The 69,782-nt window shown below is 42.7% G+C and overlaps 7 protein-coding genes across 8 annotated transcripts in view; 4 read left to right on the top strand and 3 right to left on the bottom strand.

The window, feature by feature from the left end:
* LOC134102382 (fibronectin type III domain-containing protein 7-like) overlaps positions 1-379 on the bottom strand; it is an 8,676-nt gene extending 8,297 nt beyond the window's left edge. The window contains exons 1-2 of the mRNA XM_062556468.1: positions 367-379; positions 1-77 (exon numbers count right to left, since the gene is read on the bottom strand). The exon at positions 1-77 is cut by the window's left edge and continues 135 nt beyond it. The gene's annotated coding sequence lies outside the window, so the exon portion shown is untranslated. The remainder of the gene's footprint in view (positions 78-366) is intronic.
* Positions 380-420: 41 nt separating this feature from the next.
* stxbp3 (syntaxin binding protein 3) lies at positions 421-14,180 on the top strand. Its single transcript, XM_062555952.1, has 19 exons — positions 421-484; positions 1,409-1,458; positions 1,738-1,819; positions 3,033-3,109; positions 3,301-3,373; positions 3,677-3,777; positions 4,650-4,795; positions 5,672-5,765; positions 6,195-6,319; positions 6,435-6,533; positions 7,345-7,402; positions 7,536-7,601; positions 7,875-7,955; positions 8,717-8,861; positions 9,305-9,411; positions 11,717-11,821; positions 12,606-12,685; positions 12,838-12,983; positions 13,539-14,180. The coding sequence occupies exons 1-19, from the start codon at positions 439-441 to the stop codon at positions 13,643-13,645; spliced, it is 1,788 nt and encodes a 595-aa protein (XP_062411936.1). The 5' UTR covers positions 421-438; the 3' UTR covers positions 13,646-14,180.
* A 2,801-nt stretch (positions 14,181-16,981) lies between these two features.
* LOC134102563 (G-protein-signaling modulator 2-like) lies at positions 16,982-34,983 on the top strand. Of its 2 annotated transcripts, none has more exons than XM_062556702.1 (14): positions 16,982-17,165; positions 26,173-26,394; positions 26,744-26,879; positions 27,019-27,158; positions 27,271-27,394; positions 27,560-27,675; positions 27,773-27,928; positions 28,722-28,830; positions 29,178-29,334; positions 29,661-29,737; positions 29,887-30,069; positions 31,218-31,374; positions 32,128-32,339; positions 32,521-34,983. In XM_062556702.1, exons 2-14 carry the CDS (start codon positions 26,174-26,176, stop codon positions 32,680-32,682), a joined length of 1,950 nt encoding a protein of 649 aa, XP_062412686.1. In that variant the 5' UTR covers positions 16,982-17,165; position 26,173; the 3' UTR covers positions 32,683-34,983. The 2 variants fall into 2 exon arrangements, with proteins under 2 accessions (XP_062412686.1, XP_062412685.1); XM_062556701.1 differs by lacking the exon at positions 16,982-17,165 and adding an exon at positions 25,017-25,222.
* A 2,096-nt stretch (positions 34,984-37,079) lies between these two features.
* Positions 37,080-43,899, top strand: selp (selectin P). The gene is made up of 13 exons (XM_062555896.1): positions 37,080-37,257; positions 37,509-37,587; positions 38,187-38,579; positions 38,867-38,974; positions 39,076-39,261; positions 39,563-39,751; positions 40,287-40,469; positions 40,821-41,006; positions 41,206-41,394; positions 41,778-41,963; positions 42,280-42,465; positions 43,224-43,343; positions 43,480-43,899. The coding sequence occupies exons 2-13, from the start codon at positions 37,509-37,511 to the stop codon at positions 43,542-43,544; spliced, it is 2,070 nt and encodes a 689-aa protein (XP_062411880.1). The 5' UTR covers positions 37,080-37,257; the 3' UTR covers positions 43,545-43,899.
* Positions 43,900-47,640: 3,741 nt separating this feature from the next.
* On the bottom strand, positions 47,641-53,264 carry LOC134102555 ((Lyso)-N-acylphosphatidylethanolamine lipase-like). The gene is made up of 8 exons (XM_062556687.1): positions 52,937-53,264; positions 51,350-51,435; positions 51,010-51,114; positions 50,095-50,383; positions 49,688-49,848; positions 49,303-49,414; positions 48,682-48,868; positions 47,641-47,948 (listed from the first exon to the last, which is right to left on the bottom strand). The coding sequence occupies exons 1-8, from the start codon at positions 52,957-52,959 to the stop codon at positions 47,856-47,858; spliced, it is 1,056 nt and encodes a 351-aa protein (XP_062412671.1). The 5' UTR covers positions 52,960-53,264; the 3' UTR covers positions 47,641-47,855.
* A 5,476-nt stretch (positions 53,265-58,740) lies between these two features.
* Positions 58,741-63,135, top strand: LOC134102025 (E3 ubiquitin-protein ligase TRIM16-like). Its single transcript, XM_062555973.1, has 6 exons — positions 58,741-59,661; positions 60,347-60,442; positions 60,584-60,817; positions 61,080-61,239; positions 61,398-61,451; positions 61,660-63,135. Exons 1-6 carry the CDS (start codon positions 59,050-59,052, stop codon positions 62,238-62,240), a joined length of 1,737 nt encoding a protein of 578 aa, XP_062411957.1. The 5' UTR covers positions 58,741-59,049; the 3' UTR covers positions 62,241-63,135.
* Positions 63,136-66,770: 3,635 nt separating this feature from the next.
* The window catches only part of lingo3a (leucine rich repeat and Ig domain containing 3a), a 31,996-nt gene continuing 28,984 nt past the window's right edge, over positions 66,771-69,782 (bottom strand). The window contains exon 2 of the mRNA XM_062555895.1: positions 66,771-69,782. This exon is cut by the window's right edge and continues 162 nt beyond it. Within this exon, the coding sequence (XP_062411879.1) occupies positions 68,071-69,782 (1,712 nt within the window). The 3' untranslated portion in view covers positions 66,771-68,070.

Below are 69,782 nucleotides of genomic sequence, written 5' to 3'. Positions count from 1 at the left end.
CTGAAATACCTATAGGCCTAAGCAACTCCACCCACCAACTTCGTTCAGCCTATTAGAAGTAGCAGGGGTGGGCTTACCTGCAGCAGGTGAGAAATGGTGATGTCAAAGTTTGTCAAATAAACAGGATATAGCCTATGGAAGTCTTTGGAAAAGTTGTTAATGAATTTAATGTAGGCCTACATAATCTAAAGATGAAGCTAGGCCTATCATAATATTCCCCTAGTAATTCAAAACCACAAGTTAAGTTTACATATGGTGATTGACAAACAAAGACATTTTGTGCAATTTAGAACAGTCAAATAGACCTAATCAAAGAATATTGAGTGTAATGGCTCGTGTAGGCCTACGCTACGCCACGATACACACCCTTCGGTTTCTGTGTTGATTGCTGCCTATCGTGACGTAATACTGGAGACTGTCCATAGTAGGCTAGTCAAGATGGCAACTGGACCAGAGCACGGGCTGAAATGGATTGTATGGCAAAGTAAGTTCAGGCACTATACATTTAGTCTGTCGCGTTTAAAAGGACCTTTTTTAGCTTTGTCAACTTGCTTGAAACGCTTCCTTCTCTGCCCCGTGCTGTCTTGGCTAAGCATTATGAAGTTCTGTTGAACTGTTGCACGAGCATTTTCCCATATCCCGATACGGAAGTTTGTGAAGTTATCCTGTTTTGCCCATTTCTGAAACAAAGTTCTTTATGTCCATGTATGTGTAAGGCCTTTGTGAAATTGAGTCCGATGTAATGATGAATCTCATAATTTGTCTGGATGGACTGTGGTGAACTTTGCGCAGATGTATGCTATTGCTACCTAGCAAGTTGAATGTGTCCAGCTAAAAGTTAGCTTGCCAGTGTCATCCTCTATTGATATGTTTACTTGCTAGCTAGCTAGCTAGCTAGCTTTGCTATCTGACTAAAACTTTAGCTACGCCTTTAACATTGTGCTAAAAGTTTACCGAAGCAAAAATACCTTGTATTTGGTGGCTGGTATTCATGATTTTGATGATGTGTAATTAAATGAGTCATTAAACCTTTGATAGGATATTCCCCTGCGTGTGCCTTTGGGATGTCTGACATTATTTCGAACCCAGATATATCAATAAGCCATACAAGCCAGATATCAATTAAGCCAAACATAATTTGCTGACTGTTTTGCTAAAGGTGTCATGTTAAATCAAACAAAATATCTCTTTTATCAACTTGTTTGGCTCATATTGAAAGTTATAGTAAGATGAGGGGTTTTGACAGACAGGTTTTGACTTTAGTGTACGGTTGACAAGTAGCTAGCACTAGTTTAAAAACGCAACTTTGAGTTTATTAAAAAAAATTTACATTGTCAACTTGTGTTTTAAGTGCACTGATGACCATAAAAATCGACATCAGACATGAAATATTATCATTACTTTATAGGAATAAAGAACGGTATCCTTGAGGACTGTAAGAAGCCGGGAATATGGAAGGTGAGCGTTGTGACCGATCGTATAGGTTGTCCTACTCATCTATCTCATCATCACTTAGGATCCTAACCCAGTTTGTTTTAACCCTCCCACTCAACAGCAATCTATTGTCCCACCACAGCTTATAGCTATTTTGTAACCATGCCCATTGAAAGTAATCTCTGTAGACCAATCTTCCCATAGGATGACCTTGTTGATAGTGCATGTTCATTGTAATGTCATCTGTTTCCTCTGCCAATTCACCTGTGTGTGACAGAGATATTAACCCCTTTCCCCCCTTAGATTCTGATGCTGGACCAGTTTACTACGCAGCTGCTGTCCTCCTGCTGCAAGATGTCAGATCTGATGTGCGAGGGCATTACCAGTAAGCAGCAACATACAGTAGTAGCCACATGAGCACACATGCTACATGTAGGCACTGGATTTGGGGTTTACTGTACATAATGAGACTTTGAAGGGATAGTTCGGGTTTTAAGACACAAAGTTATATGGGTTCCCTGTCAGCAACGTTGTGCATCAGCACTGACTTACCCCCCGACAGCGTCCTGTGAGCCGAGATCCAGCCGGTTTTTGATCGTTTTTGATGCTGAAGAAAGTAGTCCGGCAAGTTTCTGGGGTCACGAAAGTAAAGTGTTTTTCTTCTCAAAACCATATGCGTTGAAAAGAGTGATATATTTGCACCACAAAAACGTTGTCCAGCTGTCAGTAGCGCGCAGTGATAGGAATCGAGGAAAAATAGTGCCAAGATAACGAGGTTTGAATTTTTCCTGGACAACGTTTTTGTGGTGCAAATATATCACTCTTTTGAACACGTATGGTTTTGATAAGAAAAACACTTTACTTTCGTGACCCCAGAAACTTGCCGGACTACTTTCTTCAGCATCAAAAACCGGCTGGATCTCGGCTCACAGGACGCTGTCGGGGGGTAAGTCATTGCTGATGCACAACGTTGCTGACAGGGAACCCATATAACTTCGTGTCTTAAAACCCGAACTATCCCTTTAAGAAGGAATCAGAACTGTCAATTTGCAGAACTGTCACTATGTTTGGAGTTTCCCCAAACAAGGTGCTACGTAGGCCTGACTGTTTGAAATAGATAGAGGATGTGGTTACAGGGAAATTGGAACCCCCAGAACAGAGATTTCCCACAGCTTGTGAAAGACCACTCCATGGTGTCCGAACGCATTCGAGTAGATCTACCAATGGTCATTAAATGCGGTAGTCGACTAATACTATATATGCATGCAGATATCTGTATCCTAGCTTTATTTATGAGAAAACCACGAGCTGACCATTCTGCCCCGACAGTGGTTATTGCCAATAGCTGTGTTGTTATTTGGTAAATTATTATCTCACTGGCCTAGAAAGCTCTGGCTGTCTATTCATGTAAAATGTCCTCATAATCCCTACCAAACACAGTGCACAGTCGTCACATGCCCCACAAGCAAATGCCATCAGCAATTTCACACACTGATGTTAGTATACTGTGCATGGACTTTCATTTCTGACCTCATTGGATAAACAAGCTGTTAATTATACTTAACAAAACAAGTAAACACAATATTTTGTTTTACCAGTTGTGGAGGACCTCTTCAAAGTCAGAGAGCCGGTTCCAGACATGAAGGCCATCTACTTCATAACACCGACTGCAAAGGTACAGTACCACCTTACATCACCTGAGACTATGTACAGAGATAGATTTTTAAGATTTCAGAACTCTTTTCCGTAGTGGTAACTTGAGACGTTTCCAATAATCTATTGGTTTATGTAAAAAACAAAATGGTTGATTATCATAGTGATGTATGTGTTTTGTATTCTATATATGATTGAGTATTTCTCTTTCAGAGTGTGGAAGCCTTCATCAAAGACTTCAAACCCAAGCCCAAATACAAGGCGGCATATGTGTACTTCACCGACTGTAAGTGGGCCAGGGCAGGGAGGGTCACAGATGATTATCTCTACATAGATGTAGCCCAGGACTTGTGTGTACAGATGCTTTGAAAGAATGAGTGTATGAGAATGGAAAACAGGAAACAAAGGACAGGAGGTTCTCCAAACTTGCCGAGATATTTTTGTTCTGCTGACAGTTGTGGTTCAAAATTGAGTTAAAAATAACTTGAATTGACATTTATTCCTCATGCCCAGCCTTATTTCACTGTCCTACAATGTTTCTGTGGACCAACAAATGGTTGAAAATAACCAACCCAGCTTTCTCTCGTAGACTGTCCCGATGACCTCTTCAGCAAAATAAAAACGGACTGTGCCAAGTACATACGTGTCTGTAAGGAAATGCATATCTCTTTCCTGCCCCAGGAGTCCCAAGTAAGCACTACTTCTTCGTGTGTGTGTGTGTGTGTGTGTGTGTGACTGACTGAGTGAGTGAGTGAGTGAGTTTACACATAGTGTGGGCTGTGCAGATCATCAGTGACAGTTGTGGGGATTTAGGGTTGGTTTTCCCTGTTGTTTACACTCAAAACTGAAGTGGTGGTTAGTTTCGTGTTTGAACCAAGGGTGTGTGTGTGTGTGTGTGTGTGTGTGTGTGTGTGTGCGCGCGCTTATACTCTAGTGCTGAGAGGGAGAGGAGGATATTGGGATAAATGACCTGAGGTTTGCTCGGAAACAGGATGAGCTGCCTGCTCCTTTGTGAGGCTTTCAGGGGTGTGCTTTGCTGTTTTGCTGGTAATCTCACAAAAGGAAAGGGGTTTGTTTTCCTTTGTGTGGAATGCCTGTGGCTGATGCTTAAAAAGAAACATCTTTTGTGTAGGGTTTTTTTTTTTTTTTTTTGAGCAGTTTCCTTCTAAATTTATGGCACTTTGAACAAAAAAAGTTGTCACAGGAACACTTCATAGAAAATAAGAGGATAAAAGTTTGGGACTAGATAGTGATAATCACTGGGCGGTATTGTGCAGGCTAACAGGCTAAAAAACAGAGAAGGTCAACAGTGGGTCAACCTCTAAGCACAGGATTGTCATGGCTTATTGAATAAATTGTAATTGCAGCAATTAAAACAGGCAAAATGAATCAAAAATGAACCGCAGTGCAAACATAGTCCATGTGAAATATAACAGTGTTGCAACATGTGTCAGTAAGAATGTTTACGTGTAGGGATACTGTATTCTGGAGTAGTTCTGCCAAAGATTCATGATTAGTAAGCTCTTTGACCCTCTCTTGTTCCACTGTGTGAATGTTTTTAGGTGTTCACATGTGACAACCCTGGAGCTTTCAGGAGCATATACAGCCCACATAGCGAGGACCGTGCGAAGACACTGGAGACTCTGGCTAATCAGATTGTGACTCTCTGCGCAACACTCAACGAAAACCCAGGCGTCAGATATAAGAAGTGAGTCAGCCTTTACTCAGCATGGGGGGGTTGAAAGCTAAACATGACCCCCACGCTAGTGAAGCAGCGGTCATATCGGTTTGGTCACAGTTTTTTTTTCTTCTCTAAATTTGCGTCAACGATCCCCTGGACACTGATAAACCGGCTGCAGGAAACTTTGTGGGCATGTAACTCCACAAGGATGACACGGAACCATTGCTATGTGTTTTGATCTGTCGCCCACCCGCTGCACCAGGCCCTTTAGTGACTACACCAGTGCATCTGTAGATGGCCAGACACAGTTTTCTGTGAATATCTCGAGAACCATAGGGCCTAGGATGACTGTACACTACGCATGCACGCACACAAATGTAAACACACACACACACACACACACACACACACACACATGTGCACACATGTAAATACACAGGCACAAACACACGTACGATGGAAAAAAAACCCACCCACACACACACACACACACACACGTAGGTGCAGCCGTGGCCTACTGGTTAGGGCTTCGAGCTTGTAACCGGAGGTTTGCCGGTTCGATCTCCGACCAGTCCACGGCTGAAGTGCCCTTGAGCAAGGCACCTAACCCCTCACTGCTCCCTGAGCGCCGCTGTTGGACAGGCAGCTCACTGCTCTTGGTTAGTGTGTACTTCACCTCACTGTGTATTCACTGCGTGCTGTGTGTGTTCAATAATTCACCAATTGGGATAAATGCAGAGACCGAATTTCCCTCACGGGATCAGAAAAGTATATATACTTATATGCACAGACACAAGATTCAGTTTAATGGGGTAGGGATGGGTGGTGGTAAGGGATATAAGGCCTGAGTCTGTGTGCTGGTTGTTGTTATCTGACTTGTGTGTTTGTGTGTGTGTGTTTCAGGGACTCCTCATCTGGCCAGTATGGCAAAAAGCTGGCTGAGATGGTTGACCAAAAGCTGGAGGAGCATTTCAAATTAGACGGAAGTGCTAAGAAGGTCAGTACCTTGTCTAGCTAGCTGCCTACCCACCAATGCAGACCTGGTCCTTCTCATTCAGTCTCACCATCACAGAACGGGGCTTGTCCACAGAGTAAATAGTCCAGACCATTCACTTTCATCACTAAGTTGCTAAAGGTAGACTCAATGATACAGCCAGAAGTTTTTTAAACACAACAGAGAACAAACTAGTCCTTCCACCCAACATCACAGATTGTCACAGGTTTCAACGCACTCTGTCTTTCTCAGAGTCCAAAAAGCCTTTTTGTTATCTGAGCTATCTGAGTGCTCCGGTCATCTCTGGGTTTAGTCTCTTTGACAGCTTCTCTGATCCTGTGGTCTTGGACTGTGAGCACCGAAAAGGCTTGAGCGCAAGTGACACCCTTCTTCCAATAAAATGACGTTATGTTTTGGCCTTTCTGTGCTCAGGAGAAGACCCAGTCTCAACTCCTGATTGTGGAGCGGGGGTTTGACCCCGTGAGCCCTGTTCTGCATGAACTTACCTACCAGGCCATGGCATATGACCTTCTGCCTATTGAAAAGAACACATACAGGTGAGACCTTTAAAGAACACCACTTTCACTCCAAGTTCTAACTGAGACCAAATAGCGTGCCCTCCAACTACACTACATCCACTCTGTGTGTGTGTGTGTGTGTCTGTCCCCACAGGTTCAAGCAGAAGGATGGATCTGATAGAGAAGCGTTGTTGAACGAGAGTGATGAGCTTTGGGTGCGACTGAGGCATATGCACATTGCACAAGTAACAGAGTGAGTGGCCATCCCATCATTCCACACAGATGAGCTCTACAGCATTCCAATAGGCCCTCTATTTACTCATCGGATTCTTAGACAGAGCAGGTTATAGGGGTTGAAGGGCCACTGTTTGTGTAGGCAGGGTGCTTGCAGAAATGACTGCTTGACTGTTCAGAAATATAAAATAATAAATAACTAATTAAAATAGCAAAAATACATGCTACAATGATCCTGAGATGGGTTTTTTTTTTGTTATTATTATTATCATTTTTCAAATCAGTTTTGGAAAAGGGCAAGCACCCTGTGTGTGGGTATGTGGGTCTGCTTCTGCCCCCTATACTCTGTGCTGTGATCCAAACACCACAATAGACAGCTGACCGCGCAGTCAGTCTCTGTAATCAGTGAAAGTAGTGTGGCTTGTTGTACTGTATGTTCTGAAGAATCTGGATTCTTTTTTATTGATAGTGCAAGTGGTGAGCTCATCTCTTCAGAGTCAACATTCAAAGTCAAGTCAAGTCAAGTCAAGTTTATTTATATAGCACATTTCATACACAGAGGTCATTCAATGTGCTTTACATAAACAAAAACCAAACAGTAATTATAGCAGATAAAAGCATAGATGGGCAAAGAGTAATAGTAATAAAAATAATAATAATAATAATAATAAAAAGATCATAATAGAACATAAAAACAAAGCATAAATCAAGATCAAATCAATAAGGAATAGTCCATCATTGTGTAACGACAAGTTAAACAGATGAGATGAGTTCTTAACATGGCCCAAACCAGGCCCTCTAAAATGCTGACATTCCTCTCTCAACTGTAGGAAAATCCCCAAACTGGTGAAAGAGATTTCTGCCAACAAGAAGACACCGGACTCTAAGGTCTCGAGAAGATTTCTGTTTTACTGTTACGTCAATAGATCCAGTTATTGTCATATAGTGAAAGGCCCGTGGAATAAGCGGCTCAACAGTCTCTGTCTCTCTCTCTTTCTCCCCCGGGCTCTCTGTGGGACAGATCTCAATAGGAGGCCTGGCTAATCTAATGAAGAAGATGCCGTCCTTTCGCAAGCAACTGGCTCAAGTATGTAAAACCCGACACCTCACCTCCTAGGCGTGTGTGTGTTTGTGTGTCTGTGTGTTTGTTTGTGGTTGTGTGTGTGGTTGTGTGTGTGTGTGCGTGTGCGTGTGCGTGTGCGTGTGCGTGTTTTCATGAGCTTGTCAAAGATTGTATGTTTTGTGCAATTGCTGATGAAATGGAATCTGATGGTTTTCTCACTCGTGTTTCTTCTCTTTTGCTCCCCATGTTTTTCCTTTCTCTGGCTTGTCCTCGTCTGCCATGTCTGTTGATTCACAGAAAACTGTACACCTGAACTTGGCAGAAGATTGTATGAGCACCTACAAGGAGAAAGTAGAGAAGCTGTGCCGGGTTGAGCAGGTGAGGTGCCATTTCCTTACTGTTGCCACACCTCCTTTACTTCACTTTTGTCTGTTTCTTCCTCCTCACAGTGCTGGTGTACTTTCATGAGTAAAGGATGACATGATATTTATGATGACAATAGTACTCGGGGCTCTATTGGCAATGGCCAAGGTAGCATGGCTGTTGCAGTGTGAAAGTCCCTGCTTCAAGGCAGAAACCAAATAGTGCAACACATCATCTCAGAAAGCCTCTCTTAGCTCTTTTGCCGTGTGTGTGTGTGTGTGTGTGTGTGGTGTGTGTGGTGTGTGTGGTGTGTGTGTGTGTGTGACCGTGAGAGAGAGAAAGAGAGATAATTTGGCTACTTAGTAAGTTGACAATCAGTTGTGAATTCAAGCCACTTAATGTGCTAGATATGGCACCAGGTGTGTTGTCTCAGTGCTGTTCTTCATTGGGATCTCTTCATTTATCTCCTGTGCTGCCCTTATTCCAAATCGCTTGTGGTTTAGAAGAGCTATACATTCAACTGTACTTGCAATTCCTTTATAGTCAAACCCATTGCACACTGTGGCCATAATGCTAATAATTCTAGACTTATAATTCGGAGTTTCATACTATTGTGCAGCTACAAGAGCCACTTACCTGCTGATATCACAACCTGTATTTGTCGTGTCTTACATGATGTACTCTGATGCTATGAAGTGTGTTGCTAATGTAGTTAACCTGCTGTATGGCTCCTAGCTGCACTGCACTCTACAATGTCCTGTTTGTTGTGTGTCCAGGACCTGGCTGTGGGGCTGGACGCGGACGGCCAGAAGGTGAGGGATCCGATGAGGACACTGCTGCCCGTGCTGCTACCGCCAAAGGACCGATACACCAAACACAACAAGATCCGAGCCGTGCTGCTCTACATTTTCAGCCTCAACGGTGTGTTTGCAAGAGGGAATGGCACGGGGAGGGGGACATTATGCTTCCAATCAGGCTAAAATGATGATTTTGGACAGAATAGCAGTGACCAGAAAGATCAGGTCTTCATTAAAAAAGTTCTTAACATGCTACGTCCCCCGTGGTAGTATGTCAACTCCCGTCATGTTCCGTGGGAAATGAACCCTGATGTAGTTAGTTAGTGTTGTACAAAGAGACCATTTCTGTTTTTTGGTGAACTAATTTCCCCTCCCCTTCTTGAATTTCCCCTTGGGGATCAATAAAGTATCAATCTATCTATCTGTCTATCTATCTATCTATCTATCTATCTATCTATCTGGCTTCTATTAAATTAATAATGATGATCAATCTAAAAGGATTGTTTGATATACATTCACATTTGTATGAATAAAGTTATTTGAGTAAATAACTACTCTGTTTTTCAGGAACCACGGAGGAGAACCTGAACAAACTCATTGAGCATGTAGAGATCACAGATGAGCGGGACTTCATCCTCAACTGGAAAGAGTTGGGGGTTCCCATCATTAACTCTGTGAGTTTCATTATTCTCTTACTCCTCAAGTCTGTGTACTAGAGAAGCTTACACCGCCACAGCTAGACCATATGCCAGGTCAGTTTTCCCCTGCTGGGAGTATAGATTTGAAAAGACTGGGGTAAAGTAATGTCAGAAATGTTGTATAGACTTGTATCTGTAACTGTATTAGAAGTGTTGCATCTACTTGGTGTCTGGTAATTTGTATCTTTTTTGTGTTCCTTTTGTGTCACAAGTTTTTTGTTGAGGGATACAAATTCAGTAGGGTCATTCCACCTCAATTCAACAAATGCCTTCTGCTTGACCATCTCAGATTTCCTTCAAAATGTTACCACCTGAAGAGTAACCATTTAAACTGACTTAGCCAAAATATTAGATTGGTATACCTAATACATCCAGAGAAAAACGTTTTTGAACATGGTACCCCCCTTCTGATTTTTGGCACATTGGCGCCCTCATCTAAATCTGCAGCAACGTTCAGATGTCATTATCTCAAAAAGTGTTCAAGCTAAAAACTTCAAATTTTCTGTGAATAATGATTGCTACCTATAGATTCCACATATTCATTCCTAAGTCGTATGTGTTGACACTGACTGTGTTTCAATCTTGTGAAATCAGAAGAAAAATTGCAGATTTCTTTCACACCCCCACATTGGGTGCCCCATTACACAATTTGTAAACAAAATGTTTGACAAATGGTTATATCTCTCTACAGAAGTGCTTAAGCTGTCTTTGAAAAAGTAATGAAGAGGTGTCTATATTGCTTTTTTGTTGGAAGTATTGTAACACAAAACTGAAAAATAATCAATTTGGATGATATTGTATCTCCCCATTACAGAGGTATGACACGCTATACCAATGAATTGAACACATCTCCAGAAAGAGTATGGAATGGGCTTTCAGACTGTGAAATTTCAAGATGGTATTATGGCTGCAGTTATTAAAAAACATTTTTTTAAATATTGGTCTATTACAACAATTAGCGTTCCTTTTTTGTGCTATTATTTAATGATTTCATAATCCTTGTCTTATTCCTAAGTATCAGATGTTTATGTCTCATACTGTTAAACATTTATATTTTCATTTACTTGCTGAGTGATGAACTAATAAAATATTTCCTGTATTTCCGAAATAAATTGCTGCTGTCACTATTTAATGCCACTAGATGTCACTGTTCATGGATATCAGCAATGTGTTGTTATAGTAGACCAATATTTCAAAAATAAAATTTCATTAACCATAGCCATAATACCATCTTGAAATTTCACAGTCTGAAAGCCCATTCCATACTCTTTCTGGAGATGTGTTCAATTCATTGGTATAGCTTGTCATACCTCTGTAATGGGGAGATACAATATTATCCAAATTGATTGTTTTTCAGTTTTGTGTTACAATACTTCCAACAAAAAAGCAATATAGACACCTCTTCATTACTTTTTCAAAGACAGCTTAAACACTTCTGTAGAGAGACATAACCATTTGCCAAACATTTTGTTTACAAATTGTGTAATGGGGCACCCAATGTGGGGGTGTGAAAGAAATCTGCAATTTTTCTTCTGATATCACAAGATTGAAACACAGTCAGTGTCAACACATACGACTTAGGAATGAATATGTGGAATCTATAGGTAGCAATCATTATTCACAGAAAATTTGAAGTCTTTAGCTTGAACACTTTTTGAGATAATGACATCTGAACTTTGCTGCAGATTTAGATGAGGGCGCCAATGTGCCAAAAATCAGAAGGGGGGTACCATGTTCAAAATGTTTTTCTCTGGATGTATTAGGTATACCAATCTAATATTTTGGCTAAGTTAGTTTAAATGGTTACTCTTTAGATGGTAAAAGTTTGAAGCAAATCTGAGATGGTCAAGCAGAAATTTTCTCTAAAATCCGTTGAATTGAGGTGGAATGACCCAGTAACGTCTTACGTTTGATGCACATTTCTACTGTCTAGCTAATACCAGTAATCTCAGCATTCACAGTAGACAGTATCTGGTCTAATCACTCAATAGTTACACCTCTGGTACATATACATGCAAGCGTTTGTCAGACGCAGTCTTACTAGCCCTTTTTCAGGCAAAACGCGTAATTGTTTGACCATGATTTATTCTAAAATGAGATTAGGAAATATCTTAACATACAATTTAGTGGGGTTTTTTCTTGGATACATTATGCTTTGATCCATGTTTGGTTTGGTTAGTGTGTTAAAATGTTTGTGTGTGCAGGTGGCAAAATGTTTGTGTGTATGTTTTATACATTTTGTGTATGTCTGATGCAATATAATCCCTTTCTCGCTCAACAGCCAAGTATGTTGTCAATGTTCCGGAGGCCAACACGAAGAGACCGCTCTGAGGAAGAGACCTACAGTGTGTCCCGTTGGACACCAGTCATCAAGGATGTGATGGAGGTGTGTGTCTGTCTGTCTGTCTGTCTGTCTCTGTCTGTCTCTGTCTGTCTGATTGACTCAGCACAAGAATATGTGTGTGTGGTTTACCAAAGAGTGTTTCAGGAGGCTTTCTCACGCCTCTCCTACAGCAGAAGGGAGGAGATTGGGAGAGGGCTTGGTTTATCTGGGTCACTGCTACCCTTGGGTGTGAGCGTGTCAGTGGTCTTGGGCTGGATGTGTAGCTTTTTGTGTTCTTTATGGTGTATGTTTGTGTGGTTGTGGAATAATAATCCACATACACAATGTTTGTGTGTGGTACGACTCAGCCTTATTGGGCTTGCAGCTTAGCTTTCCAACTTTAATTATAGCAAGAGTGATTCATTCCCAGTGCCTGTTAAAATCAGAGCGTGTCAGTGATCAGAAAGATAGGTCGTGTTCTGCCATGCATTGTGTGCATTTTCCCAGGTCAGAACCATTAGCATCTGTGAGAGCGATCGCTTATCTGGCTCACAGAACAAAGCGGGGGGTTTGGAGTGGAGTGGAGGGGTTGGGTGGTTGCAGGGAGTCTTTTGTGGTCAACAGGAAGGGCTAAGCCTTTAGATTGAACGCAGTAAACAGTGCATTCCTCTATTTCTGCAGACGACTGTGCACTCACACTCTCAGAACGACATAATAGAGCAGACATTTATTTTATTGTGTTTTGCATGCAGGCTGGAAACAGTCACAGTTCTGACTGTGTGTGTGCGTGTGTGTATGTGTGTGTGTGTGTGTGTGTGTGTGTGCGCGTGCTCTGTGTTTGTTGCAGGATGCTGTGGAGAATAAACTGCAAGACTGGCCCCATGTGTCTGGTGCCCCCACGGCATGGAATGGCTCTCGAGCTGTCAGGTCAGTTAATTCATGTGATTTGTTGTTGTTGTTGTTGTTATTGTTTACATATTTCCACACACAAATATAAACGTTTAGTATAAACGCAAAAATAAAGTTCCCTGCTACTTCACACTCTATGGTTCTCTCGCTCACTCACTTGCTCTCTCCAGTGCCCGGCAGAAGCACAAGGCCTCTGCGGACGACCACCACGGCAGCTCCAAGCTCATCATCTTCATCCTGGGCGGGGTCAGCTACTCTGAGATGCGCTGTGCCTACGAGGTCACACAGGCCACCAAGTCCTGTGAGGTCTTCATCGGTGAGTCCTGCACCTTCTTCATGCATTCCGCTCATCGAATAGGCTTCCCTCTGGTTTTGGCTGGTTGAGTTGTGATGTGTTCTGTTAGTGTATACCACATATCTGTGTTTTTTATGCATGATGCAACACAAAGGGGGCAGCCGTGGTGTACTGGTTAGCACATCGGGCTTGTAACCGGAGGGTTGCCGGTTCGATCCCCGACCAGTCCACCACGGCTGAAGTGCCCTTGAGCAAGGCACCTAACCCCTCACTGCTCCCCGAGCGCCGCTGGTTGGGCAGGCAGCTCACTGCTCTGGGTTGTGTGATTCACCTCACTGTATGTTCACTGTGTGCTGTGTATTCACTAATTCGGTTAAATTGGGTTAAATGCAGAGAACTGAATTTCCCTCACGGGATCAAAAAAGTATATATTCTATTCTATTCTATTCAAATGACCAAACTTCAAATAAATAAATGGAGTTGAATTAAAAGTAGCTGTCTGACCTTCAGTTGGAGTGGCAGTAGTACCAGTAGAGTTGTAATAACCCCGCTTCTCTCTCTCTCTTCTTCACCCAGGGTCCTCACACATTCTGACCCCCACAGATCTTCTGGATGACATCCGGCGCTTGAGTTTTGCTCCCAAGCAGCAGTTCACACTTGAGAATGAGAAGAGCAGTTCCTAAGGACCACATTACGCCACCTCTTCCCCTGCACCGCACATTCACCCCCCCTTTGAGGGACTGAAGGGAATCCATATGATCAATATTGTATCTTAACCTTTACAAATATTACCTTTTCATAACCTGTGCCTATTTAAATGCATTAGAGAATACTATTAATGTATGTGTCCTGTCTGTGTGACTGACTGACTGGCAATTGTAAATGCCTCAATGTATTGTTTTGTTCTATATATATAAAAAAATCTACAGGAAATCAACGCAACCTTACCACAATGGTATGGTATACTACTTGTATATATTGTATGTATGTCGCCACCGTTAAACAGCCTTACTGTTCTCTCATGTCATTGTGTATTATGAACAACTCCAGAGTGTTTTAAACCGAGATGATTATTGAACAACTGACAAATAAATGGATGACGTGGTTCAATGCCATTTTGAAATTGAGATGTGTTTGGTCGGAGGTGAGACTGCGCAAGTCAAATGATTTGTCTCCAAATTGATACCTAGTTTTTAGCGGTGTGATTTCTTTTTTCTGTCCTTGTTTATTAACTCTAGAGAATGGAATACATAAACCAATATTTTACAGGGAATTTTGTGTAGCTTTTCATAAGTGGACACGTGGAGGTTTGTAGTAAAGTAACAGACTTTAATTTAACAACACTCTGTACCCAAAAATGTGGAAGCAAGCCACAGCAGATAACCAAACTGCAAGAATTCTCAGAATTCCGAAGTAGTCCTAACCATTTTGGTCTGGGGTGTAGTTCACCGGAATTGTTCTGTCCTTGTTAACATGCCATTCTGTAACCCCTGGTTTAAATTATGTGTTAGGTTTGGATAATGTAGCTTAACCACTAAACTGAATGTCCCGTACATGCCAAAACAGTTCTTTAACCTTTGCTGTATTCATGTGATTGGGATGGAAGGTGACAAAAATTTTTATTGAAAGTGAATAGATGAAATGTGGGCCATAGGTTACTTGGCCAGTAGAATTCAAGTGATACAGGGTCATTCTGAATGGGCAAAATAATTTCTTCTGCTCCAAAGACATTTGACCTGTGTAATGTCCTGGATGGTGTATAGTGATGTAGCATCTGTTTGAAAACAGGTGTTTGGAACAACATACAGTAGATGACATTTTAAGTGAGACTTTTGCCTTTTAATTGAGATGGGACAGACAAGATTGACAGGAGATGTGAATGATGACGGGATGAGTAGGATCAGGGAATGACTGGACTGGAATAGAATAAAACCCAGGTCCCCAGAATTTACACCCAAATGTGGTGTGGATTCTGCTGCCATCGTCACAACTCCCCGCTAAATATTGGTATAATTCAAATAATGCCCTGAGGTCAACTTGAGAAGCTGATTAAACATTGTTGACAGAATATGCACTGAAGCTGTAATCTGATCTGCAACAAAGCGTTTTCTAAATGTTTCTGTTGACCTGTGTGAATAGTTGTACACATGGGAGATATTACCTGTGTGTGTGTGTGTGTGTTTTGAGGAGCATGTGAGCAGAGGAAGAAGTATTGAATGAACAAGGTGTGCTCCTGAAGCTACACAAAACAGAAGAAAGCCACAGAAAGATGACACGAAACATGCCCCACTTTCACGGAGAGGCATGTGTCCATTTGTATAGCCGTATTTGGGACTTCGGGTCCATTGGGAAGGATATTGTATTTCACAGGTAGTGCTCACAGGTGAGCATGGTGTCAGAGCGCCACATGGTGTCGGTCATGAGACTTGCACTTTTGGATAAGATGACCTCAAAGACCACTGCATGAAAACATAAAGTCCCTATTCTTTTTTTTCTTTTTTCTATCACAATTTTCATCAGCTTGTTTGATTTAAGTGCCACTGCCAGCTACATCTTGAGATTGGCTTGAGGTCAGTATTTTTACAACTACAATATCTTGGTTCACAGTCACTATCCCACACCGAAGACTTTACAGGTCATTTTTGAACAGGTTTATGGCGATTGGTCATACAGCCCGACCATGGCAACCTGACAGGGACAAGAAGAAGGTGGACATTCCCAGCCGCTCTCCCTCTCCGGACAATTGCATTCCTACCCGTAGTGTCTATTTATTGCAAAAGAACATACTGTGTTTATTCTTTTCCATAGCCTTGTGTTCTATTGTCATTCATTCTATTTTGACTGATCTGTATTTGTGTTCTTTTTATGTTATTTTTGAGTGTTGTACTTTGAGAGAAAAGATTAACTGGAGTCAAATTCCTTGTTTGTTTATGCAAATCTGGCCAATAAAGCCAGATTGATTCTTATCAAAAAATCCTATAGGATTCCAATAAGATTGTGGAACCAAAATCATGTAGGATTCCAATAGCAACGATTGTCCAATGGGATCCAATCAGTTCCAAATCTGATTGGAATCCTGTAGACTTTTTTGATAAGGGTAAGGTCTTGCTGACTAAAATGCCAGAATGCCATGAGAAACCACTAGTAACATTAAAATGTGTTTTCTGCCAAATCTTCCTGATTACCTGTGGGTGGTGGAAGACTGCTTTCTACATGCTGCATTATTGCGACCATGCATAGGCCATCTATGTTGATGGACTTTATTGCTGTATTCTCAACTCCTTCCAAAGATCAAAACATTTAATGCAATAGGCTACAGTCGACTAGATTTCTTCTCACCCACTAGTCAGACTACTAGGGCTGTAACCCGTTTTCATGTCGCGTTTCTTCAGTGCTGGGAGAAGGTCAACTTGACTCGCCTGGAAAGCTCCCAAAGGTGTGCCTCAACCCACGCCCTGCAGCTGTCGCGTTTTTAAAACGGAGCATTGATATTCAGCATTCAGTATTTCCATTTCCTCCAGTAAGATGTTCAGTCGGACTTTCTTGGATGGGACTAGGCATAGCCTATACATCTTGTTGCTTATAAAAAGTCTAGGCCAAATTAACGCCCATGGTCTGACCACACAGGCTTATTCATGCTTTCCATGACCACACCAGAGTGAAAGTGAGACATGTCAGTAGCAAATAGCCTATGCCAGGGCAAGAAAATGAAAAAAAATGTCTAAGGACAAGTGAAATATCAATTCCAAATGTCAGTAGGCTAATTGATCGATCGAATCGACACAAATAATTTATGAAAAAATAGTGCCTGCCGATTACATTTGTGTTCTCCTATTTGAAACAATGTAGGCCTATAATTGCTTCAATGTTGCCCTTAGTAGCCTAATTCTCATAAGAATGTAGCGCAATAAAGCATTACAGCTGCAGCGAGGGCTATTATTATGGGCGTGACCTGAACTGATTTCTTTGGCGTGATTGGCTAACATCAGTGCCAGATGAGCAAGTTTCCTCAAGTACAGCACAAGGAAGATTTAGGGAAAAAAAGTTTGAGGAAAATGGCGAAAGCGTAAACGTTTAAGTCTATGAAGTCTACTGTGGCACCGCTTTCACTTACGATGTACCAAGCCAGTCACTGGAAACGGATCGACCTGTTGCCTTCTTTTCGACAAGCTGAAGAATTCCGTCGGCTATAATTCCACAAAGGTAGGTTACATCACTAGGTATCTCGACAATGCGGCAACAGTGTGCTGTAGCCTATTGCATCAATTATGTTTACATGTTGTAACACATACCGTCAACATAGGCCTACTTACAGCTGTCGTCCTCAGTCGTCCTCTTGTCCACGAAAAGTCTTTTTCAACGCCTGTTAAGACGTAGGTAGTAGACTACAGGTTCTGTTCATGGTTTTTTGTCGTGTAACGTTGTCAATAGTAGGCTATAGCTGTAGGCCTATGGTCACTGGCAGGACTCTACCGTGTTTTTGGTATTCAAAAGTGTGGTGTCAGGTTGGTTGGACATCAATTCATACTGATCATGCTTCCATTAGCCTTGTTTTTATTATTTGTATTAATTCACCTCTGTGGTTAGAGCTGGTGTTGCTCATTCTACATCCTTCAGAGAGTGTAGGCTAATGTACTTCTCTCACTCACGCACACTCTCTCATTCTCATTTAGCCTATAGGCTACTACAGTAGGTCCCTCTCTCTCTCTCTCACACACACACACACACACACACACACACACACACACACACACACACACACACACACACACACACAGAGAGAGAGAGAGAGACACAGTCTCTCTCACACACACACAGACTCTTTATTTTGCTTTTTCCCTCTTTCTCTCACTCACACACACATTGATCCTAAGGAAATGTAAGATGTGTCCCGTATAAAGCAGAATTTTGTCTGACAGTAGCCTGGGCCCCTTGGTTCTCATTGAAACAAAGTCCTAACCAGGATATTGAGTTTGAAATCCATTCTTTGCCCTGCTATTGCTCCAGACAATGGCCGGGTTTCCCAGATTCGTTAAGAAGCTCTTAAGTGCTAAGAACTTCTTAGAAGCGCTGACAACCCATTCATGGAAATGGAAACATGAAATGAAATGAAAAGTGCAGTAAGGTTGAGAAGGGGGGGCATGAGTAACTTCCCAGAAGAAGCATACTCTTCCCATTATGTTGTGGTGCATGACTCCACTGATAAAGGAAGCAGTGCATTTTGCACACACAGAAATCTTCACCGCCAGCCAGTGTAGTCTAGAACTTCCCTAATTTATAGAGTTCACGAATTACTCATCAGTAGGCCTACTAATCTCTGGGGCATGTTCACTAGAAATCACGGGTGTGGGACAGTAACAGTTGTCTAGTTCCCCACACTTTGAATGTACAGTGGTTGCGCTGCATTATGGGATCGATGGATGTTTCAGCTAGGCTTAAAGCAGCTTGTTTTTGTCAACTAGGAGACATTTTCCAATGAGTAGAATGTGGTAAAAGAAGATACAGTATGTGAGTGAGTCATAGAAGGGTTAAGCTTACATGAATGTCATAGCAGTGCTTATTGGGAAAAAACAGCTAGGCTACACCCTATTACTGACGACACTTTTTTTTTTTTTTTACTGTTGCATTTTACATAGTGTTCTTTTTCCAGTAAGTCATAGCAGAGCTGCACCTGTTGCAGCGGTCTGACAGAGCATCTGACAAGTAGCCTACTGTACAAGGAATATTAAGATAGTACTTTTCATACTGTACCTACAGTCCATCCAAAAAAAGAGATGTTTAGAGAAATCCTGATTCGGCCACAGCTCTTGTTTTACACTATGCTTTTCTCACCTGACCCATGCCATGTGATCGATCCTCCACCACAAGTGGTGTGTGTTGTTTAAATATTCAGGGCTGCTGGCCAGAGGCAGAATTACCCAGGAACAATTACAATTTGAAATGGGACAACTATTTCAAGTGATTATTTTTTATAAGAACTCAGGAAGCGTGACTCCATAAGGGTATTCACTAAAAATCTGTTTTGACGGTGACATTTTAGGAAAAACATCTTTGTCAATACGTCACACTGAAGATTAAGGTACACCATTTGTGTAGTTCATAGTGTGAAAGCAGGGTCTACTTGGCTAATGTGCTATTAGACAGAAATGAAAGTAGCTTGGCTCCTGCGTTTTATAAGCTACATTTTTTCCATCCTGTAACATGGCACTTAGAGTTGTTGCCTTTGCTCAAACTGTGTAGCATCTATGGTCTGTGGTCTTGTGGTTGTGCGAGCCGCAATCTATTGACAATAGAGGAGATGGACATCTTGGTTTCCCAGCACACTGAAAGCTTCTGTTCTCATGCGGTATCAGGAGCCTTGGACAGAGGGACCAACCACAGTATAGTTTTAGTTCAAATTGTGCTAGACTGACTGATGGAGTAGAGATAATTAATGTGTGTGTGTGTGTGTGTGTGTGTGTGTGTGTGTGTGTGTGTGTGTGTGTGTGTGTGTGTGTGTGTGTGTGTGTGTGTGTGTGTGTGTGTGTGTGTGTGTGTGTGTGTGTGTGTGTGTGTGTGTGTGTGTGTGTGTGTGTGTGTGTGTGTGTGTGTGTGTGTGTGTGTGTGTGTGTGTGTGTGTGTGTGTGTGTGTCAACTCATTGGTGTACGGTATGTGCTGGAAACTGAAGAAGAAGAGTTAGATGGGAATTCCTGAGATAGAGGACATTCAGAGCAAGTGAACACCCATTTTTAAGAGGAAGAAGACTTCTCGAAAGCAATAACAATTTCATTTTTGTGTGTGTGAGAGAGAGAGAGAACGAGAACGAGAAGGAGGAGAGCGAAACCATGTGAGGTCAGAGTTCTCATGTGTCCATTACTCCGTCATTCAGCTGGTCCCCGCCTCTCCGGCGTCCTGCCTCCTCTGTCCATCCCCACCTTTTGGATATTCATGCCACTCTTTTCTCTGCGTGGGTCCGTTCTCTGCCCCAGTTTTGGACCAATTCAAGAGACTACTCCTCCTCTGTACCTACAGTAGCCCACTCCTTTGATTTCAAATGGAATACTCATCTTTAGGGGGCTTTGTCACAACTTGCTCTTCCGTGGACATGACCTCTCTTCTCAGTATGCATGATGAGGAACAGCACTATGACGTCCGGTACAGGTAGGACAAGTGGATCGTGCCTGTATATCCACACCTGCACCTGCTAGATAGGCATGTATGCCTACTATGAAATACTGGCAGTAGTTTTGAGACTGACTTCAGACAGTCAGACAGGTGGATGCGCAGGTAGAAGTTCTAACATATTTCATCCTAGTTGAAGCAGCCAGCCTTGGAACAAAGTTTGCAGGGTGGCATTGCTAACATTCTCAGATTAGACGCTGCCTCAAAGGTGCATTGTTGCGCAATAGTGCAGAAGAAGGCAGGAAAACAACCACACTGGGTGGTTGAAGTTAACAGTGTGGTAAGAACATGCTTTGGGCATCAAAAGCAATTTGTAGCCTTTTTTAACCACTGATCTCAAACTGCTGTGGTGTACTGTTTGAGAACATGGGCTTTGTTTCTGCCAAGTTCTGCATCAGCCAGTCTGTAGCCATGATGCAAAACTTGCCCTTGGGAGGAGGTAATTAGTGAGTCTCTTGATGGTAATGGATTGCTGGCTGGTGTGTGTGTGTGTACAGACCGCTCCCTGCAGACGATCAGCTTTGAGACCCTTAAAAGCCCTCTTTGTTGTGTGTGTGTGTGTCTGTGTGTGGTTATGTTTATGCACTTGCTGATTGATTGTCCACTGCGATATGCTGTGATCGGTGTTAGCTCCCTGCTAGGTCTGGCTGAGACTAAGTGTGTTTTGAACACCACTGGCTTACAGTATATCATTCACTGACCAGCTAATCTCATCAGTACCATTGAGCACACACTTTACAATCAATCTTGTGTGTCATGTCCTCTTATTGCAGACTGTGAGCCACAGCACCAACATCCAACCGCCTTTATCGTTGCAATCCATAAAGCACCCGGCAGTCATTAGATTATCCTTTTGACATGGGGCAAAAGAACACCATCAAATTCAGTGCTATGAAATCGTTCCCTGACCATCTATGCCACAGTGCTACAGTATGTCCTTCAGTTGGGACACAGTCTCTGTAACTTGAGTGGGCACTTGCGTGGGAACAAGGTGAAACTGAGCTGTCTTTGTCAGCCAAGCAACCTGCCACGGACCACCTACATATTTAATGGCCCTGTTGAAACTTTGATGAAGTTGAGGGTCGTCTTCTGGCGCACCCAGCATCCTCGGCATGGCTTGAGTGTCCTTCACTATAGGCACACCTGTTCCTTACACACACCTGTGTGTGTGGTTGGGCTATTTATCTGTGGGTTGGGCTCCATGGAGGCTCACCTGTCCATGTTTGTGTGACTAGATCGGGTTGGGTTCCAGGAGGTCCTGCTCGCACCGCACAGAACAGTGGAGTTCATGTCTATGGGAGATTGAAAGTGTGTGTGTGACACCTCTCTCATTCACACACACACACACACACACACACAGATGCATACACACACACACATCCCTGCTGAAAAAAACAGCCTGACCAGCTAAAGGTGGTTTGCTGGTTGACCAGCTTGTTAACCAGCTTATTTGACCACCCTATGATGGTTGACCAGCTAGACCAGCAAAACTCTCGCGAAAACACACCTTCAGCTGGTTTACCCAGCTTATGATGGTAATTCAGCTGGTTTTGATTGTCGTACCACCTGAAGCTGGTCATTTTAGTTGGTGTTGCTGGTCTACATTGCTGGTTTTTACTGGCCACGCCAGCTTATGTTGGTCATTCTAGAAAACCAGCTTGACCATCTTTGTCAAGCTGGACAGGCTGGTCACCAGCATGACCATCTTAAACCAGCTGTATCCCAAACGACAGGCTGGTCACACCAGCACGACCAGCTTCCTCAGATGGTCACGCCAGCATGTCTAGCTGGTGGCCTAACCAGCTACACCAGCAAGACCAGCAATAAGAACTGTGTTTTGGGCAAAGACCAGCTAAAACCAGCTAAAACCAGCTACCAGCCTAAGCTGGTTTCTTGCTGGTTTTTTCAGCAGGGATGTATACTGTACACTCTTGCTCTCTCTGTCAGGTTAGATGTTTGTCACTTGGAGAGAACATTTATTGTTATTGTTATATAATCTATTTACATTACATTTTTGCCAGACATTAGTATTAACTCAGGAAATCCACATATAGAGTACAACATCAAAGTCCATAAGTAAAGTTATGTGTAATAAAGTGGAATGATACAGGTAAAAAGTATTGAACATGCTAAGAAAAAATGGTACACTATCACTCCCATCAACAGGCCACGCACAGGAGCTCCTGGAAAGATTTTTCTGACCATGGAGTCCGAAGGATGGTCAGAAAAGAATTCCAAGTGCCAGGGACTACTCAGAAAAAGCTCCAGAAAGACTGGAAGGCAGCAAGCACAATTGTAGCAGAGAAAACAATAGGCAATACGCTCCACCGCCAACCCCGCAAGACTCCATTTCTGAATAAAAACATGTTGAAGCTTGTTTATAGTTTGCTACGCAACATATAGTCAAGCCTATGAAATACTGGTCAGACGAGAGCAAAATTGCAAAACATTTTGGCTGTCCTACTACACAGCATGTTTGGAGGAGAGCTGGCAGCCTGGCACTGTTAAATGCGTCTGGGAACTCTCGATTGGAACACGTTTGCAACGCTTGCAACGCTTGTATCGCGATGGGCGCTAACTTTGAAATTATTGGTCTAGCTTTTTACCAATCACATTGATCAGAGATCCTGACTTTACTTCCTACTTTGCTTAAACTTTACCTTTTCCAACTGCATTTCTTGACGTTTGCAGGTGTTGCTGCTTCTGTTTATCACAATAAGTTTTGGTTTTGTCTTCTCTTCTCGTCACTGATTGGCCAGACAGTTGTCTTGTCTGAGGGAAAGTGTTATGAACTATGGGTTACCAGACTAGATCTCCCTGAAAGAAGAGGATCTAGATGGGCGGGGCTAGGCTATCATGGCATGGGGCTGTTTTTCATCTCATGGAACTAGCAGATTTGGTATTTTATTTCTATTTCAAAAGCACATGTATACAGTTCAGTACTGCACAAAGTACTGCACATAACTGAAGGAACGATAAATGGTGCTATATACTGGGAGAATCTTGACATCCAGCAGGACAATGATCCAAAGCATACAGAAAAGTACTCTCAACTGGCCTCAGAGAAAGCAAATCTCAGTCCTACAATCCAATTTGAGGAAGGACGGTTCACAAGAATCTTCAAGATTTAAAGAGAATCTTGAAAGATGATCGCACTTGAATACTGATTAGATTTGTCATACAGGTAATGTCTGACATTACTAATAAAAGCTTCTCCAAGTATTAAATACATTTCAGTTTGGCATGTTCAGTACTTTTATTCCTCTGCCATTCCTCTTTATTACAAGTAACTTTATGGACTTTAATGTTTTTGGATTATTTTTTATATACCTGTATGTGGATTTCTTGAGTTAATGTCAAATTATGGTGAGTTTTTCATGTGAATAGCCTCATTTGAAATATATTTACTGAAAAAAATGCACCCACTTTATGCTTTGAATTGCAAGGAGAGTGTGTTGTAGGGTTGTCTCAAGCAGGGCAACAATTAGACAGCTGACAGAGTTAGAGGTCTCTCAGTAAGTTCAATAGCTTATGACGGATTAGCTCAAAGTAGGGGTTGGTGATTTATTGTCTGTTGTGTTCAGATGTTTCAGAAAGCTACAACTTAATGTAATAATAATTAATGGATCGAGGTGTGTGTGTGTGTGTGTGTGTGTGTGTGTGTGTGTGTGTGTGTGTGTGTGTGTGTGTGTGTGTGTGTGTGTGTGTGTGTGTGTGTGTGGTGTGTGTGTGGTGTGTGTGTGGTGTGTGTGTGGTGTGTGTGTGGTGTGTGTGTGGTGTGTGTGTGGTGTGTGTGTGTGTGTGTGTGTGTGTGTGTGTGTGTGTGTGTGTGTCACACTGCCTGACCACTCGAGCAGCTGAAGGCCTGGGGAGCTGTGGGTCTGGTGGCCTTGCTGCAGCCCCAGGCCGATCTAGGACGGGGACAGACTCTAATGCACTCAAGTGGATTTGACCGGCTTGGCCTCAGCTCACCGACTGCACTGTTAGCACCGAGACCCATCTTCTCCATGGCTTCCTCTGGACGTCATTAAAAGGTGCAGGAAGGAGCCACAGCAGGGAGTGCTGCCGCTCGTTGGAAATGCCAAAACTCATCACCACATTCCAATGGGAAGCTACCCTATATGCCTATAAGTAAGAGAGAGAGAGAGAGAGAGAGAGAGAGAGAGAGAGATAGAGATTTTTTTGGATATGTTCTTTTAAAGGCCATATGGTGTATAGCTGCTCTGAACTGCCTTAATTCCTTTATTGTGACACCAGTGAGCCAGTGACCTCCGCTTGGGGCCATGTAGGATTTGTGTGTTGTGTATTCAGCCATTTGCAGTAATGGGTCATCTGAAGTTGTGGTAGCAAAGCATATTAGCTGCTACTCCCCCTCACGCAAATGAGAGTCAAGCAGGATCTACACTCCGGGACGAAGAGTGTTTTGCTGCAGTCATGCATCAGAAGGGGTGACGAGTAACACATTTATCCCTCTGATTCTTTCTTTCCAACTGGAAATTTGTGGAATGGATGTGAAATTCAGCAGAAAAACAATCCATTTGTCCAAGTGGAAGTAAACACAGGTAATTCAATTTGAAAGAGAGAGAGAGAGAGTGAGAGAGAAACTTGTGACAAGAACTGTGAGAAGAACTGGTGACAGGGAGGGGTTTGGTGCCAACGGCTTAACCCAGCTTAATGTTCTCTGGCCACTTATCACTGCGAAACCTAACATTACTCGCGGCGGAGCAACAACAAAAGATTTGGGAGATTAAAAGCCCTCTAAGGGGAGCAGAGGATGTGGAAGGGGCAACAGGAGCAGCAGCACTTTCCACCCTGAAACAGGCGAGTCGCATGCACTGCAGGCAGTCCGGAGAGAAGAGGCCTCCGTCAGGTGCAGCTGACTTCGGGACTGGTAATCGTCACGGAGACGGGATTATGCCATGGGGATGAACGTGCCCAGGCTGTGCTGGAGGCGGGCGTCATGGCACAAGCCATCCGGTCCTCCGCGGGAATCTTCCGGTTTGCTCTCTGGTCCGGGTCGGCGTCGGGCGATGAAGAAACTGGACAAGTCCGTGCTGTTCAAGTGCTTTGGGTGCCTGCGCAGGAAAAAGAGTGAAAGGTAGGAGACCGCACCACAGGCATTTACAGCACTGACCTCTACAGGGACGTGGACAGTCTCCCCTCCCTCTCATTTTCGGAGAACCCAGTATTGGTCAAGGATAATCAAAGGCTCAATTGGCAGTGCTATTGACTGTGTAAATCTGCGTTCAGCAATATGCAGCCCCTGTATAAGCTGCTTCTGTTTGTGGAGGGAAGGAGACACTGCATCATTCTCTACAGCCTTCTTCATACCTCATGACCTCCACTTTAGACTCGCTTAGTGTTCGTCTGTTATTTGGAGAAGCAAGCTGGGGTTTCCAACAGTGCCAAGTAAATCCTGTGTCATAATCCCAGCAACACTCACTGCCATTCACTGGACTCAAAAAGTGTACCAAGAGAAACAGTAAGCAACCTTGGTCTAGTTCTTTGAGCTGACTTCAGGTCAGTGAGACGGCATATGGTCACTGCTGAGGGGCTGCCAGTTGAGTCGTTGCTCAAGCAGCCCTCATGAGAGGCAGGAACAAACAGTCTGCTGGGAGTGAAACGGAAAGTCTTTGGTAAACAAGCTGTTCTAGCCTCTAGAAGGGCGGAGGGGACGGGCAGGGCCGAAGCTCACAAGAAAGTTTGTGTGCCTGTGGTTGTGTGTTGGAGAGAAAGTGAGGGTGTGTGTGTGTGTATACTGTAAAGGGTGTCGATGTTGGCTTTTTATAGATTTCTTTTCATTTTTTTTATTTTTAGGGAAAGAATTAATTCACAGTAATATTTATTTAGGGACTCTTTTCTGGAGTTGTTTTCTACCAACTCCAGGCTGCTCTTAGTCACTGTAGTGCCTAGATTGTCTTATATTTAAGACGGTAAAATTTAACAGCAATTCTTTAACCCCTATGCTTTTTCTTACCTTTGCCATAGGTGTCGTTTTTGCTCAATATTTTTTTTTGTTCCTCTCTCTGTCTTGCTGTGTCTGTGTAGGATGGAGGCGTCTTGTCTGGAGCTGGCTCTGGAGGGCGAGCGTCTGTGTAAGGTGGGCGACTACGGCGCCGGCGTCTCCTTCTTTGAGTCGGCCATCCAGGTGGGCACGGAGGACCTGCAGATCCTCAGTGCCATCTACAGCCAGCTTGGCAATGCCTACTTCCATCTGCATGACTACACTAAAGCCCTGGAGTACCACCGCCATGACCTCACCCTGACCAGGTACGCCACCTGCCGTTTCCTCTGGACAACAGGAGCTGTGGTCAGGATATGCAGCTATTTTAAGGGCTTATGGAGGAAATGAACATACTGTAGGAAAAGGAAAGATCAGGCAGCAGTTGTGTGTATCTTTGTATTGTGCGTTTCACAAAAGTGGAGCATACTTTCCGCAGTGTACTGCTGACAATGACAAGGTTTTTGAGGAGATGTGTATTTTGCAGTTTCAGTATGTTATAGTTAATTGCATATAAATAGAACCGGTATGATCACTTGACTGGTTGATATGGTTTATTTTTTTCCATCTATGTACAGTATTTGTCAAATATAAATAATCAAATGTCCCTTTCTAAAGGACTATCGGGGATGAACTGGGAGAGGCAAAGGCCAGTGGTAACCTTGGAAACACACTGAAAATTTTGGGCCGGTTCGATGAGGCAGCAGTTTGTTGTCAGAGGCACCTTGACATCTCTGTAATGCTCAATGACAAGGTAAGTCTCATGCAGTGGTCATGTGTACCGTCATCTTCTTATCACCTTTACCTACTTAATAGTTATTCATTAGGTTGTAGGACTTGGTATTTATTTTCTTTCTTTGTGTGTCTGTGTGTCTGTGTGTGTGTGTGTATAGGTTGGACAGGCCAGAGCACTGTATAACTATGGGAATGTGTACCATGCCAAAGGGAAGAGCATATGTTGGAGTGGAATGGACCCTGTAGAATTTCCGGAAGAAGCCCGAATAGCACTGAACAAAGCCATTGAATACTATGAGTCAGTATGATATTGTGCTGTTTGTGCTTGTTTCATTGGATTCATTGCATAGGATGTATTGCTATTCTCATTTTTTTCTTTCTCAATTGTTCTTTTCACTGACTTTTTTCAGGGCTAATCTGTCCATTGTCAAAGAGCTGGGTGATAGAGCAGCCCAGGGCCGAACCTATGGCAATCTTGGCAACACGCATTACTTACTGGGAAACTTCCAGAATGCAGTAGTGGCCCATGAACAGGTAGAGAACAAGACCTCTAGACCTCTAATTATGATCGTGAGGAGAGTAAATGTAACATGCCTACAGTACCTACACAATTGGCCATGTGTCCAGTTAGATGTACATAAATACATTTAAAATCTCTTTCTCTCTATCTGTTTACATCATCTGTTTCTCTCTTTCCAGCGTCTTCTGATTGCTAAAGAATTTGGAGACAGAGCGGCTGAGAGGAGGGCCTACTGTAACCTTGGAAACGCCCATATTTTCTTGGGACAGTTTGAACTTGCGGCCGAGCATTACAAGTATGACCATATCAAAACCTCAGCGCTGTGTGTGTGTGTATGTGTTTGCGTTTGTGGGTTTGTGTGTTATGTCTTAAATCTTGTTTTGTCTTTCCAGACGCACACTCCAGTTGTCTCGTTCGCTGAAAGATCGTGCGGTGGAGGCCCAAGCCTGCTACAGTCTAGGCAACACCTACACCCTGCTGCAGGATTACAGCAGAGCCATCGACTACCACCTGAAACACATGCGCATCGCTCAGGACCTCAATGACCGGTCAGCACACACACACACACACACACACTCTATGGATACTGTTAGCCCACAGTCCTCTGAGAAAATTCTATCACCCAAGGTGTAGGTGTTTATCTTGGCCATTGGAGTCAGGGATGTACAGTAGTGGAGGCTGAACGCAAGTAAACGCTGTTTGCCCACCTCTGAACATTTCAGAAATAGCTTATCCGAGTTTTTATCCACTTTTTATTAGAGTTCATTCACCAATTGCAACTTTCAACATTCAAAAATCACACTATTATCCACATTCACAATATGTACACTCATCAACACTCTAGAAACCATTTAACACCACTGATATGGTTATAAACATTGGACAATAACCTCCACCATCATCAAACATGTTCTGAATGCTTTAAAAAAAAAAAAAACGATACCGCATGGTGCAGTTCACCTTACCGTAATCACAGAATTCATTGTTTACCCAGCTCTTACTTTACCACTACACCCCTGATTGGAGTGCTTGTCTGATGAACCAGATGGCTAATCACTCCTGTTAAGCACCGAGACATCTGCGTGCTGATATTAGCTACACCTGTAAAGACCTAAAGAAAACATGGTGGTGAAGCATCAAACTGGGTTCTTCCCAAGATTATGAAAATCTTCAAATGGAAATGTTTTCAGAACTCAACATATTAGATTTTTTAGCATTTGTAGAATGCTTGAAACTACCACAGGGTTAACCGTGTGATATCTTGGGTCAAACACTTAAAACACATCAAGGTTAAGTAAAATATATATAAAGTCTTTCCTCTCTCTTCACTCTCTTTTTTAGGGTAGGGGAGGGCCGAGCATGCTGGAGTTTAGGGAACGCTCACACGGCGCTGGGCAATCATGAGCAGGCCATGCACTTTGCCCAGAGACACCTGGAGATCTCCAGAGAGGTGTGTGTGGTGTGTGTGGTGTGTGTGGTGTGTGTGGTGTGTGTGGTGTGTGTGGTGTGTGTGGTGTGTGTGGTGTGTGTGGTGTGTGTGTGGTGTGTGTGGTGTGTGTGGTGTGTGTGTGTGTGGTGTGTGTGGTGTGTGGGGTGTGTGTGGGTGTGTGTGGGTGTGTGTGGGTGTGTGGTGTGTGTGTGGGGTGTGTGGGTGTGTGTGGTGTGTGTGTGGTAGTGTGTGACTGCTCCCCCTGCTGATGAGGACTAACATTCAAGCTACAGTGCGTACAGGACGGTACACGTAGGAGAACTGGGTTGGTGTTAACATACAGTACGTTCTCCATCTCCCTCCCCTAGATCGGGGACCGCAGTGGCGAGCTGACGGCCAGGATGAACATCTCGGACCTGCAGCTGGTGCTGGGCCTGAACCACAGCAGCAGCAACTCCCACCTCAGTGTGCACCCCAACAGCACTGCACTCCACAACACCTCCGACCTCGAGGCCAGTCCTCATGGTGAGTCCACCGTTAGCGCTGCCGTGGCCCTGTACTCCTACAGTTGGAGCTCTTGTTGAACACCTCAGCTATGGTCTGTAGTCCAGTTTACTCTGTGCATTAGCATGAAATAAACCAAATTGGCTCTGTAATGTTACACTGTATGTGGAATGAGTTAGTGTGAATGGGGAATTGGGGGCAAGGTGTTAAATACAGTGAATGGCCGTGTTTTGGAATAGAAATATCAGCTGTTTGGGGTTGGTCATGTGGTCAGATTTGTTTGATGTAGTGAAATTTCAAATTTTACTAATTTTAGTTGAAGAGTGTCAATGTCAATCACTTTTCAGGAGCTCGACCTAGAACTGGAAGAAGGCCGAGCATGGAGAACATGGAACTGGTCAAACTCAACCCTGACAAGAATGCTGTATGTGAATACAAGAAAGGCCTACAGACACATAGATCACACACACACACACACACACACACACTTGATATACACTACAGCACATCTACCACTACAACTACAGTGTTTTGATGAGCTGCCTGAATTCACAGCCTCATCCTCCCATGCAGGAGCCAAGGGTGGAGGGAGAGGCCGCCTCCCCTGCCACCAAACCCTCCATGGCCAAGACGTCGTCCAAGCTCTTCTTCATCCGCCGCCTCCGTGGCAGGAAGGCCAAGCGCAGCAGCTCGGGCAAAGTCTTCCAGGACAGCAGCACGTCGGCCCTCCCCAACACCGATGCCCTTGGCTCGAAGGTAGGACTCTTTTGGCCAGTCTGGGGTGCGTTTCTAAGAGTAAGAATTAACGGAATAATTGGCTAACCTCCATCGCAATATTTGGAGTTAGAACTGTCGTTCTTGGATTTGGTGTTTCAGCGTTAGTTCCCGAACACCCTGCAACAGAGTAGTGCACTTCTAACGTTTTTAAATTACATTTATTCATCTTTGAGCGCAGTGGTGGAACGACAGAGGTTCCAATGGTGCTCAGGCATGACTGCGTCCACAACATCCACTCATTCAGGATGTAATTAAGAAAATATTTGGACACAACAGAAGCATTTTCTTCCATTGATTATAAGTTCCATGTATGATGTAGCTCTATAGGCTATGCTCGAGTAAATGTGCAGGACTATTCTTTACCATCAACTTGCCTGACATCCTTTACACACTACAGTGTTTGAACGACAGAACTAGAAGAACCAAACAACACCGCTTTCTAGACACAGGTGTGTTACAAGGTCGAAAGTTGCATCATGCCATGGTGGTTTAGTAATGACACAGCTAACTTCCGCAGCCCTGAAAGCATATGCCACCTCTCACCTACAGTACAGAGAATCAGGTCATTAAGGATACATTCACAATGATCAGTAAACCATATATCATTGAAAAGTGAAGAGGATTGATTCAGAGTATCAAAGATGTCTGTTCTTGGCATTATTATGAGTATGGTATGCATGTGTTTGTTAACATCAGCATGCTCAAGGACCAGGTAGGAGTTTCTTTACTGGTCCTTGAGTATGCTGATGTTTTTACTTATGTTTTTTTTTTCGGTGAAGTTTTAGGAATAACCAAGATTTTGGACACTGCCCTCTCTCACCTGAATGTGTGAAATACTGTACTGTATGTCTCCATGTTTTATGTTGGTTACTCATGAAAATGTAGAGCAAAAAACAAATGCATATCATACTCAGGATGATCTCAAGATATACTTGCTTGATACTGGCTTGACTTTTAATCCATCCTCTTTGATGAAACTTTTCACTTATATATTGTTTGCTTATCATTGTGAGTGTATCCTTAATGACCTGATTCTCTATAGGTGAGAGGTGGCATATTCTTCAGGCCTGTTCTCTTTAGGTCCCAACAAAGATGCATTTGAATTCAAACTTATCTTCTTCTTGCAGTATGCCACGGATACTCTCGGAGACGAGGGTTTTTTCGACCTCCTCAGTCGTTTCCAAGGCAACCGCATGGATGACCAAAGGTGCACCATACAAGATGGCCACAACTGTATCCCCTCTACCTCCCTCCCTACCACCCTGTCCGTAGCCTCAAAGAAATGTGAGTTAGCCCCCATCCCTACTAGTAGGCTAACCTGAGTGCTATTGCCTTCACAGGGGTGGGTGATGTTACTCTTGTTCCTTTATAAGTTCCTTATAAACTAAAGCATATGAAGAAATTAAAGAATTCCCCATCGCCACCCCTTTGCCAAGGCCATGTTTGCTCATGTGTGGAACTCCTTTACTTTTATTTGTGCAGACATTACAATGTGCAGTGTTCAATGACTCCATGTTTGTGGATAGAAGTCTATTTGGCCATTGTGGAACTTTTCACTCACCTTTCACTTTTCACTCTCTTTTCTTTTGTCAAGTGGACTACTGTAGCAACTTTCAGCTACGGAAAAGTAAAATGTTGTTTTTACTATTATTTACAGTATTTACTACTAATACTGACCATTTCAGTGCCTTGGTTTCATAGTGCACAGATACTGCAAAAAAACATGCTATCTCTGGGAGATATCATTAGAAAAACACAACTCTAACCAATTGAAAAGAAAATATGGTACTTTCAGTTACTGCAAAAATAAAGAGAATTTTGTGAAAATGTAGATTCTGCATTTTGCCTTTGTATGGACAAAGGTCACAGTCACAGTTACATGTGAAGTTATCTTTGTTTAACTTTACTTACACACCTGTGATAAGATGTTACCTGGCTGGTGGAGCAGTGGTAGCACCACCACGTGTGAAACATGCCCAGGTTTGACTCAAGTAGATATGTGACCATGATCCCTTCCTTCCTCCTCTCCTTGCGCAGCTACTTCCGCTTCAGACCGCCCAGAGGGCCCGGAACAGCCTGGGCCCTTCCTAGACTTGTTGGCCAGCTCTCAAGCCCGACGCCTGGACGACCAGAGAGCCAGTGTAGGGAGTCTGCCGGGCCTCAGCCAGGCTGTCCTCAGCCAGCTCATAGCCAGCAATGACGGCAACCATCCTGATGAGGACTTCTTTGACATGCTTGTTAAGTGCCAGGTGATTGTTGATTTTTTTTTTTTTTTATCATTTTGTATTATTATTAATATTAATCATTTTGGATGGTCCATGCAAGAAGCAACAGTTATTAACTACCCATATCTGTTTTTTCTGGTTTAGTTGTTAGAGTCCTTCCTTTTTGTTTCTCTCACTTTCTTTTCTCTGGCTTGTCTCCGCTCAGGGCTCCAGACTGGACGATCAGAGGTGTGCAGCACCTCCTCCCCCCACCAGGGGGCCCACTGTGCCTGACGAGGACTTTTTTAGCCTCATCCTGCGCTCCCAGGCCAAGCGCATGGATGAACAGCGAGTGGTCGTTCCTCCACCACGGCCCAACCCAGACTGAGGTCTCTCTTCTCCTCCTCCTCCTCCTCCTCCTTCTCCTCCTTCTATGCCCTGAGTCTTGGAGAGGAGGGTTGTCATAGCTGAAGAGGCCTGAAGATGTTGTGGCCAGAAAAAAGCGAGGGCTTCCCCAGACTGGGTCTCGGATGGGTTGCTGTCCTAATCTCCATGGATCATACCCTGTGCTGCTGGGTAAAGCAGAGAGCTGACTGCATATTTTATATCTCATCAGCTCAACCCATTCTTGAGATGTTTTTACACATCTCTCTGCTGTCCTTCCTTTTCTCATATTCAATCGTGTTATTTCTGATCTTCACGGGACTGCTCAACATACAGGAACAAGGACAGTAGCTGAACTGCTGAATCTGACAATATTTTATTTTTGTATCTGAAGATGGAGGTTCGCTTAACTGTGTTGTTATGTTAGTTTTATTGTAATTGTATGGTTTTAAGTCCCAAACCCTTTTTTAAAGAGCAGGTCGTCTTCACACTGGCCCGTGTGAGATTTTTGCGGAACAATAATTTGCACCTTTTTCTAATGGAGGATGTAATAGAGAAAGCAAAACATGTAAGAAAAAAGTAACATGGCATTACATTTTTTTGTATGACTTTTATACTCCTTGAAAAGGTTTTGAGGAATAAAGCCTCCATTTTATCCCGTTGCCCTGCAAATAGTGACATTCCTTTGATCTGACAATCTGAAAGATTTCAGAGCTTTCTGTGATCATTGATATCAAAGCTGTCATCAGATTATATTTAACAGCAGCATACCAACATTTCACCATTATTGTACAGCTGTAATCTACAGTTTTACAATTTCATTATGTCCTTAATCACCTATGTTTGGTATAAAGTTAGCCAAATTCTATGATGACCATCATACCATCAACCATGTCTGGACCTCGATGGGCTCTTTTTGGTTTTAATGAACTAAAGGATCCAGTTTCTGCTCATTGACCTGAAACAGGGATGTCAACCATTTGAAGTCCCTGGTGTAGGGCCCTGTCAAACCTTCATCCCCTCACAGAGCATGAGGCAAATCTTTGAGGTTTGGTTTAGTTAGCAACTACTGTAGTTTGTATAATATCCTCAAATCCCTTCTGATAGCATATGGCCAGATCAACACACCAGTTGTTCCCACCAGCTATCTAGGCCAAGCTCTGCAAGGTGTTCAAAGTCCAAAACACACAAAATTAAGAACATAAATATGACACTCATCATCTCTAGGGTTGTTGAAATATATCATTAACCAATGTACAACACCAGCCAAGCTAGCAGAATAACTAGCTTTCCAGTTTACATCTAATTAGACTGACATTACTAAGCATGAATTTATAAAAAAGAACAGCAGTGATCTATGTGGGATATTTTATTAAAATATAGAAGATGTCATTGCTGAAACTAGTTCCTCAGTTTGCGGTGCTCTAATGAATTTGTGCTCTGCACACGGGGCAGATGGGGCTCTGCTTAACCCACTGATCCACACAGCTTCTGTGGACGTTGTGGTTGCAGGGCAGAATCGTGAGCTCTTCTCCTTCCACATAATCGCTCAGGCAGATCCTACAATCAATTGCTGTCAGAATCAATGGTATTCACTATTTTCAGTAATTTGTCAAGAATTCCTTGGACATTGAAAGGCTGGGGATTAGGGCGACCATGGGGCCACCTCAACCCATCCCATAACTACTTGTTTGCAGTATAATGCTAACTAGTTGAAAATAAAAAGGCAAAAATGAGGCGTCATAATCGCAAGTATCTTTGGCTGACGTATTCAGAACTGACTGCACACCAATCGGCCTGTAGATGGTGGAATTGAGCAACGGGTTGCACTCAACAACTTGCACAGATGCGCACAAGCACACACACACGCACGCACACACACATCCATGCACACACACACACACATACATACATACAGATACACACAACCATACACATACAGGAATGCATACACACACAAGCACGTACACACAGAGAGAGAAGCACAGATGTACAGTACACAAAGGCATGTGGTCCAGCACAAATACAGTATGTGGAATGACTAGAGCAGAGTGATCAGACAAAGATGAAGACATCTACATGGACACACACACACACACACACACACACACACACACACACACACACACACACAGGGGGAATGATCTTGCTATAGGCCTATACCCAGGGCCCTGCAGCTCTGATCTCTTCCAGTGGGTTAAAGCAGGAGGCCAGGGAGATGAGCCCTTACAGCCCTTGCTGCAGCTGTGTTCAAAGCCCCAGTATTTTGTATTTGTATTAATAAATACATTAATTTGTTTTGTGACTTGTAACTTATGATGGCTTGTTTTGTTAACGTAGATTTTCATGTTTACACAACACGTGTAGTATTTCATTTTTATTGTAAAGCAGGTATTTACTGTCAGATGGAATAATTCCTAATCAAACTTAAGATTTCCTCATGTCAAATCTGATTCATTAATCATGGGCACTTGTTTTCATGTACAGTAAAGCAGACTTGGATAACGGCAGGTTAATACCAGGCTTAGGAGGAGCTCGAGAAGTCTTGTGAGTCACTGACAGCGGCTTGGAATCCATTGAGTGAGAGTGGTCTGAGATGTTATTATAAGAGAGGATACAGTATGTGTTGTTACTCATTACCCAATGTAGCCTACAACACCAGCCAAGCTGATAGAATAACTAGGTAGCAGTTTACCAGTTATACCAGTTTACATCAAATTTGACTAACATTACTTAGCACGACAGAAAAAAGAATGGCAAAGATCTATATGATATTTTATTTATTAGTTGTTTCCCATTGCTAACACACTAAATAACATGTATAGCACAATTATAACACACAGAGCAAAACCTCTTCTCAAGTCTCCAAAAGTCTACACACAATTTCCGATTTACACACATTTTGCAATTTAAAATGGCACTTTTAAAATGCACCGAACATGGTTCTCTGCATAAGACACAACAATCGCAAGTCACGTTTGCCATTTCAAAACACTGCCTTTCAAAATAACACTACATGAGCCAATTGGCCAATATAAATATATCTGCTGTGCATATGTTGCACTGACTTGTTTGGTGGGGGGGGGGGGGGGGGGGGGGGAAGTTTCTACAGCATGTGTGTGCAGCTGCAAATGGAGGAAGTGAGGAGGAACATCCTGCACCGATTTTTTTTGAGAGTAATGTCCATTGTACAGTATTATGGACATTACTGCCCATAAGACAATCACACAGGCCTGACCACTGAGGAAGAGAAGCTCACACCACAGCCTGATAGATAGGCTACATAACATTGCAATAACATTTGTGCTTACAATAAATTAATTTAATTTAATTTAATTTGCTATGCATTGCATTGTTCCTCTATTATCTCACTTTACATTTGAGACAAGAGACCAAGCAATCATATCCAGCGCCCTCCACAATTATTGCCACCCCTGTTAAAGTTGAGTAAAAATGTGTATCAATTTCATAATGAAAACAATGAGGAATGCAGTGAATGGAGTGAGGAATGGAGTGAACATTAATGGAGACATTTGTATATGACAAAAACAACATTACTCAGATTACTTTTGAGTAAGATGGGAATGCTTTCACACCGAAATAGCATATTACGTAAATCTTCAGTGCCACATCACTCTATCAAAGTAAACCACTCTTTAAAGCCACTGACTATGCTCAGATTACTATTACACTGCTATGCTACTCAAAGTACAGTTCCCTATTGGATGATTCCAATTTACTATCAAAGTAGGCCTAGGTCCTGTATCCATACATTTTTTGCGATATATACATATACAACTTATTTGTCCCCATTTTCTATTTGTGTCATGTATATTCTGACCATGAAAGCCATTGAAATGGACTTAGCACTATCTACTAAGCTGTGGTGGCAGATGTCACTAATGGCAGTCACTAGCTAGGCTACCCACTCTCACTTGCTTTCGATGTCTGTTCCCTGGGAGATATGCTGTGATGGTTTCTTTTCTAACCACAGGAAGTGGACTCCACCCTCTGTGTTTTTTTTTTTTGCTTTGCTCTCACTTCTCACTGCCTGAACTGCCCAATCCAGCGTGCAAAACATGATTTAATGAAGGGCATCTCAGCATGAAGGAAATTAACTACTAAACACACACATTTGTAAGAGACTTTGATGGGGAAAAAAACACAACACAATCAAAACAAGAAAAATTGGTTTTCACTGTCTCAGCAATTCTCTATCTTTATTTCTATCTCTCTCTCTCACACACACACACACACACACACACACACACACACACACACACACACATTACAATGCAATGCAACCCTCTCTCCCTCCCTCTCTCTCTTTCTTTCTGTTTGTACATGTGTGTCGCCTATGTGTCTATATTTTTGACACGTGAGTGAACCAAGGATAACACACCCCACTATCTTTGTGGCAAGTGTGCAGAGTTTCCTGTGGATGTTGCATTAAAAGAGAAAGGAAGGTTGCAAAACGTCCTTTTTGGCAGGAATGGTGATTCAATAGTCAGGTCAGCTCTAGAGTGTGTGAATGGGTCTGTTGGATGCTGATTCTACCAAAAAAATCTGTCTATGAAAGGTAAGATTCTTCTACTCATGATCATATTACTCACTATCATATTACAGTAAGATCAGGCGTCCGCCTCTCACATGTACTTAGACGTAATATAAACCTCTTTATGAGTAAATATGTTTCAGTGAATTATGAATTGAATTTGTTGAATGTGAACCATCTTCTCCTGTGTGTGTATGTTGAGATGCACCAACAAAAGAGTGACTGAGTGAGTTATGTTGTGATGTACATAGTTGGTGGCCTGTATTGCTTTACAGATGCACTCTAGGATATTTCATCAGCACCCATCCATAGTGACTGTGGCATTGGGGATTACTTTCATTGCAATTACTAATGGTGAGTTATACACAATGACGTTGATTTTTTTTTTTTTTCATTAAGCCGTTGATTGAATTGACAGTGTTATTTATTATTGCTTTTTTCATTCATTGCCACAGTTATTGTTATTATATGATTGATTGATTGAATGGTTTTATTGTTTATTTGCTATTCTCTTTTATATTCATTGTTTATTTTCATTAGGTTATTGCTTGAATTGATATTGTTTACTATTTCCATTTTCCATGTGGTCTGACCAACTTTTTGAAATTGTTCATTGTTAAATTGATTATTGTATTCTTTTTATTTGTATGTCGCTTTGGACAAAGGCATCTGCCAAATCCCATACTACAACCATAACCATAACATTGGTTTTGCACTATAATGCATCATACAAAAAGGGTTTGATGCACTCAACAACATGGGATTTTTCTTATGGCATAAACAATAATTTACTTTGCTGTGTATCAATGTCCTCTGATATAAGTCAATGTCCTTGCAGCCTCCAAGTGTATTATCCATACAATATACTGTACAATGGTTTGCATACAATATGATCCTTAATGACAATGTTTCTCACATAGAACCAGGTTATAATATGTCTGCGCTTTGTTCAGATTTGCTTCCAAGTCGAATGGGGGTTCAGGCCTGGACTTATAATTACACCACAGACCCACCCTTGACCTGGGAGTCGGCTCGAAGCTACTGCAGGGAGCACTTCACCGACATAGTGGCGATCCAGAACAAGGCTGAAATCGCCTACCTCAACAAGGAACTGCCTCGTAACAGAGGCTACTACTGGATCGGCATCCGGAAGGTAGAGGGGAAGTGGACCTGGGTAGGCACCAAAAAGGTCCTGACACCCGAAGCAGAGAACTGGGCCACGGGGGAGCCCAATGACCTGGGCGATGGACAAGACTGCGTGGAGATCTACATCAAGAGAGAGCTGGACATGGCAAAATGGAACGACGAGAACTGTATGAAGAAAAAGGGAGCTATCTGCTACACAGGTTAGAATAATTCATAATTCATTCAACATGAATTGCAAGTTCTGATGTGCTAAAAAGTAGAAATGCTTAGTCAGTCAGTGAAATATAATGCAGGTCATAAGTTCAAAAGATTCTAATTATTTTAATTAATTTATATATGAATTGCAAGAATATTTATTCTTATGAGTTGAAACAAAAACAAACAAACGTATTCAGTTTCGGAGACTAGAATGTGTGGGGACAGAGGATTTCACTGCTGGACCTTTGTCTGTGTTTTTTTTTTTTTTTTTATTATTTTACCCAAATAGCCTCGTGCTCTAAAGAGTCCTGCAGTCAGTTTGGGGAGTGTGTGGAGACCATTGGAGACTTTACATGCAGTTGTCACCTTGGCTTTGAAGGCCCTCGCTGTGAGAGAGGTGAGTGTGTGTCGTAAAAAAACTCTGACACACTTCCTCATCAGTGTCTGAGAATTGTTTAACTGTTTAGTCTGCATTTCTTGGCCTGATCTCTCCCTCAGCTGTGGTGTGTGGGCCAGTGCAATCTCCAGAGCAGGGCTCCGTGGACTGTCTCCACACCTTCGGAGAGAACGCCTACAACTCCAGCTGCCAGGTCCGATGCAATGCAGGCTTCCAGCTGCAGAGGGCAGCACAGCTACTCTGCCTGGCCACTGGACAGTGGGACCAACAAACTCCGTCGTGCCAAGGTTGAGCTGACTTTTATGGCCATTCTAAAAACAAAACAGACTTATTTTTTATTCAATTTGATGTTAGACAAGTTAGATGTTACATGTTGCTATTAGAATATTAGGCATGCTAAAATTGAATTTGTATACAACATTCAATAAATGTTTGATGAAATAACTAAAATAATACCTTAGGCAGTCAGGATGAAGGAAAACCTGATATCAATCACTTTCACTTTAATTAGTGAAACGTTGAAATAATGTTATATTATCGGTATGGAGTGATAGGTTTATTGACCTGCTTGATCTGTTTGACCTGCAGCTGTAAAGTGTCCAGCAGTGTCTGGTGCCCCCGGTGGAGGAAGTATGAACTGCAGCCACCCCTTCGCTCCCCACAGCTTCACATCTACCTGTGAATTCAGGTGTGATGAGGGTTTCCTGCTCCAAGGAGCTCAGAGAACAGAATGTGACACCACAGGCCAGTGGACACAGCCAACCCCCACCTGCACAGGTACAGAATCATACTAAAACACACATTATTGAAGACACTGTAAATGTATATATTTTCTCATTTAGATTGAAACACAGTGATACTGCTGGTGCTTATGTTTTTTTGCACAATAGTGACTTTCCATTCTACTTATTTTTGCATCTGCTGAGTGAACCAAACGACAATTTGCTTTAGAGAAGTAGGCCCTGCCAGTTTGGACCAGTTAAGCAACCCTTGCAAATTCACAGACCTCTGGCGCCATACCGTTACAGACTATGGACACGCCTTAGCGAGAGCAATATCCCACAGAGTCATTTTGTTCTTTTGGAGTACTCCACCTAGAGTACAGCCTATGGCTGACAGTCCTTCTCATACATTAGCTGATCTGGTGTCCTCAATCAGTACCACAGGAAAAACATCGACTTCAGTAACTTGCTTGCATCACTGTTGAATATGAATATGTGTGTTTGTATATATGTGAATGAGAATGTGTGTGTGTGTGTGTGTGTGTGTGTGTGTGTGTGTGTGTTGCTAACCATGCTTTCCTTACCTCCAGTGGTCACCTGTGATCCTCTGGTGCCTTCTGGAGTTGACGCCACCTGTGAAAATCCACTGGGTGCCTCATCCTACAACTCTACCTGCAGTTTCTCCTGTAAGACGGGTCACACCCTGACGGGACCACTCCGCCTCACCTGCCTGGCATCTGGAACTTGGTCAGCAGTAGCACCTGTGTGTGAAGGTGAGACCCTCAGTGCCAGCAGGATGCTTGTGAGGTGTATGATGACATTAAAGACTCTAATGAGTTCTGATGAATGGCATAAACACAAACATAAATACAAACCTGGAAACAATTACATGAATAAAAACAGTAAATCCCACTATTCAAGATCATGACGTACATTCATGTTTTCTACAAAAGCCTTGCCTTAATGACCAGTTATGCCCTTCAGACAACCTTCATGATTACACTACTTTCTGTAGATAATTATGTTGAACAGCTGGTCGCACTTCATTACCGAAAGCGACAATACCTTTGTAAAACATATACACAATTAATTTGTAGCGTTTATTGTCTTTTCATATACTTCAGTGGTACGCTGTGGCCAACTAAATGCCACTCTTAATGGCAAGCTACGGTGTGAAGACCCTTTGAAAAAGTTCAGTTACAGCTCCACCTGCTGGTTAGACTGTGATAGCGGCTTCATCCTCAAGGGAAGCAACTCCACATTCTGCTCCGCCCGAGGCCAGTGGAGTCATGCCCTTCCCATTTGCCAGGGTAAAGAAACATATCCAACTTTACATCCAACTTGTATCTTCTTCCATTCTCTCTTGTCTCTATCCAAAAACTCAGCTATTTCATAGCCCATAACTGCACAGCCTGATCAAATAACCACCCCATTTACTAATCAGCACTCTGACAATGAGCCAATCAATAGCTTATGTCTAGCCTCTCATGTCTCTGTTTCTTACTCTAGCTATTGAGTGTCCTGCAGTGTCTGATGCCCCCACTGGAGGAGGCATGAACTGCAGCCACCCCATTGCTCCCCACAGTTTTAACTCCAGCTGTGAATTCAAGTGTGATGATGGATTCCTGCTCCAAGGAGCTCGCAGGATAGACTGTAGCCACACAGGCCAGTGGACACCCAAGGCTCCGACCTGCAAAGGTATTATAACAGAACCGTGGCCAGATCAATGTAGCCAGTGCTGGCGCTACCAGCACGCGCATCACGCACAGTCTACTGATAATGTAACATTTAGCATTTTACCTCACTGGCGCCAGTTGTATATTGTGACACTGGTTACTCTCAGGGTAACAGAGGGTATGGTAATCATGTCCGTCTGTCCATCTCTTTGTGTGTGTGTGTGTGTGTGTGTGTGCGCGTGTGCGTGTGCGTGTGCGTGTGTGTTTGTGGCTTGCATAACTTAAAAACTACTAGTTGGATTTGTATGTAAGGTAAACATTGACTACCTCACACTCTTCATCATCAGTGTCAGAGTGTTATTGTAACTGTTTAGTCTGCATCTCTTGGCCTGATCTCTCCCTCAGCTGTGGTGTGTGGTCCAGTGCGATCTCCAGAGCAGGGCTCCGTGGACTGTCTCCACACCTTCGGAGAGAACACATACAACTCCAGCTGCCAGGTCCGATGCAATGCAGGCTTCCAGCTGCAGGGGGCAGCACAGCTACTCTGCCTGGCCACCGGACAGTGGGACCAACAAACTCCGTCGTGCCAAGGTTGAGCTGACGTTTATGGCCATTCTAAAATCAAAAATGACTTATGTTAGACATGTTAGATGTCACATGTTAATACTAAAATGTTGAGTATGCACACATTGAAATTGAATACAAAATTCAATAAATGTTGATGTAATATTCTCATAACTGAAATAGCACCTAAGGCAGTCAGGATGGAGAAAAGCCTGATATCTGTCACTTTCACTTGAATTAGTCCAAGTTCAAGTTCAAGTTACTTTATTTGTACCTATGATGTCCATACCTTGTACTATTATCGGTAGTGAGTGACTGACTAATTGACCTGCTTGACCTGCAGCTGTGGAGTGTCCAGCAGTCTCTGGTGCCCCTAGTGGAGATGTGAACTGCAGCCATCCCATTGCTCCCTACAGCTTCACCTCCACCTGTGAATTCAGGTGTGATGAAGGCTTCCTGCTCCAAGGATTTCCAAGAACAGAATGCAATGCCACAGGCCAGTGGAACCACCCAGCCCCCACCTGCACAGGTACAGAATCACTCTAAAACACACATTATTGAAGATACAGTAAATATATTTTTCTCGTTTAGATTGAAATACAGTGATACTGCTGGTGCTTATGTGTTTTTTTGCACCAGTTGTTTTTATTTTTGGTTGCTAATCAGTCAATGTGAAAGAATTAAAATGCAGAAATGGATTCATATCAAAGATAGCCCCACATACCGGTCCATTGTTTCCTGACTGTTGATGCAGTTTATTGTCAGTTTGTAAAGTTTAGGCGAAGTAGGAAGTGTCATTACCCACAACCCAAATTAGTTGTCAATACTAGAAAATTGCGTGGAAAACGATTGCCTTAAACCATTCTAGTTTTTGCAAAACATAAAACTAAACAGGTTAAGTTGTGTCAATGAAGAATCTTAAGTGGATGCTGTAGTAATGATGATCTATAAGATTAATCAGAAATAAATATGGGTTTAGAGTGTAGGAATCTCTGATCAATGTGATTGGTGAGGTTGGATTTCAAACTAAGTGCCTGTCGTGATGCAAGTGTTGTAGGCTAAATGTTTTCCAATCGAGAATTCCCAGACTCTATTCACACGTGAAAGAGTCGGACGGGTCCAGTCCAGGCTACAAAGCTCAATCAAAAGTTTGAATTTCAACGTTCACTGGAACGCTTTACAGTTATAGGGCAATATAGTGGTATGGTATACAGTCACCCAACTGCTCTTATTGATATTGAGCCAGCATGCAGCATGTGCATTAGTTTGTGTTTCATCTCATTTCAGTGAGAGAGAGATCACTGGGTGCTGCTATGATAATGTACACAGCAGTGGGGGCTGCCTCTGCCCTCGGCCTGCTTGGTTTGATTGGTCTTGTATTGCTTGCGCGACGCCTTGCTAAGAAAGGTAAGAATTCAATGGTAAATGGATGAAGTGTCTCAGGTTCTTTGTGTTAGAGACATGCCATCATATTTGTGTCCGTACAATTATTGTATTATTTTTCTTTCTTTCTTTCTTTCTAATATTTTGTTCTCTTCCACAGCCAGTAGCAGTAAGGATGATATGTTGTGGAATACTGGAATCAATCCAGTATTCGAAGACAGATAGAACAGAACAGAAACAAATAGCAAAGCAAATGTAAATGCAAATAATAGTATAAATGTATGAAATACTTCATATGCTTAAATGTATTTGTTGTAATCAAATAAATGATGATGGTTAAGTGTCCTGTAATGTCAGGAGCAAAAAGTGAACCTTCCAGACAGTCAAGTCATGTAAGTCATGAAAACCGCCCTGTCAAGACTGTAGGCTAATGACTATTGTTGTGGAAATTGTGAGGAAAGGAGATACTGCTGTACATCACATATGCATTGTTATGGGTCAGATATGCTATTAAGATCTAAACAAAATCTATACAAATGATGAATATTCAAACACTGTATTATGTGGGTAGTTGACATCTGGCCAAGAAAAAGTGTTTTTTTTGGAAAACATAATTTTTAAAGAAAAAATACAAATATTTATGTAGTATGGAAACTGTAGTTTCTGAAAATAATAGTGGTCACTCATTTTGTCAATGACCTCACCTATTTTTTCCACGTTTACACTCATCTGCACTGTGAATGTGTCCTATGGTGTGACATTTAAAAAGTACTAAGAAATGATATTGAATAACATTTAAAAATACATGAAACAGAATTGTTCACATTATTAAATCATTCTTTTCTCAAAATTATATTTATTTCACAAAAAAGTACTAATTACAATCATTTTCACCATGAATAGATGAACTTGATTGACTTTTTCCTATGAATGTCGATACATTTTTTTCCGCCAACCTTACAAAACTGTTTGAAATTGTACCTATCTAAGAGGAGCTATTATTGGAGCTCCCCTCATGCCAAACCTGGCTTTTTTAAAAGTACGTTTTGAAATTAAGGATGTTTTTCTGTTGTTTTATGTTTGTCACACTAAAGGACAAAATGTCACACTGAAGGACAAAGATAGCTATTGCATGAAGTGAGTCAGAATATATGTAGTGTTTATTGTAACAGTGATAAAGGAGGACATTTGTTGGATAAGTGTTGCTTTTTCCAGGCTATTTTTTTTGATGATAACCCATTGTCAGTCAATAGTAATAGTACTTAACTGTGTTGAACTAATTTGTCGACTATGAAACCATGGTGAAGTTTCACTTTGTCTATGAGTTCAAATAATAGGTGACTGCAGATGCATGTAGGCTATACTCTGCTAGTCACAAACAGGTTTTAGTAAAGCAAGGTTTAGTGGAATCCCTGTTCCATATAGTCTTGTGTGCATGCAGATTCCTTCAAATGTGCTGCTGTGTGAAGTTGCATTGTTTGCTGTTGAAGGAAATGATAGATACTATTCTCATTGATTTAAAGGATGTTACGCCCAAAACACACCCATGACTGATTAAGAGACATAAGAACAACCCTTTTGTGTCCAGCACCTGACAAAATCACACCATTAAATTAGTGAATGTGGACTGCCACGCCTTTAATGTCTATAAACATTGTGCTTCTGACCATCCGTTTTTGATCGCCAAAAGAGGGACCATAATCCTCAACAGGGAAATTCCATTTTAAAACATTGCGTTACATTCATGAAGTCCACTCTATCTAAAACATCCCTACTGAAAAAATAGCAAGAAACCATGTTTATGTTGGTAGCTGGTTTTAGCTGTTTTTTGCTGGTTTTCTTCCAGCTATTGCTGGTCTTTGCTGGTATAACTGGTTAGGCCACCAGGTGGACATGCTGGCGTGACCATCTAAGGAAGCTGGTCATGCTGGTGTGACCAGCCTGTCGTGTGGGATACAGCTGTGTGAGATGGTCATGCTGGTGACCAGCCTGCCAAACTTGACATTGTAGGTGTAAGATGGCCATGCTGGTTTGCTAGTATGACCAACATAAGCTGGCATGACCAGTAAAAACCAGTAATGTAGACCAGCAACACCAACTAAAATGACCAGCGTGACATGGTACGACAAGCAAAACCAGCAGAATTACCATCGTAAGCTGCAGGTATGTTTTTGCAAGACTTTTGCTGGTCTATAGCTGGTTAACCATCATAGGGTGGTCAAACAAGCTGGTTAACAAGCTGGTCAACCAGCAAACCACCTTAAGCTGGTCAGGCTGTTTTTTCAGCTGTTAGAGCAGTTTTTAATCATACTTGACACAATTATCTACAATGACATTCTATTCGTTGGTGGCAACACTGGAAGTTCCAGGGCAGGTTGGGCCACAGGTCCTGCAGGGAGGTTCTTTCTGTTATAAAAAACATTTTTAGATTTATTTACTTTATATTATATTTGCTTTAGTAACACTTCAGAACATTGTATGTCGTCTCTAAAACAGCAATAAATATTTGAATTTAAGTCATTATTAGGTGTCACACCAAAGGACATTTCCTGTCACACCAAAGGACATTTAAGCTTTTGTGGCAGTTAATGACCATGCTAATACTAACTGAGCTGTCATTAGCAACTGACATCATGCATTTGCATAATATTACATAGTCCTGCTGTTAAAAATACAAAATTGAATACAAAAATGGCATTTAGGGGTGTCACACCAAAGGACAAAAAAACTTAACAACTTTAGTGGTCTGAAAACATAGTTGAATATTTGAGCAACTCTGAGAGAAATTCTCACCATGTTCACTGCTCCAGGGCTTCATTGGGGTCTTCAGTCACATGACCTTGAATGGGGTCTTTCAACTAAATGTATTTGTCCATGTTTTTGGCCAACTTAACATCAGGTTATTGCATAACACCAAAGGACATTTTTTTCTGTGACGAACTTTACGGAGTTCCTACCATTTTAGAAATGTATGTATGGGAAAAGTGATTGCCACTTAGTAAAATAGACACTTGCACAATTATGCCAGGAGTGTTCATTAAAAATTTGAAACATTATTTCCTCTATTTATAAAAGTTAATATTTATATAATTATGTTGTCTACCATCACACCATAGGACAATTTTAAGGTTTGGCTCAAAGTTCTGAAAAAACGATAAATAACTCAGGTATTAAAACAACAAATTCATGTAAAGCAAGAAAATGTTTAACCTTTTACAGTATTTTAAAATGTGAAAATGTGAAATGAATTGTGTTTTATCTTCTGTGACGGTGAAAAAGCCACGTCATGTCATCTACCCATGTGTTGTTTATGACAGAATAAAGTGTTGTAAAAATACTCATCGCTAGTCCTTGTAGACCTCTAGAAGCGATTTCCTCCCCATTTTATTATACTGTATGCCGACAGTACTCAACTAACATGCCAAAATTCGCGACCTGTTTGTACATACACCATTTGAAGTGGGTGCAAAAGCGTTAAGCAGTATCCTCACCATCACCAAGAGAGGTAATGGGTACGCCTGCCCTCGGTGGAGATGGTGACCTTGTTCTCTGTTGCAAATCTGAAGGGGCATGGTCTCGTGAAGTCCCCGGTGGTGGGAACCTTGTGCCATTGGTTGGCATGGAAGTCCCCGGTGGTGGGAACCTTGTGCCATTGGTTGGCATGGAAGTCCCTGGTGCTGGGGACCTTCTGCCTTTGGTTGGCATGGAAGACTCAACTGGCCAGGACTTCTTGGACCGTCTAGAGTCCTCATCACTTAAGACAACATCACCCCTCAGAAGAAAGAGGGGGTCAGCTCTCACCTGGTCCTGTAGGTCAGTGTGGTAACTGACTGAGGAAAGAACAAAAAAGTCCGCACACTAGGGCTCCAAAATGATTTCTTTTTTTCTTTTATTCACCACATTGTGACGTGACGTTTCGGGCCAACAGCCCTTCCTCAGACAGCTATGTCTGAGGAAGGGCTGTTGGCCCGAAACGTCACGTCACAATGTGGTGAATAAAAGAAAAAAAGAAATCATTTTGGAGCCCTAGTGTGCGGACTTTTTTGTTCTTTTACTGTTGCCTTTTTTTGAGTCCAGCACCTGCTTTGAAACACTCAGATGTGCGCACCCGCTCTTACACTATTGGTAACTGACTGAGGACCCTCTTCTGTTTACCCTTAACCATTACTCACACTAAATGATCAGTGCCTTGTATTGTACTAAAGAGAGTTACAAACTGAAATTGCAAAAGAAGTGCCCTTATTGGTGAGACAACGCCATCCTTAAGCAATGCAAGACAATGTCAAGTTATGAAGTACAGTACAATAACATAAGCAGCCAGCACACTTATACATTTACTTTAATAAAAAGATAAATTAAGTTTGGCAGTCCAGGTGAAACAGTACATTACATGATAATTCACTTCATTCATGCTAGGAAATAGCACTACATGATATCTCTCTCACTCACTCTCTCTCTCTCTCACACACACACACACACACACACACACACACACACACACACAACCCACAAACAAAACCTTACACTCACAGGCACTTAATCCACCACACTATCACAGATACTCTGCACCACTCTGTTGAACTCCTCAGGCTGATCAGCATAGACGTGATGTGATGCTCCTTTCACCACCTGAGAGAGAGCTCAGTAAATGGCTTGTAATTTCAAACTCTGAGTCATAAATTATCTAACACAGGCGTTTTCAACTACTGGTCTCTGGCCATGCATTCCGCAATGTACTTTCACACTAGGAATCACTATTTGTTTATTGAGGAGTGGTCCTCGAGATTATTTGTTTATCACAATTGTGGTTCTTCAGTCACAAGCAGTTGAAAACCTCTGCTTTAAAATGGGCATGCAACATTGGATGTTGTTAACACAATTTACAAGATTGGTTCCCACTGTATAAATCCCAAGAGGTTTAACACCGTCAAAAAGGCTGGGTTTTAAATATTACATTTCCTAAAGTTTTGTAATGTTTACGCTGAAATGTTCCGAAACGTTTTGAAATGTGTAGCACCAAGATGACATCACGAGGTTGGTTGACTTTGAACTTGTACAGTAGTTTACATTACAGTATCTCAGTGGTAATGACAGGCTATCAGTCTGACTTAATGGATTATAAACAAAGATAAACTCTTACAGAGACCTTCCGATACTCGGAATGAGTAGCTGGCAGATCGTGAGGCCATATTATGGGCTTGTGATAGTGTACAATCGCTCACTGCACCTTTAACACAACCCATTTACTTAAACCATTCATACTATTCAAGTTTTTATTTTAGATCTAAATATATCCATATGTCTAAACTATCACACAACACCTTCTTCATAAGAACTCTAAACAGCCGTCTTTGTGCCTTACCACAGTTTGTGTGTAACTCGCTGGTCTCCTTTTGGCCACCTCGTCGCCTGTCTTACTGTCCATCCAAGAGCGGGCTCCATAGATTAGGGTCACGGGGAGGCCTGCAGGCAGGAGGTGTACCCGATCTATCATTGGACGCTTCGCCCAGAGCAACGACTCAGACATTATCCTGAACCCCACCTCTCCACTGGTGGAGGTAGAAAAAAAGACATCAGTGCAATGGCAGACACAAGAACTCCCTGCACTATTAACCAGAGGTGGAAAAGTCCAGCTTCAGAAAGTAAAAGTCCTACCACATATCTGTGCTAACCATTCACGTAAACCAGCTGAATCTACCTAGCACAGCTCTTCAGCCAGGAAGTGCAGCAAATTGATGAGATCACCTGTGTTAAGTGCACAGGTACATACTTGGACTACGTACACACTACTGTACTGTACATGATTGGATTTTTACTTTCTGAAGCTGGAGTTTTCCACCTCTGCTATTAACTGCACAGATATATATAAAAAATGTATGTGAATGTCTTTTGTGTATTATGAAAGACATATATGACTAGCTAACATGCAAGACATTTTATAGAGCTGCTTAGGAATGAGAGCTTCCAGTATTGTCTGGCCTACCTCGGGTTCTGGGCATTGCAGTGATATATGTACTGAGTCATAGTCTCGTCATCAAACATGTCTTCAAACTTCCTGTTAATGTCAGGCCTGAATCTGTGGATAAGTTTTGGCCCTGTAAAGAGAGAGAGTACAAACATACTCAAACACGCTAATCAAATAGAAAACCCAGTCCCAATTTACACTCAACATCATCATCCACTATCATTGTCTCCACAAGCATAAATACATGACTGGAGCAGAGTGTTCAGACAAAGATGAAGACCTCTACATGCACACGCACACAGACACAGACACAGACACAGACACAGACACAGATTCAGACACAGACACAGACACAGACACAGACAAAAAACGATTAGTGCTATTAAAGTACTACTGTACCTACCCCAGGGCCCTGCAGCTCTGATCCCTGCTAGTGGGTTGAAGCGGGAGGCCAGGGAGATGAGGCCCTCCACCCAGTAAGGACATCCAGGCCTCGCTGCAGTGGGGCCATCCTCTGGGAAGTACTCAAAGCCCCAAGGGTCTACGAGGATGAGGTGCTTCACCCTAAATGGGAAATGCATTAAGCCTTTTTCCTACCAAACTTATTATTTATTACGTATTATTATTATTATTCTTTTGTTAGCATAGATGTTCACATGTTTGCCAAACACATGTAGCATTTTATTATTTTACTGTAAATCAGGCTGCACTGGTTTCAACTGTCAGACTGAATCATTTTCAAAAAGACTGAAATTCTTAAAGTTACTGAAACTGTAAACAATGTAAAGTATTTTAAAATTCTGCTCTCACCTCTCTGGATGCTGAATGGCATAGGATGTCGCCAGGTAGCCACCCAGACTGTGACCCAATAGTATCATGCTTTCCAGACCCAAGGCCCGCCTCCAGTGCTCTATGGAGTCAACCGAGAGCTGCTCCGCATGTGCGGGGTCTGTTGGGAAGCGGGGGTGGGAGCTACGTCCAAAACCAAGCAAGTCAAACACCAGGACAGGACGCGAGCGACACAGGGGGTCTAGGTTGCGGATCCACAAGCCCACACCGCCACAAAGCCCATGAACCATCACCAGTGGTCTCTGAGAGGCTGAGAAGACACAGTGAGAACTTTCAGTTCTACTGAGCACCAGGACCACTTATTTATTACTGTATATGGAATTTTACATTCCCAATCAAAGATTTCCTTATGTCACACCCAGTTCATTAATCACTGGTACCAGAGGTTGCGTTAACCGAACATTTTCCGTCATTGACGGACATTTTGAGACCATGATGGAAAAATATGTCCTCTTACAGATTAGAACACTGATCAGTGTCAGACCAAAGATGCAATTAGCCCACTTAGAACTGCTATTAACAAATGCAACTGCTCTATGAATGCCAAATGAGGCAGCATAGCCTTTGAATGATACCCTGACCCATCATGGATTTGAGATTGCATTGAGTAATTTAAATAAAACAAGATAAGATAAACCAAGACACTTAAGACAAGTTAAAACAAACGGACTATGAAGTGCCAACTGACATTCTAAATGAAACTCACACGTGTCTGAATGAGGGAAACCATCACGTTTGCATGCTTCAGTTGTGCAGCGAAAGTGGATCTGCACTGTAACGCAACCTTTGACTGGTACTTGCTTTTCATGTATAGCGAAGCTAACAAACAAAACATGTGAAATAAAGCGAAATTAACAAACAATGATGGATTAGTACCAGGATTAGGAGGAGCTTGGGGAGTCTTGTGAGTCACTGATACTGTCCAGATTTTGTCCTGAGTAGGAAGCGAGACAAAGCGGGCCCACAGGTCATTCTGCACACCTGTGTATATGTTGGGGGGAGAACAAAGGTTAGAGCCCCAGAACCAGGAGATTATTATTCCACACATTCGTCAATCAACATCATCACTAAAGCCTACCTTACGCTGACAAGATTTGTAGTCTTTTTTTTAGTAAAGCATGAAAGAGGGTCATTACAGTAGTTAAAAGACTACAATCTTTCAAGAATCTTTCCCAAATCTTGTCAGTGTAAGGTAGGCTTAAGCTGTACCACTCACAGTCTAAGATCTTTGTCTCTGCATTCCTTAGCTGGTGCGTGGAAGTTGGTCGCCATGAAGGCCACCAGTTCCAGCTTGACACTGACCTGGGGAAGAGAACGTTTAGAATAGTGGAGTTTACAGGCTTTAAATGCAATGATAAACAGGAATTCAATACAGCTTCACCACCCTTACAAAAAAGAACTATAGGCCTAATACCATAAGGTTTCTATTTTAGCCGACTTCTATAGTAATATAATACTTGATGTTCTGAATCTATAGGTGTTTGGATAGATATGTAAATAATACTACTATTATGGGGTTTGGTGATGCTGACAGGCTCACAATTCTGCTATCTCAATTATACTCAATGTTAAATATTGTCAAAGCTGTTCAATTCTCTGCTCAGTTTTGTACACACAACCAGGTTGTCCTCGACCTGCTTTGAACAGGCTGTGTTGCATTTTGTGCACCATCAGCTCGGAAAGTTGGAAATAGAAAGTGACAAGATCATTTTAGGGATATTTTTGCACGCTACACAGAGGGTTGCTCTCTCACTGAGAATGAAATCTGCCATAATAATGTCAGCACCAAGGCATGTTTTATGTTTAGTCGATCAACGGCATAGTCTACTTAAAGTGTGCACTGACGACCGTAGACACCACTGGACTTCTTTTTTACTTAGGTCTATGGAGAAAAACACATGTTAAATCCACAGCCTTTCATTATCAGACATTTTAGTATTTCTATCACAATTTCTTCTTGAAGCCCTGGTGTGACCTTCCTCTTGGGGAAGTGAAAGAAAATAGAATACAATGGATTTAATGACATAGCCTACTATAGTGAGTCTAGCCTGACTAACAACCATTTTTTTATTCCCTATAGTAGCCATTTTGTAAAATGCAGTTTTCACGAATTATCACTCACTGTTAACTTTTTGGCAACACCAAAACACCAACACCAAAAACCAGTGACTTATAGGAATTACATTACATTACATTACAAAACTTAAATAAATGTACAAAAGATTCAGCAGCTGTGCTGTGTATTCTTGCAGAAAGTTTAAATGTATTTTTTTTTTAATTAAAATATTATTTTGGACATTTAGCCACGCATTTCAAGTGTGCATTTCTGTAGAATGAATACATGGACTATGGGGTGGACATGGACACATTTGAACATGGACACATTTGAACTCAATTGAATGCTAATTTGTCACATGTGTTTTGTCCGAGTGGCTGCCTGAAGCAACTTGTTTGTGAATGTCTGCAGACTACTCCTGATGCTATGGTAGGTTATGAGCAGCGCGAGGACAAAGGTGGGAAGAGAAAGCAGAAGCACGACATGCTCAATTACAGATGATATTTTGTTTCAACTGCCTGAGCTATTCCTATAGTTCGTAGCCTATAATTTATACGAATATGTCTACTACCTAACCAATCATTGTCGGTTACTAGCAGTAAATGGTCTCATGTAAATTGTATGCATGGCCATTAATTAGAGGGTATTAGTTTCAATGCAAATGCATACTGCAGGGCTACCTGTGCAAGTCGTCGTTCTGTAATATGCTAACACGACCTCGACTTGTTCGTGCAATGTAAAACTTACTTTGAATCCGATTCGTCTTGCATGTTCACGGTGTGCTATAACACATGTCACAGTATGTTCTGTTGTCGCTCAGTCCTGTGTTTTCTCACTGACATGTTTTGTAACAGTGGCATGGCATGTCAGAATCAGCTGATTTTAGAGGTCGGCGATAAAAACAAAATGCGTCAGAGCCTACTACTCACTCATACTGTAGTACATCAAATGAATGCAACTAAGCATTTTCTCTATCTTTAACATGAAAACCACAGAATGTTCTATTTCTGAAGTCAAGATATTCGAGGGTGGATTGTTTACTGCAGTTGTTGCACCAACCCGGGAGATTTTTTTGAGCTGGACACGAACGAATACGTCATACTAATGCGACTGTATGTACGCGTCGTCAGAAGTCGTGTGTCTGTCAACGTTTTCGTGCAATAAAACATGTCCAACTCTGTGGTATCCGTCATTTCTCGTTTTTTGGAGGAGTATGCGAGTAGTACCTCCACCAAATTAAAAGTTGTTGATGCGTACCTGCTTTACATTTTGCTCACCGGAGCGTTGCAATTCCTGTACTGCTTATTGGTCGGCACTTTCCCGTTCAATAGCTTCCTCTCTGGCTTCATATCTTGTGTCGGATCCTTTATTCTAACAGGTAAAGGTCTTACAAATTTCTGTATCTGCACCACATTCTGCATTACCTTTAGGCCTATATCTTTAGCTTCAGCCAGCCCCCACAAGATAAATATAGGCTAGGCCTAGATTAATTCACATGAACCTGAATTATTCAAACTGGTTGACCATATAGGCTAGCCTACCACATCTTAAAAATAGCATAGCCTAAGCATATTTTAATTATTAATTTGACACTCAAAGAATCAATCATGCTCTTCCATACTGTATCTGTATACACATCATTCAGCATTAGGCTACTTGTCTTTCCAGATGTGCAAGCTGAAGCTGCCCATGCCATAGGAAGTTACAGTAGGCCTATGCACCCCCATACCGTAGATGAGTGCTTTTGCACCAATGGAACTGTAGCAAGTTGAATGGACCCACTTCTTTTTGACCTGGTGGATATCCATAAACCAATAAATACAGGATTTGATTGGTGTAATCCAGGGATGGAAATTAGCATCAGCCACTAGCCAAATGCTGGTTGATGTGAGAGTGGCTAGTAGATGTTTTATTACTTTTTAATTATTTTTTTATTAGGCCTGCTAAGTGCTATCTGAGCATCCAAAGATTACGCTATTCAGGTTTTTTATTTTTCTTATATTGTTGCATAGTGTGATTAATACCTCGGCATATTTAATTATTTAGAGACTTTGACTTTTTTTGGCTCTAGGATGCTCTTTTTATAGCCTACTCTATTATGACAGCAGTAAAGCAGATTTTTTTTTTTTTTTGTCACGCATCCTTTCCAGTATTTGTTTGCCCCGGTCCCAGCTCTTTTGAGACATTCTTGAGGTATTGAGATTGTAGCATGCTGGTTTCATAACACAGTGTCCCAACTCCACAAAGGCTTTATTATTAGTTCATGATAGGCAAATGCGATTCATAATGCATTAGTTAATTCGTTAAATCATCATTAGTCATGTATTGGTTAATTGTACCTGCAATTGTACCCTGTAAAGTTGTACCATAAAATTGATGTTCATGCACAAATATCCTATAGGTGAAAGGCTTGGCACTAATTTTATCTTCATTTCCCTCATTTAGTTTGTTTGCGGATTCAGATTAATCCTCAGAACAAAGGGGATTTCCTGTCCATCTCTCCTGAGAGGGCCTTTGCTGATTTCCTCTTCGCTCACACCGTGCTCCACCTGGTTGTTATCAATTTCATTGGCTGAGAAGAGGTCCAGCACTGACCATTTCAGAAAAGCCAGCCCATCCAAGAAGTAACGATTGAGTAATGATGACGACGACCCAATCCCTGCCAGAGGACACTAGCAACTTCTTGTCTGTCTCTGCAACTGCTTAGATGTTTTTCGCCTGGAGATCAAGTGGAAAAGGTGTAGCTTCTCATTATTCTCGCAGAAACCTATCAGCGCAGGCTATGCCACCAATGACTATGTGTACTTTAATTGACAACATACTGTAAGAAACACATAACTTGAGATTTAATGAAGAAATAAAGCTGTTGATTTGTAACAATCAGAAACGTAGTCAGTAAAATGTTAAATGTGGTTGCGATGGGAAGACCAGCCAGTTAAACAATGTAGAAATGAAATCAATGCACTAGACCACACATGTCATACTCAAGCTTATATCTTAACACTGAGGCAACTTATGAACTGACAGTCTGTTTAAATGGAGCCAACACAATTTGTTCATATTACAGTTGAATTAGTATGGAAACTTTATCTGAATAATGAAATCAAATAAATCTTCCTTGGAATACATTAATAAAGTGCTACACAATCATATTTGATATGATAAAACTGGTGGTTCTATAATTGTTCAGCACAATCAGCAGTGATAAAGAGGTAATCTTAACACTATTGTTGTTTGTGTTTTAGCAGTGATGGACTACTTATGTGCTGCTTGTAAGCCTTAAAGGAGTTGTCTGAGGATGCAGGAAAATGACCCCATAGCTTGTTATGGCTAAAGGTACCTGAATTAACTGTGATAAGAGGTCTTGTTGAGGTGTAGCTTGAACTATATCTATTGCTGTCTTCTTGGGTTAGGAGTCCTAAGCCATCTTGAGTGTGGAGGAGATGGGTCCAGACACCACTGCTGGGCCTTTTTACAGCTCTGGTATGTGTGGTGGTTGTTGCTGACTTCTTGTGGTCAGTTACTGAATTACATAAAATCTTAAAAGCTGCCTAAGTAAACTTGCTAACTTGTGTTAACATGTTGAAACAGGAAAATGTGTTGGATCTTTTAATATGAACAATGAGCTCACTTGGAAGCCCTTAAATCCCTAATTCGTATTAATTGCAGGGTTTGCCATGTGATCAGTGTGATGTCATTTCATTTGGGCCGGAATACTGGAGGTGCAGGCAGTGACTTGCACTGAGGGTGTAAAGCCCCATTGTTTCTATAAGGATGACTACTAGTGTTATGAGATTCTTTTTGCCTTTTTTGAGCTGGTTACCATGAAATCACATGAACGTTGGCATACATATCTTGTCTTGACAGTAAAAGAGATGGACGAACAGACTCATTGATTTCAATGGGAGGGCACTGACACAAATTGAACGTTTTTTCAATTGCCCTCCCATCGTACTGCGCAGACTCAAACTTAACTTTGTGACCTTAGCGTCGAACTGAATCTTGTAACTCGTGTGATAGATGGTTCACACAGGGTCACTACTCAGGGACAGAGGTTTGACTCCGGGTTAAGCCCAAGGACTCCATAGCGCCCCCTTATGTCACAGAGTCTTGATGTCAGCCTTTAGTTTCAGCCACATACACCAAAAGTGGTAGGCGTGTGGAGCTCCCCAAGACTAATGTGCATGTGCTAACAACTTGTGACATGAGATTCTGTCTACAGGGAGTGTTACAATCTCATGGCATGCCTCAGCAAGTGTCTTGTGATGTATTGGTTCTCAGAATTTGAGATGATGAATCCCTTACACAGTCTACACCATGTACACTACATTTTGGGACTCTCTGTCTATCTAGCAGACCCTGCAGCATCGTTTCAAAGATCTGTAATGTTACATGTTTACATTCCTCATTTATCCCAGGCATACACACACACAGACTCACACACATAGGTGCACACATACTTATGCACACATTCTGTATACACACACACACAAAAACACACACACACACACACACACACACACACACACACACACACACAAACATGAGCATACACAAATAAACACACATACTGTACACAGTCACGCATTAACATAACACACATTAAAACCCAGAGTAAATGTTAAAGTTTGGACTCATAATTTATGTGCTTTTGACGATTTTACAGTACAGAATAATACTGAAGGTCAAAATATGATATAACACATCTAAGCAGAACATTTTATACAAATTAAAAGATTCTGCTGTGATAGGTTTTCTCAAAGCCATCATCAAACTCAAATTTAGCACACACATTAGATGTGTACATTTAACACACATATAACATGTGCATGTGTGACGAAATGTTGTAGTATGTAGAACACTTTACAGGAAACTGTAAACACAGACCAGAATCTTAATGGTATTTACTCATTTTAACTTTTATTTATTTCACCAGTGGATCATTGATGATGGCATTTGGGTGATCATCCAGAATAGACCACATTTTAATTTTACCCAGTAACCGACCAAAACTGATACCTTAGCCCAGTGATAAGCAAACTGTGTGCTGTTGTATGTTCGCCAAGCTATTGGCTGCCACAAGCCACTTTTCAAACCGCGTTTTTTCATGGAAGATCAGGAACTCAGTTTGGCCCTTAAGGATGTCGATGGGCAGGGAGAGACTGGGGGAGGAGGGAGGAGCAGGGTGTGTTGCGTAAGAGGCGTTGTGAACATGCATTTTTTAAATGAAAACAGGCGAAGCGCGGCTCATAGTTCATAGATGCTTTTTAGTCCAAATTGACTCACAATGGCATCAATACAAGCGATCGCAGAAGAAAACACCATGGCCTGTGACCTCATGTTGATGGAAGGCCGATGGTCATCATGGGGACTACAGTGAGCAGGATAGAACGTACAGTACTGTATACTGTATACGCTGTAGCTTGACCATGGAATTACGAAAGCACGGTGCTGATCCAGTAAGTCTATCAAACCCATGAGGATTTGAATTAAATTCTTGCTGCCATAAGAGGCCAATGTAGAGTAACAAACAGAGGAGTTACAGTACATGTGTCATAGCTAATGAAGGACCAAACATGTCGCTGCATTTTGAATCACCTGTAATGCTCTCATCATTGCATACATGCATACAACAATGCATTGCAACAGCTATGGCCATTTTTCTTTTTCTACTTTCTCCCCTCTTTTTCACACAGACCCATTTAAATATTCAAGAAGAGCAAATTGATGTTTATAGAAACAGGTAATACAGCTATGCTACTTGGAATAGGTCAACATAGAGAGCTCATGTTCCACTACAAGGCATTCAAAAACTCAAAGAACTGCAATGCTGTATGAGGAGAGAATTGAGAGATGAGAGAGAATTTGACATCCTCTCCGCCTCAGTTTGGAACTTTCTTGTCACCTTCAGTGAAATATGCCAGTGAGAATGTGCCGGTTTGGTTGGTGGGTAGCATAAATTGCCTCTAGTCAGAGATGGCATTTGCAGACATCTTACACAAGCCCTTTCTTGAGATGGACCTGTCTAATCCTGTAGGAATTGTAGGAATGCTGAAGAGAGCTTTGAATATCTAGCATAGATCTTGGTGAATAGAGACTAAAATCTGGGTTTGATTCAGCCTATAATTAACACATTAAGTTGCAGATGCATCAGTGGCAAAATATTGCATTGCTCTATTTTTTGTCTTGGTATAAAAGAGGGTTTTTTAGGAACTTCAGTTCATTACCAGTAGTCTTATTTTGTGATGAATAAAGGAAAGTTATTGATAAGTTAAAGGAAAGTTATTGATTTGGTTTTGTTTGTTGATGGTAATAGCCCATAATGAATATCCATAATACAGATACCCTAACCAAGACCGAATGAGATTAGTAAATTGGCACATTGCGTGAAGTGGGACACTTAAGCTTGATCCCCAATATCTTGATGTAGACAGACGATTAAATATCTAATTTATATATTCAAAGATGTTATATCATGTAATATCTTTACTTTATACAGATAACATTTCTCTAACACTAGTGATGTTATAAATAGGCCTACATTGAATAGGGAAAGCGCATGGTTCTGCATGACCAGTTGGCTAATCTATTAAGGGACATTCCTGTGTCAGATAGTACCATTCTCTTACCTGCACACACCCGCAGTGAGGCAGAAAATGACTTTCCCCCACCCTGCCTCCAATAACTGCAGGCCATTCAGGTTTCATGGACCAAACCAGTTTCATATCATCTTAAACTCCGAGGGCACTTAAGCCGTTCCTCCTCAATTAACACGCCCACATCTTCGTGAGAAAACTCTTCTCCTGCTCCTTACTGTTGTATTTCATCTCAGTGACGGTGTGGGTGTCTTTGCTGTGGAAATGGCAGAGCCGAGTTTTGCGGTCGCTCAGGACCAGCTGAGCTGTCAAATTTGTCTGGACCTACTCAAGGACCCGGTGACTATTCCCTGCGGACACAGCTACTGTACAAACTGCATTTCCGACTACTGGGGCACAGCCAAAGTGGAAGAGGGCTACAGTTGTCCTCATTGCCGGCAGACCTTCGACTCAATGCCGCTCCTCGGCCGCAACACCATACTGGCTGGAATGGTGGAGAGACTGAAGACAGCAGAAGTCCCTCAAGTCCCCCAAGCCCCAGAGGAGCCTCCAGATAACAACTGCTATGCCGGACCCGGGGACGTGCCGTGTGACTTCTGCATTGGGAAGAAACTTAAAGCCATCAAATCCTGCCTTGCGTGCCTGGCCTCGTACTGCGAGTCTCACCTCGCACCTCATTTAGAGACACCCCGCCTCAAGAAGCACAAGTTAGTGCCGGCCACTGCACAGCTGGAGGAACAGCTCTGTGAGCCCCATGACAAACTCCTGGAGGTGTTCTGCTGCATGGACAAAACATTAATCTGCATACAGTGCGCAATGGAAGAACACAAAGGCCATGACATAGTACCGATAGCACAAGAGAGAGCCGATAGACAGGTGAGTCTAAAATGATCCTTTTAATTCAAGTGATATTATGTTAACATTGACAAAAAGCAGTTATATGTGCCTTCTGTCCAGGAGATGATAACTCATGAAAGCAGGTGAACCTTCTGGTATGCTTTGGGAGGGGAAACTGAAAAAGTAATAATGCAAAACAGGTTTTTCTGACCCACTAATCCATTTACTAAAAAGTACTTCTCAAACTGAGTAGAACACAATGAAATGGAAGTATGACATATATTCCAAACAGCTTCAGTCAACGACTAATCACATCTATTATCACGTCTGGTAACTTGTCGAGCCACACTGTAAACCCTCAGGGTGTTTTGCCCTCTCCAGCAAGCACTAATCCCCTGCAGCTGGAAAGGGTAATGATGCCAGAACATTCCGTTACTAAAACTTGCTTGGATAAATGACATCCAATATAACAGAAGTGACATGTGTAAAGAAAATGATTAAGTCCTTTTAAGATTCAAATTGAAAAAAGCCTACTCTGGGATAAGGGCAGTTAGTACACTTTAATGAAACACTTGGTGGATTCTGTGAAACACTTGGTGGATGTTTTTACATACAACCATGGCCAGTGAAAAGGCTTATGATGAGAACTCATGATGCCACTGTACCTTTTTAAGGAAAAGGTTGAATTGCTCCTGATTTTGGTAAATTGTTCCCATGTCCACAGAAAGAGTTTGCGAAGACTCAGGACCTGTACCAGCAGAGGATTCAAGCGCGAGAGAAGGAGCTGCAGGACCTAAAAGGAGCCATGGATGCCCTCAAGGTAAATCTGGCTAGGGGAGTAGACATCAATGGCAGACCTGCTCAAACAGCCCATGGGAGTGTCTCTCCATTCAGACCATGAGTGCGCTCAGAACACTGTGTTCCTAACAGACCCCCCTCGTTCTGTCCTGTCTCCCCACAGCACTCTGCACAGGCAGCAGTAGAGGAGAACGAGAGGACGTTCAACCTGCTCATCCACTCGATAGAGAGAAGGCGGTCGGAGATGAAGGAGCTGATCAGAGTCCAGGAGAGGACCGAGCTGGGTCTAGCCGAAGGCCTCCTGGAGAAGCTGGAGAAGGAAATCGGCGAGCTGAAGAAGAGGGACGCCGAGCTGGCCGAGCTGGCGCAAACAGAGGACCACGTTCGTTTCCTGCAGGTAACGTTCCCCGTCTAGCCTGGCATAGCCCTCCGTAAGATTCCGCTCAATTTTCATTTCCCTACAATATTAGTACGAGGGTTTGGTATGACCAGGCTATTACCGGCCATGTCACATACATATGAGGAGCTTTCAGATGCAGAAAACTTAGAATTACTCAGTTGAATACATATTTGAAGAGGTTTTGTAGTTTTGTAGTCTGTATTCATTTCTTCATCCACTCTCTCTTTCTCTCTCTCTTCTCTCTCTCTTGACTCATTAGAGCTACCAGTCTCTTTGTGCAACTCCTCCACCAGCAGACATCCCACACATCCCTGTACACCAAAGCAGACCTTTGGCAGACTTGAAGAGGACTGTCTCTTATCTCAAAGAAAGAATAGACAGTTTTTGCAAAGAGGAATTAGTGAAAATCTACGGAAGTGGTATACCTATTTTTTTCGTCATTCTCACCTGTTTTTAAATGCTGCATCAAGTTATTGTCATCAATTTTGAAGTAACATGTTCTGAGAATGTGTAACAATTGACACTCAGAAAGGGGCAAGACTCTTGTTCACACTATTCTGACTGTTTTTCTCCAAAGCGACATATGTCCACCTCATACCAGAACCACGTGCCAAAGATGAGTACTTACAATGTGAGTCTTCATTACTTCTATTACAATGAGTAAAAAGTAAAGTACAGCAACCGTTTGACTAGTCGTTCATTTGCATCCATAGAACTGAAGGATATGTGTAGGATATATGTACACTGACTTGTTCAATTCATTTCGTTGTTGATTTCTTGTTTGCACCTGAGATAATTGTGTTAAAATATTGTTATGTGCCATTTCCCACCCCTAATAGACTGCGGCAATTTCACAATGGATCTCAACACAGCCAACAACTGTCTCTGTCTGTCCGAGGGCTGCAAGGAGGCTTCCAACACCATGAAGGTGCAGTCCTACCCCAACCACCCAGGGAGGTTCCTGAATCCCGCGCAAGTGCTGTGCAAAGAGGCCATAACCGGCCGGTCCTACTGGGAGGTGGAGTGGAGCGGGGAAAGTGGGGTGGGCCTGGCGGTCTCGTACAAAAGCATCAGCAGGAAAGGGAGCACGGGCGACTCCAAGTTCGGCTCAACCATTAGCTCCTGGAGATTGCGCTGTTCTCCCGCGAAGTATACGTTCAAACACAGCAATGAAAAGATCGAGATCCCCATCCCCGACCCTGCCCCCAGCTCCAATAGAGTAGGAGTGTATGTGGATCACAGGGCAGGCATCCTGGCCTTCTATAGTGTCGCTGACACCATGAGCCTCCTCCACCGAGTGCAGACGCGATTCTCTCAGCCCCTCTACCCTGGCTTTTTGATCCATATCAATTCGAAAGTGAAGTTTTACCAAAAATCTTTAAACCTCCACCCCTTATGCAGTCTTCCTAATTGTGGTTAATCGGTATCTCTGGCATGAAACTGCCAATTCAACACCTCACTCACACCTACTGATGTTGTGGCCAGATTCTTCGAAGCAAAAGCTTAGGAAACACTAGAATAGTAAGGCCTCACAGGGCAATATGTTTTCAAAGGCAGTGATGAAGGTGTCATTCAACAAAGCCTGGTGGGTTTGGTAGAGTTCTTTATAGCTCTCTGCTGGTGCTGTATGAATCAGCGCATGTTAGCTTCAACGGTAGTTGTATGAAGTGTGAACATAACTTTAATGTGAAGACCAGTCACAATGGTGGTGGGAGAACTCAGAGGTGAGGAGTGAGGGGACATAGAGTTAAGGGTTTACTGTAGTTGTTATTGTGTTTTCGATGCTACTGCTGAGAGATTGATATACGGTGAAGTTGGATATTGTTGGAGGCTAGTAAGATTTGACAAAGACTATTTATTTTTGGAGACTGAGTTATCGGTCTGGTTTAATTTTGTCCGAGGATTGAAATGTGGACTGTGAAATTCAAACCTTAATTCCAACGGTAGGCGTTTTAATCGTAATTTTCTAAACTCCTTCATTTTAATTAGCATTAAAAAATGTGAATTAACTGTGTAAGTATAATTTGTGGATCTATCTGAATTTGAAGATGTTCTTAAGAAAGGTGAAACGGGTTGGAATTTTGTTCTGTAATGAAGGCATGCTTGATGCTCAATGAAGAAGAGTGAAGTCGACAAGTCCACACGCATTGACTCACAAATTTTGAGGCAAGTCTGTGGGGCTTTAAGGCTGCCCCACTGCCAAATTTCTGTTTTTCGGAATTAGGGTGCATTACAGTGCATAGCGCTGTAGTGTGAAACAAAAGCACAGTAAACAGCTACCATAAAGTGTAAATAATATGCAGTGCCGTTTTGGGCCTTACCTAGGGGGTGGGGAGGGAGGGGTTACACCAGTTAGTACCATTCTTGTTTTGGACCCTTCTTAAGGACCTTTCTTTAAGACCTACAGTAACTATGGCATCATCATGTCATGGCAGATGTCATTTGCTTCATGGTCCAGTGTCGTAAATGTATCATGTCACTGTAATCTGTTACAGGCGTGGCTGCATTATGCTATGACAAATGATTGACATAGTAGATTAGGCTGTTATGATATGATTTGAGGATGTGTCACAACTAAGTACCAATAATGGTAACATGACTTACAGCATATCCTAACTGCATGCGAGCGACTAATTGCCGCGTATTGAATGCTCTGTCCACACTGAATCAATCCACAAACTTCGCGCTGCACAGCATTGTGTTGTGGTGGCACATCCTGTATGGACATTCCCATTGAAAACAATATAAAGACACAGATTTTGTCGCTAATGCTCGCTTGCAGTTTGGACACGGTGTTAGTCAAACCATTGGCCATCAGCTGCCATGTTGTATAGAGTAGAGTTGTAGACATAGCACAGTTTAAATAGTGCTACCCATCCTTTTAAGTGGGCCATACTATAATACTGTTCTTTTGATCTTTTCTTGTGTTGTAATGTAATGTAACAAACAGGCTTTAGGCCTGTGTATGCCCTATGCAGCTTTACCTGGATCAAAGAGGCACTAAAGAGAATTTATCTTGTTGGAAATTCAGCTAAACATATTTGAGATGGTTATTCTCTGTTAGTTTGGATGTGTGTGCATAGTTATGAAATTATGAGCTTGTTGAGGTTTGACCTTTCATTGTTGTTTCAATGTAATATCTAATCAAAAAGTGTGTGACACAAAAAAATGTGGTGATGGTAATGATGACAAAAAAACTGAAGATACTATATCATGTTGATGATCCAATCCCAAAAATGTAAACATGACATCTTCATGAACATGTGCAAATGTGAAGACACATTTGATTAAAATCATTTTCCCATCACACTTTTGCCTGTTCATTTGGTTGCTTGTCCCATTTATTATTATGTATTATTTGTGGCATATTTACACATAGTCCATGAGCCAGAGGCCCATTTTAGGCCAATCGTCGCCAACTGAGAGCACCAAACTGTATTATTGATTTCTGATAGCTACAGTATATGTGTCTGTAGCACAAAAATGTGTGATGAACATCTCAGCTGAAGCTTAGCAATCAATATAGAGGTAGTGTATGCCAAAAAAAACACCTAAAATGTATGCCCAAAGTATTATGCAGGGGCAGAAAAATCATCAGGAGGGTGGGACTTTTCAAAACTCAGTTCACATCTTAAGGGTATATGCTTTCAGAAAATGTATGGTTTGGTTGAATCAGTTCTCTAAATGGCTCAACCCAAAAGGTATTAGCCATACACCTAACTTATCTACTGTACATGTGTTATGCATGGGTAGCAAAGTAAAGAGGAAGGTGTGAATGTCAAACACCTCAATTAGATCTCACCCTGAGGGTTTAAGCTTTCAGAAAATATATACTGTAGTTCAGGTGGTTGAATCAGTGATTCCTAAATGGTACAGCCCAAAAAGTATCAGCCATATTCACCAATACACAATGTACATGAGTAGCGTACTAATGAGGAGGATGGGACATGTCTCATGTCATGTTAGATCACACCCTGAGGGTTTAAGCTTTCAGAAAAGATATGGTTTATGTTGAATCAGTTTGCCCTTCATTGTAGGCTACAGAACAAGATGTATTGTACACTTTCTCACCAGAAAATCCCATTCATTTCAATGGGACATTTATTTTAGAGGCTGTAAAAATCCTCAGCTGTGAGTTTGGAACTTCAATCACATTTGTTTTTGTCATGAGGAGTACAGACAAACAAAATAAAACCAGGTTTGGTTTGGTTTGGTGCCCTCTGCTACCACATCAGTCGGGAGACCTATTATACTGGTATTTAGGTTTGGTTTTTCGCCAATAATATCTGTCACTACTTGGATGGCTGGTTGAGGAATGTCAAAATAACATTGCAGGAAAATTACTGAACTTTTAAGTTGGAAAAATGCTTGAAGTGAAGTAATGGAACCACATAATCAGTTCCACCTTTAGCCAAGAGATGGCAGTAGAGGTATAGTAAACTAATGACTGTCATTGGTTCAGTGTATGAGCTACAACCAACGGCATACTTCCATTGTAACATTGAATTAAAGTTTCCTCATACAGCTGCATAATTTACTATGCAAAGTGTGCCTTGGAACAGAATAATTGACCCCTTCCTTTTTGCCATTTGTTTTTTATTGCTCATTCAGTATATCCATTTAAAAATCAACATAGAATTTCAAAGGACTAAAGTGCTTTCTTTTGAAATCAGTGGACTAGACAAGATTGAACCTTTCGAACTGTATAAAGAGAGTTTCACAGTACCCTAGAGAACCACATAATTTGCTTGCTTTGTTTCAGAGTTTGTGGCAGTTGATGGTTAAATTATGTGTAGGCCTATAATATAACACTGAGTTACAATGCAAAAAAAACAAAACAACTAAGATGGAAGACGACTTTAGGAGTGAAAGAATTTATTTATTTTTTCATGTGATTGGGTTCCTGTGAGAATTCTGATGAGAGGCCAGCTTTTTCAAAACAGCACCAAATGATGCTTGCTTGAATGGTCATGGAATATACGCTGTCTAGTATTGCGTCCCACTCTGCATACTTCTGCTCGTACTCTGTCATGCAGTGTCCTGTGTGCACTATGGCATAGAGTGTGAAATTTCAACTGAGTAGTGTCATTTTAAATCAGACGCCAACTTTGTGCACTTAGCGGAAATGGCAATCTCAACAATTAAATGTGATATTGCTGGTGTCTTATAATTGACAGCAGCCTAGACTTGCAAACAGGAGCATTTTAATGTTACAGCTTCCTGATACATCTCTGTAGGGTGGGTTGGGTGGGTGTAGCAGCTCCAGCATCCTCAAAATGGTCCCTTCCCTTCCGCTACATACTCAAAATGGCGACTGTTAAGGGTGAAAAGTGTCCAGCATTCCACACTCAACTTTTTGACCATTCGGAATGCACCATCCAGGTTCTTGCAGTGCAGCATTTTTTTTTTTACCAGAATAATCAAGTGTGAATGCACACACTCAAATTAGGTATCATAAATCCAGAAGTACGCAGAGTGAGAAGCAGTTTAGATCACTGGCTCTGAGGGCTGGGATAAGTCTGAGAGTCTAAAGTCTAAATCCTTGACCATGTCTTTACAAAAGAAATCAGCTGTAGTTACTATCAAAACACAGGAGAGCCAGGAGAGCCATTTTGTAATATCAAACCACTGAAAGCACTTCCACTGAAAAGTAGAACATTTGAAATATTACTTTGTCGTGACAAAACCGTTAGCAGATCAAACACAATCACTACAGAATATCAAAATGACACAACAAATCTGTACACTCACTCACAACAGCCATATGTACAAAACACATGTTCAGTGGTACACATTTCTGTACACCTTTAGATACCAGACATGTTGGCATGGCACAGTAAGGTTTTACTTACTGCTGGGTATGTAGAAGGGAGGACATCTGTCTGGACACATACTAGAGCCACTCCCCCCCCCCCCCCCCCCCCCCCCCCTTACACATATGGAGGCTTTCACTTTCTCACATGAGTGTGTGTGTGTGTGTGTGTCTATGTGGTCTGTCTGTCTGTCGGTCTGTCTGTCTGTCTGTGTCTGTCTGTGCATGTCTGTGCATGTTTGACTGTGAAAGATAAATAGTCTGGGCATGTGAGCGTGAGAGACATAGTTTGGGTGTGGAGCATTTCAGGCTCCTTGGCTTGATTGACGTCTTGCCAACAATGCTTTGCATGTGAGGGATGCTTTTATCACAATGAGGCATCTATTTTGGCAGTGTTGAGCAGTGTTGGATAGCGTACATAGCAACATGACACTAACCTGATTGACAGTCCTAAATGTGTGGCTTATAACTTCACTTCCCAACTCAAGAGATGCTCATGAACTTGAAATCTCAGTCTGGAATAGAATTATTAGTAAGGCATTAGATATTTTAGTGCCAATGAGTTTACTTTGTCCCGTGACCATAATAACATTAAGATTTTAAGCAGACTAATAGTCATAAACAACACACCAATGAGCCAAATCGTTTCAGGTGAAGATTCCAAGTTCAATCAATATCTCTTGAGATGGCACCAGGAACAACACTTCCTTAGTCTCAGGATATCGGGGCAGAACATTAGTATGTTTCCATTGAGGAGGGCCTTATTACAAAATGAGTTACTGTCGCAGGAACTTTTGAGAAGTATTGGCAATTCCTTGGCATCCAGAGAGCACCCTGTGATAATGCATCGTAAGCATTATGGAGATTGCTTTCTACTACCTCCGCTGGAATGATAAAAGTCCTTCAAAGAGAGCAAGCCCTAGTCTTTGAGTTTGTACAGTCTTCACCTTTAGCTAAGGCCTCAGTTCTGTTTCTTTTTTTAAAAGCAAATCATAAATAAAATCCCTTACTCCTCCTCTGAGAAATTTCACATGTACACTTAGACATGGGTATGCTAATATGTTTTCTAACAGTGGCATATCCTCAGGCCTACCCTACAAACAGCAATTGACTAATGTGGTTCTGGGGCCACTGTAAACAACCTGTGACTTACTGACATCATAAACCTGACTCTAGCTGGTGATGATCAAGAGCCTTCTGCGGACGACGAGGCTCTCACGATGACGCAACAGATGAAAAGAGAGTTGATAGAAGACCTACTAGAAATCGGAGATCCTTAAAATGATCAGAGTCTATTCACAAAAAAGAAAAATGCACAGGGCAGGAAAACAGTCATATCAGCAGCTTAAAGCTGTGGCTTTTCACATGTACCCTGTCTACCTACGGAGGTAACAGTAGCATCCCGTGGCTTTATCTCCACACACCATGTCTTTCTTCCTCAGATCATCTTCATGTTGAACTTCCGAGCGCCTCCTTGGCCTCCGCTGGACGAGGGGCCGTCCACCTTCCGGAAGGAGTACTCCACGGAAAAGTTGTTCTTGTGCTGGCCGCGCCCGCGGCTCCAGATGAAGAGCAACAGGAAGCAGAAGAGCACCACGCCCAGGAAGGTGATGCAGCCCATCGCCGTGGAGATGAGGATGGTCTTGAGGTCCAGCGTGAACTTGAGGAAGACGCGCGTGTCGTTCAGGCTGGTGTCGTTGAGGTCGCCCACGTAGTACGTGCGGTTGACCACCAGGGCGGCGTCCAGGGGCAGCCCGCTGACGGTGAGCGTGGCGAAGTAGGTGTCGTTGCCGCCGGCGTTGCTGGCGATGCAGATGTAGGTGCCGCTGTCGGTCACCTGGGCGTAGCGGATCTCCAGCGTGCCCTCGGGCAGCACGGTCACGCGGCCGGCGCTCTTGGTGGTGATGCGGCGGCGCTGCGGCGAGATCCAGAAGATGACGGGCGCCGGCTCGCCCTCGGCGCGGCACGCGAACGCCACCTGCTGGCCCTCGCGCGCGCTCACCTGCTGCAGCTTGCGGTTGCGGATCTTGGGCCGCTGGCACGTGAAGTGGTCGAAGAGCGCCGCGTCGGAGAAGTCGCTCAGCGCCTTGCCCTGCACCTCCACCGGCGCCGCGCACACCGGCGGCCGGCCGTCGAAGTCCAGCGTCTTGCGGCGCTGCAGGATCCACAGCAGGCGGCAGTCGCAGGCCAGCGGGTTGCCGTCCACCCGCAGCGTCTCCAGCGTGTTGACCGAGTGGAAGGAGCCCTCCTCCAGCGTCACCAGCCCGTTGTCGGACAGGTTGAGCAGCCGCAGCTGCCGCAGGCCCCCCAGGCCGTACGGCTGCACCTGCAGCAGTCGCGTGCCCACCAGGTGCAGCTCCTTGAGGCGCAGCAGGTCCCGCAGCGCCCAGGACTCCAGCACGGCGATGGGGTTGTGCGAGAGGTTGAGGCTGCCGAGGTGCGCCAGGTTGCGGAGCGCGCTGGTGGGCACGCTGGTGATGTTGGTGTGGGTGATGGACAGCCAGGACAGGTTGAGGCCCTGGAAGCTGTGCGGCGAGATGTGCTCCAGCAGCGGCCAGTGGTCGATCTCCAGGCCGCGCAGGCCGCCCAGCTTGCGGAAGTTCTGCTCCTCCAGGGCGGCGACGCTGAGGTAGCGCAGCCGCAGCGTCACCAGGCTCCGCAGGTAGGACAGCGACTGGCCCGAGATGGAGGTCAGGTTGCAGCGCTCGATGGTGAGCTCGCGCAGCCCCACCAGGCCCAGGAAGGCCTTGTTGGAGACGTACACCAGGTCGTTGTCGCCCACCTCCAGGTTGCGCAGGCTGTGCAGGTCCTGGAAGGTGAAGTCCAGCAGGATGACGATCTTGTTGTCGCTCAGGTCCAGCGCGGTGAGGTTGGCCAGGCGCGAGAAGGCGCCCATGGGCACCAGCTTGAGCTGGTTGGCGCGCAGGCGCAGCACGCGCAGGCTCCGCAGCTCGGCGAAGGCGTTGGGCTCCAGCACGCTGATGCTGTTCTCGCTCAGGTCCAGCTCCTCCAGCCGGCCGAACGCGGCCAGGTCGCCGTGCTCCACCCAGCGCAGCTTGTTGCCCTTGAGGTCCAGCGTGCGCGTGTCGGCGGGGATGGCCTCCGGGATGGCCGTCAGGCGCTTGTAGGCGCACAGCACCGACCGCTGCT

The sequence above is a fragment of the Sardina pilchardus genome, chromosome 15, assembly GCF_963854185.1.
Source record: "Sardina pilchardus chromosome 15, fSarPil1.1, whole genome shotgun sequence".
NCBI classification, from domain to species: Eukaryota; Metazoa; Chordata; class Actinopteri; order Clupeiformes; family Clupeidae; genus Sardina; species Sardina pilchardus.
Note: the sequence above shows the minus strand (reverse complement) of the source record. Positions and strands in the feature narration are given on the sequence as shown.

What these genes read in the sequence shown, in the direction of transcription:
- stxbp3 (XM_062555952.1), top strand. Translation starts at nt 439, where the DNA reads ATGGCAACTGGACCAGAGCACGGGCTGAAATGGATTGTATGGCAAA. An exon ending in AGCTGTGCCGGGTTGAGCAG is followed by an intron (nt 7,956 to 8,716) that starts GTGAGGTGCCAT and finishes TTGTGTGTCCAG; the next exon opens with GACCTGGCTGTGGGGCTGGA. An exon ending in GGGTTCCCATCATTAACTCT is followed by an intron (nt 9,412 to 11,716) that starts GTGAGTTTCATT and finishes CTCGCTCAACAG; the next exon opens with CCAAGTATGTTGTCAATGTT.
- LOC134102025 (XM_062555973.1), top strand. Translation starts at nt 59,050, where the DNA reads ATGGCAGAGCCGAGTTTTGCGGTCGCTCAGGACCAGCTGAGCTGTCAA. An exon ending in GAGCCATGGATGCCCTCAAG is followed by an intron (nt 60,443 to 60,583) that starts GTAAATCTGGCT and finishes GTCTCCCCACAG; the next exon opens with CACTCTGCACAGGCAGCAGT. An exon ending in ACCACGTTCGTTTCCTGCAG is followed by an intron (nt 60,818 to 61,079) that starts GTAACGTTCCCC and finishes TTGACTCATTAG; the next exon opens with AGCTACCAGTCTCTTTGTGC.
- LOC134102563 (XM_062556701.1), top strand. Translation starts at nt 25,044, where the DNA reads ATGGGGATGAACGTGCCCAGGCTGTGCTGGAGGCGGGCGTCATGGCAC. An exon ending in CATGACCTCACCCTGACCAG is followed by an intron (nt 26,395 to 26,743) that starts GTACGCCACCTG and finishes CCCTTTCTAAAG; the next exon opens with GACTATCGGGGATGAACTGG. An exon ending in CTGTAATGCTCAATGACAAG is followed by an intron (nt 26,880 to 27,018) that starts GTAAGTCTCATG and finishes GTGTGTGTATAG; the next exon opens with GTTGGACAGGCCAGAGCACT.
- LOC134102555 (XM_062556687.1), bottom strand. Translation starts at nt 52,959, where the DNA reads ATGCAAGACGAATCGGATTCAAA. An exon ending in AGAGACAAAGATCTTAGACT is followed by an intron (nt 51,115 to 51,349) that starts GTGAGTGGTACA and finishes ACATATACACAG; the next exon opens with GTGTGCAGAATGACCTGTGG. An exon ending in CAGAGCTGCAGGGCCCTGGG is followed by an intron (nt 49,415 to 49,687) that starts GTAGGTACAGTA and finishes CTCTCTTTACAG; the next exon opens with GGCCAAAACTTATCCACAGA.
- selp (XM_062555896.1), top strand. Translation starts at nt 37,509, where the DNA reads ATGCACTCTAGGATATTTCATCAGCACCCATCCATAGTGACTGTGGCA. An exon ending in GCCAACCCCCACCTGCACAG is followed by an intron (nt 39,752 to 40,286) that starts GTACAGAATCAT and finishes CCTTACCTCCAG; the next exon opens with TGGTCACCTGTGATCCTCTG. An exon ending in AGTAGCACCTGTGTGTGAAG is followed by an intron (nt 40,470 to 40,820) that starts GTGAGACCCTCA and finishes CATATACTTCAG; the next exon opens with TGGTACGCTGTGGCCAACTA.